Raw genomic sequence first — 71,771 nt, forward strand, 5'->3', positions numbered from 1 at the left:
TTTTACTGACAGATCTTCAGCTGTGCCTCAAAAGATTAGGAATTTTTCCAACAGTTGGATATTATCCAAACAAGTGTTCATTAGGCATTACGAGAGTGTATGAGAGGAAACCCAGGAGTGATCTGGTGCTGAGAGTGCTGGGAAACTGTTATTACCCAGAAAAATGTCAGCATTTAAAGTGTGGAGACTCACATTTATAATCATTAAATTGTAGAACCTAAAGATGCCTGTGACTCATCATCAGAGCCTGACTTGACTCTGACCACCTCGGGCCTCCCCCATGGAGCAGTCCCCTGGCCCCCCGACAGAGGATCTTCCTGACCCAGGGATCAAACCCAGGTCTCCTGCATTGCAGGTAGATTCTTTACCAAGCTACAAGGGAAGCCTTCTCTAGACAATGGAAGATTCTGGGGGAAAAGTCTGGGATTTAATGCAGATGCAGAGCCTCAACTGAGTCAAGAGAAGAGCCAGACCTTTCCAGGCCTGTCACTCCTCAGTCATGCTGCATCCTGCCTTGGCTTCACCCTTTGAAGATCTGAGCTATACGTTGTCCATCACGCTCAGCCTGGCAAAGGCATCTCAGCCAAGTTTAGTCTAAGCCCTCACTTCCAGAAATTGTACTCAATTAAGATTAATTATAAGCAAGCAATCGAGATTCTTCTTTGATCCCCTCTATTACTGATTTTTATTTTCATTGTGACAGAAAATGTAATCACAATATAGAAAATTCTCCTCTCTGGAATTTCTTTAAACTTTTCCTTGTGGCTAAGTTGATCTATCTATCTATTCCTTAGGAATGAAAGAAAAAGAAGGAAGAGAAGGTAATCTTTATTTGTATATTATATACATATGTATATTATACAGCTATGAATAAACTTATTCACCTATATAATCTTACTTGTTAATTATTGTCATATGTAAGTTATTTCCAGAGGCAGGAGATAGTAGTAGCTCTGATTCTGTAGTTAAATTGCTTGAGTTCAACCCCCAGTTCAGCCACTTACTACCTTTAGGCAAATTCCCGACCCTCTCTGTGCCTCTGCTTCCTCATCTGTAAAATGGAATGATAATCATGCCCATCTCACAAGATTGGCAGGAAGATTAAGAGAGTAAAGTGCCTGGTATAAAATCTAATGCTCTTTGTCAGCTTTTAAATCGTTTCCCTCACTCATTCACCCGTTTTTGTTGAGAGTCCACTGCGTGCCCTGTACCAGGCTACTTTCTTGAATCCTTGTAAATATTTTATCTATGGGATCTGCCAAATATGAAATAAGTACATTTGCTAACTGAGAGTTTTATCAGATTCTCCTAAATTTATAAGAATTTGCTTTATGGATCTTCCTATGCCATTCAGGTTTTTTTTAGCTCTTTAACTTTTTTTTTGCATTGATGTATGGCTGATTAACGGAGAAGGCAATGGCACTCAACTCCAGTACTCTTGCCTGGAAATCCCACGGACGGAGGAGCCTGGTAGGCTCCAGTCCATGGGGTCACTAAGAGTCGGACACGACTGAGCGACTTAACTTTCACTTTTCACTTTCATGCATTGGAGAAGGAAATGGCAACCCACTCCAGTGTTCTTGCCTGGAGAATCCCAGGGACAGAGGGGCCTAGTGGGCTGCCGTCTATGGGGTCACACAGAGTCGGACACGACTGAAGTGACTTAGCAGCAGCAGCAGCATGGCTGATTAACAAATGATGTCATGATAGTTACAGGTGATCAGTGAAGGGACTCAGCCATACATACACATGTATCCATTTTCCCCCAAACTCCCCTCCCATCCAGGTTGCCATATCACCTTGAGCAGACCATGTGCTATACAGTAGGTCCCTGTTGGTTATCCATTTTAAATATAGCAGTGTGGACATGTCCATCCCAAACTCCACCCCTTCCCCCTGCCCTTTGCCCAGCAATCATAAGTTCATTCTCTAAGTCTGTGGGTCTCTTTCCGTTTTGTAAATTTATTTGTATAATTTCCTTTTAGACTGCTCGAATATGGGATGTCACGTGATATTTCTTCTTCTCTGTCTGACTTACTTCACTCAGTGTGACAGTGTCTGGGTCCAGCCATGTTGCTACAAATGGCACTATGTCATTCGTTTTAATGGATGAGTAATATTCCATCGTATATATGTACCACATTCTTCTTTATCCATTCCTCTCTGGATGGACATTTAGGTTGCTTCCATGTCTTGCATGCTGTTTAGTTTTAAAAAGTTGATGATCACTGTATCTTCAAAGTTGTTGTTTATTTTTGCTGTAAGTTTCCTTCTTTGTTCTATTTAATATGCGGCCAAGTCGCTTCAGTCGTGTCCGACTCTGTGCGACCCCATGGACTGCAGCCTACCAGGCTTCTCTGTCCATGGGATTCTCCAGGCAAGAACACTGGAGTGGGTTGCCATTTCCTTCTCCAATGCATGAAAGTGGAAAGTGAAAGTGAAGTCACTCAGTCGTGTCTGACTCTTAGCGACCCCATGGACTGCAGCCCACCAGGCTCCTCCATCCATGGGATTTTCCGGGCAACAGTACTGGAGTGGGGTGCCATTGCCTTCTCCTCTATTTAATATACTTAGTCCTAAATATTGTTCAATCTGATATTAACACTGCCATCTGCATTTTTTTGTTGTTACTAGCATTTGCCTTTTCCATCCTGTTATTTTTAAATTTCAAACACTTTGTGTGGTGTATGTGTTTTGAAAACAGACCATAGCTGCATTAAAACGTATGTAATCCAGTCTGAGAATCCTGGCCTTATGGTTCTGTTTGCCTTCACGGTAATAAATAGATACTTGACTTTTTTTTCCTTTCTTTTTCACTTCCCTTGCTTTTGACACAATCATAATATTTTTAAAATATCGGTTTTATTTTACACAAGTAGCACATACACATTAAAAGATCATTTTAAAAGGGTGTAGAATAAAAATATTCTGATTCCCTGCCCTCACTAGAGGAAACCCCAGTCTTGGGTGGCTGTGTGCTCTCATTGTCTCCCCTTGTATTTATAAACCTGAGCTTAGATTGCCTACTTCCCTCCAGGCTCCCCACCTAAAAAATGTGATTCTACTCAACAGATTGTTCTATAACAGCCTTTCTTTTTTATGGCCATATAGTATTCCACAGGGTGGAGTACACACATCCACACCTCTCCCTACCGCAGACTTAGGGAACACACTGTTGCCTCCATGTGGTTTCTGTTTCTGAAAGAACAAATAATGTTGCAATAAACATTTATATACCTATCTTTTTGGTCATGTTTCTCAAATATTTTTAGAAACAAAATGTTGTCTAAAAAACTACTTCCCACCAAAATAGTGTAAGAGTACTTGCTCAAGAGAAAGAAAAAACAAGCCACAGACTGGGAGAAATTATTTGAAAGAGACATATTTGATAGTGGACCATTATCCAAACGGTTCACATAACTATTATAACAATAATAAGAAAGTGAATAATAATAAGAAGAAAATGAATAACCCAAGGACTGCAAGGAGCTCAAACCAGTCAATCTTAAAGGAAATCAGTCCTGAATATTCACTGAAAGGACTGATGCTGAAGCTGAAACTCCAATACTTTGGCCACCCGATGCATAGAATTGACTCCTTGGAAAAGACCCTGATGCTGGGAAAGATTGAAGGCAGGAGGAGAAGGGGACAACAGAGGATGAGACGGTTGAATGGCATCATTGACTTGATTGACATGAGTTTGAGAAAGCTCTGGGAGTTGGTGATGGACAAGGAAGCCTGGCATGCTGCAGTCCATGGGGTCACAGAGTCGGACATGACTGAGTGACTGAACTGAATTGAATTGAAAAACGAGCAAAAGAGGTGAACAGATATCTCTCATCAAAAAGTGTACAGATGGCAAATAAACATACTAAAAGACGTTCCACATCAAATGTAATTAGGGAATTACAAATTAAAACAATGAGATTCCACTACACACTGATTAAAATGGTGAAAATCCATAATACCAACATCGCCACATGCTGGCAAGGACGTGGAACAGCAGGAACTCTCATTTATTGCTCTTGGGCATGCAGTATGGTACAGTCATTTTGGAAGACAAGTTGGCAGTTTCTTATAGAACTAAATGTACTCTTACCATATGATCCAGCAGTCATGCTCCTTGGTATCTACCTAGAGAAACTGAAAACTTATGTTCACCAAAAACCTGCACATGGATGTTTATAACAGCTTTATTCCTAATTGCCAAAGCCTGGAAGCAACCAAGATGTTGTTCAGTAGGTGAATGGATAATAAACTGATACATCCAATTGTGACATGCAAAAGAAATATTATTTAGTGCTAAAAGAGATTGAGCTACTAAGCCATGAAATGACTTGGAGGAAATTTAAATGGATATTGCAAAGTGAAAGAAAGCTAATCTGAAGGGGACGACAGAGGATGAGATGGTTGGATGGCATCACTAACTCGATGGACATGAGTTTGAGCAAGCTCCGGGATTGGTGATGGACAGGGAAGCCTAGCGTACTGCAGTCCATGGGGTCACAGAGTCAGACACGACTGAGCAACTGAACTGAATTCAACTGAACTGAAGAGGCTACACACTGTGGTTCCAACTATATGACACGCTGGAGAAGGCAAAAATATGAATGCAGTAAAAGGATCAGTTGCTGCCTAGAGTTAGGAGGCAGGGAGAGATGAATAGGCAGAGCATGGAGAATTTTTTGAGCAATGCAAGTACTCTGTATGATTCCATAATGGGGACACGTGTCATTCCATCTTTTTCCAAACTGGTAGAATGTTCAACACCAAGATGTGTGTTAGTTGCTCAATCATGTCCAGCTCTTTTCAACCCCATGGACTGTAGATGAACTTTGGATGATAACGATGCATGGGTGTAGGTTCATCGATTTTAACAAACGTACTCTGGTGAACCAGAGATGTGGCTAGTGGGGGCCGTTGTGCATATGTGGGATAGGGAATATATCAGAAATCTCTGTACTTCCTGCTCAGGTTTGTTGTGAACTTAAAATTTCTTGAAGAAAATTGTTGTTGTGGTTTAGTTGCTAAGTTGTGTCTGACTCTTTGCCACTTCATGAACTGTAGCTTGCCAGGCTCCTCTGTCCATGGGTTTTCCCAGACAAGAATACTGGAGTGGGCTGCCGCCATTTCCTTCTCCAGGGGATCTTCCCAACTCAGGGATCGAACCCATGTCTCCTGCATTGGCTGGCGGATTCCTTACCACCGGGCCACCAGGGATACCCTCTCTAAAAAGTAAAGTTTATTAAGAAAATATCATGAGACAACACCATGAGGGCCCAAGGGCCTTGTCATTTCTGTGCATTGTGGGGCTCTTTCAGCAGCCTTTTTGCTCTGGAGCTCCCTGTAGGCTGGTGGATGTTTATCCAGGTCTGGAAACCCTAATGGCTCCTGTTCAGCTCTGCTCCTCCCTCCCTGTTGTGCTGCCACACCCCAGTAAGTCCTTTGCATGTCTCCTTCCATCTCAGGGACAGCTGCCTGGAGATCTTGGTCATGACAACTCCTCGGTGGTCCCTTACTCATGTGTATAGCTCTGGGCTGGGTTCTCAGGGGCAGACAGGTGAGGAAGACATGGTCCTACCTACAATGTATCTCAAGACATCAGTGAGTGAGAACCCACACCCTTAATATTTAGCTCCGAAAGAGATAAAATGTTTACTCTGATAGTTCAGTTGGTGAAGAATCTGCCTGCAATGCAGGAGACCCTGGGTTGATTCCTGGGTTGGGATGATCCACTGGAGTAGGGATAGGTTACTCATTCTGGTATTCTAGGGCTTCCCTTGTGGCTCAGCTGGTAAAGAATCTGCCTGCAATGTGGGAAGATCTGGGTTTGATCCCTGGGTTGGGAAGATCCCCTGGAGAAGGGAAAGGCTACCCACTCCAGTGTTCTGGCATGGAGAATTCCATGGACTGTATAGTCCATAGGGTCGCAAGAGTCAGACACGACTGAGAGACTTTCACTTACTTACACTTAAAGAAGTAAAAACATTTTTTCTGCCTGGCTCTGGCTCAGTATCCCCTGCCCCACCCCACCACCAAACCTGCTCATTTGTAATTTTTTTCTGTCTTGCCAAGCAACATGGATCATTTTGCATTCACAGGTGGACATTCTGGTGAGAGACCTTGCTTTTGAGGGTAGGTTCTAAACTCCAGGGCTTCCCTGGTGGCTCAGACAGTAAAGAACCCGCCTCCAATGCAGGAGACCCAGGTTCAATCCTTGGGTTGGGAAGATCCCCTGGAGAAGGAATTGGCAACTCACTCCAGTATTCTTGCTTGGAGAATTCCATGGACAGAGGAGCCTGGTAGGCTAGAGTTCATGGGAGCTCTATGATGGGATCTCAAAGAGTCAGACACAATTGAATGACTGGCTTTTTTTTTTTCTAAGCTACAGGGCCAAGGTTTGAATCCTGCCTCTGCCACCCACTGGCTGGTTCACCTGGAGTGAGTTATATAACCTCTCTGTGCTTTAGTTTCCCCATATACAAAAAAGAATATGATAAAGGTAGTATTTGTCTGAAGGAGTTGTGATCCCCTAAATCAATGGAGCAGGGCCTGGCAGGCATAAGCTCTTAATAACACTCATCTAGGGCTTCCCTGGTGGCTCAGTGGTAAAGAATCTGCCTACCAATTCAGGAGACATGGGTTCAATCCTTGGTCTGGGAAGGTCTCACATGCCTTGGGGCACCGTAGCCTGTGCTCTAGAACCTGGAGTTGCATCTACGGAGCCCATGGGCAGCAACTGAAACCCACGTTCTCTAGAGCTAGTGCTCTGAAACAAGAGAGGCCACCGTAACGAGAAGCCCATGCACTGCAACTAGAGAAAAGGCCAAGCAGCAATGAAGATTCAGAACAGCTAAAAATAAAAATAAATAAACAAAAAATTTTTAAAAATCCACAACAACAAAATAATTCTTATCTATTTTATGAGGAATTCAGTCTCTTTCTTCTGTCTCCACTCTTATTAGAGACTAAACACAAGATGCCCAGTTAGATTTGAATTTTGGATTACAAGGAATCCCTTTTTTCAGCTTAAGTGTGTCCTTTATATTTCTCTCCCCCAGCCCATCTTTCTCCTTCCCTCACTCTCTTCTGGCTTGCCCTGGGAGTACCACTTGCTTCTCATTCTGTTACAACCAGCATCTTAGGTCTGATCAAAACTGCCCTTAGCTCACTGTGGTAGACAGAAGGCCCTTCTGTTGAACTGAGTCCATCCTCCTTAGGGTGACTGTTCTTTCAAACGGCACCCCTGCCCATCCACCTAAACACTTATATACACATTAATGTCTTGTAATAAAAATATTTTATCACAATTTTTTTTCAGTTAACAGTTTTTTTCCAACCATTTTGGAATTCACATCTTGGACTTCTCTCTTAATGCGCATAGGTCCACTTCATTCATTCTGCACACAGGATTCCACCTTAGAATGGACTCAAATTTTGTGATTAGTTTTACTATGGGTGAAGATTTCAACTGCTTATCATTTTCTTCGGCTACAAACAATGCCGTAATCAACAGGGATTTTATGGATGAAAGAAACAAGAACATTTGTTCTGCCATTTACTAAAACATATGATAAAGCTAGAACAGTCTAAGCAGTGGGGTCCGTGGAGAAGATCATGTAATAAAAAGGACCTAGAAACGGACCAAGTGTATACACAGATTTTCTGTACCAGATACACAGACGAAGAACGGGTGATCCCATCAGTGAGTCCAGAACGTCTGGGCTACTCGTCTAAGCTGGCTCTCCTTCTTAAACGCATACATTCCAAAAGAATTCCATACATACAATTTTCAAACACAAAAAGAGCCAGAAAAAATATAACTTTGGACAAATGCGGTTTTAAAGTGGGGAAGGCCTTTGTCAAATCTGACACCAAAAGTGGAGCCGTGAAGGAGTTCACCCATAGATTCATTTAACCACCCAGACAAGTCTACATTGAATACACTCGAAAGAGTGATGAACAGAATTAAAAAGCAAACCACAAACTAGAAAAATAAATTTGCACCATCTGTGAAAGGCCAGCCAGAGCTAAATACTTTGTAAAGGTTACTTAGAAAAAAGTGGACATCTGACACAATGAGATCTTAATGAGTTTAGCTCAGGGGAAGAAAAATACAAATGTCCAAGAAATAGGAAAATATGTGCAAACATGGTAGTTTCCAGATAATGCAAATTGAAATAATTTAATGCCATTTTTTGCATATCAGAAAGGCAAGGATTTAAAAGAACCTAGATCCTCAGTGTAGGCCAATCACAGACCAAAAGCCTCTCGTAGGTGGCTGGTGGGGGTGGGAGTTGTAAGGTCTTTCTGGAGGGAGGGCAGCCAGGAGATCTGGACTATAAGCTCAAGTGTCCAGGCCCTTGGGTTGTTTTCCTTTTTCCCGTGTTGAGCAATTATTTCTGACTTTTCTACGTGGTTTTTTAACTCCTTTCAAACTTTCCCTGGCCCCACTAGCCTAAGTATAGGAAGGAGATCACTTCAACCAGCAACCTGCACTGCCCACTGCTCAGATGCAGGGACTAGGAGGTCCCCTGAGGCTCCCCAGTCACCTCGAAGGGACTAGCAGTGTTTCCCATGAGTTCAGGACAGTGCTTCCCATGCCAAGTCCGTGGGAAGTAACAATTTTGCGAGTGACAGTTGAGGCTGGTGCTTTGCTAGCACACTTGGGGCTGACAGATGCTTGCTGTGTCCAGGGCTACTCTTCCAAGTCTGAAACCCCCAAGCCTCCACACTGTGCCTCCAGCCTCCTGCCTCCAGGCTGGAATCTTGTGCACATTCATGCCTGCCAGGGACAGACAGAAATCCTCCACAAAACCAGACATGTCAGCATCAGAAAAGGCTCTGATGGAGACAGGATGAACTTCAGAATGGGCTTAGCCTGGACCTCAAACTAATTCTAGTGATAAATTAGTGGAAAGAGAAAGAAGACAATAGCAAAAGCAGGGACACTCCGTAAAAAGGAAAAGGAGACAAATGAAATGAATGTGTATATATGCTGCTGCTGCTGCTAAGTCGCTTCAGTCGTATCCGACTCTGTGCGACCCCATAGACGGCAGCCCACCAGGCTCCTCCATCCCTGGGATTCTCCAGGCAAGAATACTGGAGTGGGTTGCCATTCCCTTCTCCAATGCATGCACGCATGCTAAGTCGCTTCAGTCGTGTCTGACTCTGTATGACCCTATGGACAGCTGTCCACCAGGCTCCTCTGTCCACAGGATTCTCTAGGCAAGAGTACTGGAGTGGGTTGCCATTTCCTTCTCTGGTATATATATGTATAAAGCTCCAATAATTCAGAACCTAAAATAAGTTAATTTCAAAGAACAGTGTGTGTGTGTGTGTGTGTGTGGCAGAGAGGAAGGGAGGGAGGGAGAGAAGCTTGACCTTGCTGAAGGCCAAGGAAGGAGGTAGATGGTTAACTTATTTTTCTGGTCTCCATCTGTTACAACATGGAAGCTTCTCCATGGCTTTGCAGAAAGGACCAGGGAAGGGAGCAGGGGCGGCAGGAGGGTCAGGCAGGGCAGGAGGAAAGGCAGGCCTTTCCTCTGTTCCCTTCCCTCAAGGTCTACAGAGACTCAGCACACCTGCCCAGGCCTGTTAATGTCCCAAGGGGGCAGTGACAAGTAGTCCTGCTGTTTCAGGGCTTTGAAGAGCTGAATGGCAGGCACCTGGGGAAAGGTCTGAGCCGGAGGCTTCTTAGCCTGGACCACCTGGTTGAGGTCCCTGATCTCAGGACAGGGTCCTGGGGAAGTGGGCTTACTCTGGGGGGAGAGAGGGCCAGGAAGGAAGCAGTAGTCACCCACCTGCTGCAGGACAAGGAGACCCTCAGGGGTAGGGGAGGTGGGGGACACATCTGCCCGGTGCGGGCCTGGGCTCAGGACAGGGCTGCTGACTCTGGGAGGGGCAGGGCTGGCTAGAGGGGACTGGGGAAACTGGCCTGTGGCTGGAGGGAGCTCCACATAGCCCTCGAACTCTGGTTTCTGGGGGGCTGAGGCTACAGGGGGCCCATCAGCCAGTCCAGGATGGAAAGTGGGGTTCTGGTCTGAGGGGAGGTTTGGAGGGGCAGCCTGGGAGGGAGATGGGGCCCCGATGGGTGGGGTGAATATCAGATCTGGGGTGGTGACATAACCAGAGGCTACGGTCCCATCCTCAGGCCAGCCAGTGGGCAGAACTGTGGGGGCCCTGTCCTGATCTTGACCAACCCCCATCAGCCCAGGCTCTGGAGGGGCAGGGTCCACCCCTGACTCCAGGGAAGGGCTCGTCTGGGCCCCTGGGCTGGACTTTGTGTCCCCATCCCCGGCCTTGCCCTGCCTCTTCACCTGGGCCAGTGGGACCAGCTGCACCTGCCCCCCTGCGGGCAGACACAGGTACTCCAGGGACCCCGGGGACTGTGGCTTCCTGCTCACCCCCTTCTGTGGGGGCACCTGCTGGCCCATGAGGTCAGGCAGGGAGCAGCTGTGGGGCGGCCCCAGATAGGGACCGTTGAAGTCAAAGCCGGAAGCCTGGCTCTCAGGCCTGCTTGAGGGGGCAGCCAGCCCTGTCGGGGGGCTGGGGGGCTGCTCCGTGGGGAGATCCGAGGCAGTCAGAGTCATGTCCGGCTCTGATGATGAGTCACAGGCATCTTTAGGGTCCTCTGTGGTGAGAGGTGACACTTCGCTGTGCCTGCAGTCTACAGGGAACACCCTGTGGGGAGAACAGGAGCAGAGATGCTGGGACCTCCTTGGACAGACGTCTCAGCTCATGCACAGGGGCAGAGTGGGTAGTGGAACGAGAGGCCTGGCCACACCCACAGAAAACTCAGAGCAGGGCAGTGTTGGAGAGCAGGCCCAGAGCAGGAAACCAGATGCTGCTCAGCCTCCCCATGGGTCTGGCCCTCCAGCTTCTGTGCTCTCATTCAAGGTCAAGGACCCCTCCCACCCTCCACTCCTTGCTATCACCCAGCTTCAGGGCCCAGGTGTCCAGCCTGGGCTCAGTCATTTCTCACATGAGGGTTAGTGGCAAGCTAGTGGCTCAGATGCTGAGGCCATGAAGGTTCACAGACCCTCCGCCACCCAGTGGGGCCAGGGCAGTGTGGGGTCTCCCTGGGTAGCAGGGTGAAGGGAGGTCATCTGCTCCAGTCTCCTGCCTTCGGTCAAGTCTGAGGTCTGACCCTCGCTAGGGATGCCTCTTGCTTTAGCACCACCAGTCTCTATGGATTTCTTCAAACTGAGGCCCAGACCCAGGCCACCTCCTCCAAACCTCTGGTGTGCAGGAGGGGGCCACCCTCCCACCGCCCAGGGATCCCCTGCCCGACACCTACCCCTCCAGGAGCTGAGGGCAACTGCTGCCCCACGGCCCCTTATGTGGGTGGCTCCCACTGCCCAGGGTGGCCATGCTGTCTGGCATCCGGAGTCCGGCGCTCCCGTTCTGGGAAGAGAAAGGGCATTTGTATCTTTGGGAGTCAGGGCCCTCCAGAAGGTGCAGATGGAGGAAAGGCCTTGAGGGTGGTAGGGATTCAGGAGCCCCCAGAAGAGGCAGATACTCAGAACCAGCAGGACAGCCTCCTGACACCAGGGCGATGAGGCCAGAGAGGGGCTGGGACCTTGCTGGGGTCCCGGGTCTCCTGAGGATACTATCTGGACTGTCCCTGCTCCCTGCTCACCCCAGCCCCCTCTGCACCCGCCCTGAGACCCTCCCAAGGCAGCTCTGGCCCTGTGTAGTTGACCAAAGGGCTCCTGTTCTCCAGGGTCCTCTCAGCCTCCCGCGATGTGCCCCAGACTCACCGTCCTCCCCACTCAATTACCTTCTGAAAGGAGCCTCATCTCCACCCCCGACATGCCTTCTGCCTGCCATGGCCTCTCCCACCTGCCACCACCCTGCACCCATTAGCGCTCAGCTCTGCCGTTCTGTCCTTGGAAACCACTCTGCCTCCCACCATCTACCTGCCCTCGATGTGACTACACCTCTCCTGGAGCCTCTCAGGGACCAGCCCCCCTATGCCAACCCTCCCTCCTATCCCAGGTGAGTCCCCCCCGGCAGGGCACCCTGAGCATTGGAGGATACCAAGGGGTCTCAGCGCTGGGCTTGCAGGGCTGGCCTGGCTCTTAGAGCTTCCCAGTCCCTGTTCTAGCCACCTGCACCCCCAGCCCTACTCAAAGCCCACAGGATGGGGAGCAGGACACAGGCATGGGGACATGGGCGCAGGAGCACATGAGCCCCAGCACCTCTGCTGCCCTCACAGCCAGCTCCTACCTGGAACAGGTGGCTCTTGCTGGGGTTAGGGATTTTCTCCTCCCATTTCCGGTTCAGCCTGGAAAGACAACAAAGAGGCGACTGCTGCCCAAGACCTCAGGGCAGCTGCCTGTGCTTATGTACGGAGGTAAAACTGAAGCCCAGGGACAGCTCAGATTTGTCCAAGACCCCATTGGGAGCGGGTGACAGAGCTGTGACAGATAGTGACCCTGGCATCCTCTGGGGCCCTGGATAACACTCTCCCCCTTCTTGGAGTCCCCTTACCTGTACCCGTAGACGCCACAGAAGTGCAGGACTGGAAGCAGGATTAAGGTGCTGATGACGAGGATGAGGGCTAGGACCCACATGGGCAGCACTTCAGGAAGCCAAGAAGGAAAAAGGATCATTAGCATCCAGGGAGGGAAAGGGCTGGAGACTCAGAAGACGGGGTGCCGCTGCTTCCTTGGGGTGCAGAGGAGGAGAGGAGGCCAGAAACTGACTAAAAAGAAGGGGGCCTTTGTCTGAGCCACCCACAATGTTGACTTGGTGGGAGGACACAGAGGGTTAGATCCTGGCCAGTAGCAGGAGTTGCTATGGGAGGGCAGCAACTGTAGCCAAAGGCAATCACAGGGGACTTCCCGAGGGAGGTCATCAAGAACAGGGACAACAGGAGAGGCAGAGATGGAGAAAGGGGTGATGGTGGAGGAACCAGAAGATGCAAAGGCCCATCAAAGACTCTCTCAACTGTCCACTGGGGCTTAAGCCCCTTACTGGCTGGGCCCCTCCAGAACTCCCCTGATCTCTTTCCCTTAGGTCCTGTGGCCCAGTTCTCCTTTCTGCTTGGTTGGGGTCCTCTCTCTGGGGCTCTTTCCCTGACAGTTGGCTGGGACTGGGGACCTTGTTGCAAACACTTCGTCCTCTTTCTGCAGCCACCTCCTGGACCTTGTCCTATACTTGTCTCCTGGTGGCCACCATGGAGATAGTGGTAGATAAACGAAATTAGCAAAAGTAGAAGATTGAGAAATCAGACCAAAGCTTTCCAATCTCAGGCCCCAGTCTGTAGTTCCTCAGGCTAAGTGGTCCCTGGGTAGTAGCTTCCACAAAGGCTAGTGAAAGCATGCTTGTGTGTGTGTGTGTGTGTGTGTGTGTGTGTGTATGCTCAGTCATGTCTGACTGTGTGTGAACCCATTGACTATAGCCTGTCAGGCTCCTCTGTCCATGGAATTTCCTAGGCAAGAATACCGGAGCAAATTATTTCTATTCCAGGAGATCTTCCTGACCTAGGGATCAAACCCGTATCTCTTGTGTCTCCTGCATTGGCAGGCGAGGCGAATTCTTTACCGTTGCTCCACCTGGGAAGCCAATAGAAGCCTGGGCCATATTAATAGAAGGCTAAGGTTCAGTCGCAGGGAGACCTGTTGGTGAGACGTGCTCTCTCCTCTGTCCTCTGGAGACCTTGCCGCAGTCTGTGCTGCACACCAGGAGGTATAATTTTCTAATCCCTAATGACGTCTGGGAGGGAAGGATGCTATCCTGGGGTGGGGTTACGTCTCTGTGTTCACATCCTCCCTGTCCTCTGCCCAGCAGGGCTGTGCCAGGAGGGGTGAGGGGGCATGGCAGACCTACCCCAATCAGTGTCCCAGGACCTTGCTTCACTCCACTCGCTCCAGATCCCATTGTAGTTCCCCGGGTCGGGTTTGACTCTCACTCTGGCCTGGTACCGGCTGGCGGGCTCCAGAGGTGGCAGCGACATGGTGTGGGCATTCTGGAAGTCCTCTGTCTTGGTGTCCTGCAGGGGCAGGTGTGTGAGCAGGAGTCCTGAGGTCTGGGGCACGTGGGCACAGCTACGAAACCCTCCCGTCTCAGCACCCCAGCCTTCCTGCTACCCATCAGTTCCCAGCTTGCAGTCACATCCCCAGATCTGAGCAGTATCAGCCTCACCACAGAGGACCACACTCCAGAGGGACAGGACCAGGGAGCACCTCTTGTACTGAACTCCTGGCACACATGACAACACCAGGGTGCAGAAACCCTGAGGAGCCACCATGCCCCGCCTCACCCTCCCAGCTCGCCTTGGGGCAGCCTGGACCCCAGATATGATCTCCCCTGGAGTGCGGTGCAGGGTGACCGAAACCTGGACCACCAAACAGATGTTCAGGAGCACAAGGACCACTCCCAGCTCCACCACTAACCCTCTCCCTCCTGGCTTCAGTTTCCCCATTTCCAGCTGAAAATTCTGGGGCTGGCTCTGAGGTTTCTGATCTGCCCTCTGTGGAGCCCCAGGTTCTGTCCACAGGCCCCGAGGGCTGCCTGAGGCCCAGGGCCAGATTCTGAGCCCTGGGCTGAGGCCCTGCCGGCCTGCTCTTAGCAGCTGCACATTTGCATTCTGGATAAGATTCTTATGAAGAAGTGTCACCTTATTACGACTTTTGAAAACCCGTCCTCCAGCTGCCTCTCAGCCCTCCCCCTCCTGATGTCCATGCCCCCTTTGCAACTCAGGGTCATGTGTACATTTTGGCCAAGTTCACATCATCTCTCTGAGTCTCAGTTCCTTCGCCAAAGGAAGAGACAATGAGACTGCTCATTGGAGTGGCCACCAAGTCCCAGTGGCTCTCTGTGGCTGGTCACATGCTGGGAGCCAGGCATCTGGGCAGGTGGCATTTTCCCAAGTGTTGTCTCGCTGCCCTTTCCTCCCCTCCAGGCCCCTCCCTGGGCACAGTCTCTCACCTCCCATGAGGCTCCTTCTTTCTTGTACTGGACCTGGAATATGCAAGCTATGTGTGAGTAGCTCATTTTTTCTTCTCTCCAGTGCAGGATGTAGCCATCTCTGCCCTTGGTCACGTTGAGGGTTGGGGGAGCCATCTGGACTGGAGGGAGGAAAACTTTTAAGGCATATTGTTTCTAATATTCCTCCAGTGGAACATTTCTTGTGTTCCATGCTCATCACAGATGCTCTCTCCATTAACCCAGAACCCCAGGTCCCACCCATCTTAGGGTCTTTGCACCCCCATTCACCATGTCATCTATTTTGACCTGAAATGCCCTTCTCTTGGGAGATGTTAATATACGCTTGTTTTGTAGTGCGGTGACCAAAAGTATGGGTTACCCCTAGTATTTAAATAGAAATAAATGTTCTATTAATTTATTCTAATCTAGAATATTGACAGTGTTCTAAGCATTGTTATACATGCTAAATTTATATGAATAATTTCACTCAATTATAACAACAACTGGATGTAGTAAGTACTCTGAATCTGTCCACTTTTCAGACAAACAATTGACCCCCAGAGTGATTAGGTAACTTTCCAAGGACAGGCAGCTATCAAGTGGTAGAGACAAAGATTGCAGTCTGGAAGATCCCAAACAATAAGTAGTGGATTTAAACCCAGGTAACTAAGACAAATCAGCTGCTGTCCCTGACACATACTAGAGATTGGGAAGAAGAACTTGATCATCGAGAAGCAATGCAGGAGTTTCCTCTGCATGAGGTCCTCACTATATAACAGGAACTGGGGAACTTAACCTGCAAGGCCCCCTAGTATGACACCCCACTCCAGTACTCTTGCCTGGAAAATCCCATGGACAGAGGAGCCTGGAAGGCTGCAGTCCATGGGGTCGCTGAGGGTCGAACATGACTGAGTGACTTCACTTTCACTTTTCACTTTCATGCATTGGAGAAGGAAATGGCAACCCACTCCAGTGTTCTTATCTGGAGAATCCCAGGGACGGGGAGCCTGGTGGGCTGCCGCCTATGGGGTCTCATAGAGTCGGACACAACTGAAGTGACTTAGCAGCAGCAGTACCCAACATAAGAAGTAAATCACAGGTGAATTATTATTAACTCTGAAAATATCAGTCTGGGGAGGACTTTGGAAACTTGAAAAAGAAAAATCCAATCTGGGAAAGGAAGGGAAAAATCAGTGGGAAGACCAGGAGGTCGTGGGCAGAAGTAGGAACTTTCAAGCGACTGAGAAGTTGGAGGGGAAAATAAAGTGAAAGTGTTAGTCGCTCAGTCGTGTCTGACTCTTTGTGACCCCCATGGACTATAGCCCGCCAGGCTTCTTTGTTCATGGAATTCTCCTGGCAAGAATACTGGAGTTAGTAGCCATTCCCTTCTCCAGGGGATCTTCCCAACACAGGGATTGAACTGGGGTTTCCTGCCTTGCAGGCAGATTCTTTACCATCTGAGCCACCAGGGAAGATAGAGCTAAAAGACTGAGATAAAAGGTTTTTTAATACTGATATTCTTGAGGAATATCAATTGCATCTTCCTTCATGTTATTTGTCATTGTTGCATTATTGCTTCTTGAGAACTTCCAGGATAGACTGGAATCATTTTTGTTCCATTTGGCTTCCTGGGGTATTTCATTGAAACTGACACACATGAAGTCTGGACCGTGAGGAATGAAGCAGTGCTGTTGGGAGATGCTCCACACAGAAGGCTAGGGGCAAACTCACTGTTGTCTGAGCTCTTTATAAGTCTCTCTTCCACCTTTGGTCGAACAGAGACGATGTACTGGCTGTAGTTCCTGGGGTCAGGCACAGGAATCTGGCATCGGTGCTGGATGTAGGGGCTGCCAGTCTCCTTCTGCACGGGAGAGCATTCTTCCTCCCTGAGGATCATGGCAGAGGTCAGGGCAGGGGGAGGCAGGGCCATGTGAGGGGTGAGACCTCAGGAGGAGCTGTGGCTTCTGCTGGGCTCCAGGGGCAGGAGGAGGCCTGGAGAGGGTGAGGCTTAGAGGAGGGGAGGGGACAGAGGCAGGGGACACTCACCGTGCACTGGGGCCGGTCTTGTAGAAGAGGGTGAAGGAGACGGAGTGGGTTACCTCGGACCTCACTTCCCAGGTGCAGGTAAGCAGGGTGGCCCCGTCAAAGAAGCACTGGAGGTTCTGAGGCTGGGCCTCATCCCCTGGGAGGGAGAACAAACCCTCCTTCAGTCCTCCTTCGTTCATTCCCTAGCCTTCAGTGGGCTCACCATGAGACTCGTCACAGAGAGATTGTGGGGCCAAGAACATCAAGGGTTAAACTCAGCCTGACCTGCCAGCCATGTGACCTCAGGTCAGAGGGTGAATTCTGTGAAACTTCACACCCCCTGTGCAAAATGGGGAGGACATCACAGCCTCGGGGTTCGGGGATTTATTAAATAACACCGTCATGTTGGCGTGTCCACATGTCATGCAGCCCTCACAAAAACACAGCTGCCCATATACCATTGTGATTAAATTGTAATTGTTCCTCCACATAACGTGGACAGCAAACTGGGGCCTGGGGATGAGTCAGATGCAGCCGCTGCCTCTGCAGAGTCACAGTAGGGACGGGGTGGGCCCAAGGAAGCCACTCTGAACACAGAGCACCCGAGGATCCTGTTGTGTGTACACTGGACTCCTGTCCTGGAGATGTAATGAGCTCCCCTCTCCACAAGGGAGCATTGTCCCAACTCTGTCACCTGGCTGGGAGTTCCAGGAAACCTCCTGGCTCCACTGGCTGGGTCGTCCTGAGAGCCCCGAGCCTGGGGCCAGCCTGGTGCGCACTCGGGCCACGTAGGTGCTGCTGGGCTGAAGGTCCTTTAGCTCCAAGATGGCCTGGGGGGACTTGGAGTGGATGGTGAGGGCATCCTGGAGGGGAGAGGGGCTGTTGGAGCAGGGCCGGCTGGGCCGGATCCTTGTGGGTTTGGGGCACAGTTGGTGGGGTCCCTACCTCCCAGGAGTCCTGAAGCCGCTTGTAGACCACCTCAAACTCCAGGCTGGACAGCCAGTGGCTCTGGAAACCCTCATGGGCTATGCTCCAGAACAGCAGGAGACTCTCCCTGGTAGCAGTGATGTTGAGGTCCTTGGGTGTGGGGGGCTGCACTGGAGGGACAGGAAGGAAAGGGTCCCTAAGGGGCTGGACGACTGAGCGGGAGGTGAAGGTCCTCTGTGGCCCATGTGTGGATAGGCCTGGGTCCCAGGCCAGGCACTGCTCCCCTGGCTGAGTGACCTTGGACAGACCCCTCTTCTCCATGGACCTCAGACTGCCTTCTGCTAAATCGTGGGGATTGAGTGTGAACATGAATGAAGCTGTGCAGATTCCTAGGCTTCAGAACATAAGCTCCATGAAAGGTGCTCAAATTAAACTCCAAAGGAAGCTAGCTTCCTTCTGCCCCATGCCCACGAGGTGGCCTGTGGGGCCTCCTTCCCAGCAGAGGGCACTGTGACTCCTGTTACTCCCTCTTCAGTCCACACTTTATTAGTTCCTCTGCCCAGGGTCATCCTGCACCTCTCAGTACCCAGCAGAAGTGTATCCTTCTCTGGAAACTTCTTGGGTCCTCTCCCCAAGGCAGAATCCCTTGCTCCTTTTCCTGGCCCACCACACCCTTTGTATGGTCCTTACAACCCTGGAGGATTAGATGTTTCCACATCTGCCTCCCCAAGTAGGCCAGGAGCTTGTGGACACTCCAGGGTTCCCTGTCCTCACAGGGGACTATGCTTGGCCAGGGACCCCAGGCCTTACCATGCTGACTCAGATTAACGGTGAGCTCAGTGACCAGAGGCTGGTCCGGTCGGAATGAGAAGTAGTCAAAGTCGGCAAGGACAAAGTTTCGGTAAGGAATAACACATTTTCTGGGTACGCAGCCAGGACAAGGGCTGTTTAACCAGGGCTTGTCGTCACTAAGATTGCAGGACACTCGCTGTGGATGGTCCCTGCCAGGAGAGGACAAGGTTAGCCCAGAGAGAAGAATCACTCACTCACAAATATTAACAGGTGGTTCCTACATGTAAGGCTTTGTTTAGTACCAGGGAGCCTGGCAGGAAACAAAATACATGCAAATCCCTGTCTACAGTGCAGACATCCTAATAGAGGCAGACATACACAAAACAGTGAAGGAATGATGTCACATGTCAAATGGAGAAAAGTGTACATAGACAAGTCAGGAAGGAAAGAGGTGTGAGCAGGCCAGAAGGGCTGGCCTGGGGATACAATTTGAAATAAAGGAGGCAGGGAAGACCTCTTGGAGAAGGTGACATCTGAGCAGAAACTTGGAGATCAGGGAGGGAGCCATGCCAAATCTGGGGAAAGAGGATTTCAAGGAAAGGGAACCGCAAGTGCAAAGGTCCTGGGGTCGGCATAGGTTTGGGATGTTGTGTGACTAGGCAATTAACAGTGCGTGTAGAGTAGATATGTGAGCGTGGGAGGTCCAGGAGCCTAGCACAGTGAGGTTACAGAAGGTCAGTGCTTAAAAGGAATGTAAAGAATTTTGAATTCACTGAAAGTGAGGAAAATTGAGAGTTATGAGCAAAGGAGTGATGTTTTGACACACACTTTGAAAGGATTCCTGTGGCTGCTGAGCTGTGGATAGATTGAGTTGGGAGGGGCGGCAATACTGGAAGCAGAGGGACAAGTTAGGAGGATTCTGGACTATCTCAGTGATAAGAAGTGGTTTGGATCAGGGTCTTAGCCAGATTCACTTTCTATTTGAAGATGAAGTCGATCACATTTGCTGATGGATTGGATGCTGTGGTGAAGAAGGAAAGGAGGGAAAGGAGACTGAAAAGCAAAAAATAAAAGACTGTCCCCATTTGTCTGGCTTGAGCCCCTGGAAGCTCCCCTTTGGTGAACTGATATGGGAATCTAGCACAGGGGCTGTCTTTGGGAGGCAGAGCAGGAACTTGTTTAGGACACTTGAAGTTAAAGACTATAAGGGACAATGTGGAGAGGCAAGTGAACCTATGGTTCTGGAACTTGGGGAAAGGTCCAGGCTGGAGAGAGCATGTCTGGGTCAGAGCCATAGTTTGGGGCTGGATCTCTGCCGCCGGATCCAGATGCAAGAGAATGGAGGTCCAAGAGCCCTGGGACATCATCCCCTTCAGAGAAGGGAACAGACTAGGAGACAGAAAAGGGCGGGCCAGGGGAACACTGGAAAGGGCCCAGGTGCTGGCCAGGGTCAGGGAGGGAGGTACCACAGTGGGACCTCGTGTTTAGGCCCAGCCAGTCCTTGTCAGGTGCTGCCTGTGGGTGTGTGGGGAGAAGGCCAGGACTAACCATTGATTTACACCAAGTGGGCATCACTGACTCCAGTGGGAGCAGTTTAAATGGCCAGCTGGGGGCAGCAGAGTCCTGGGAGAGTGGGCTCTGGAGGAATTACCTGAGAGGCACTGGAAACAGGGCTCCAGACCACTCTTTAGAGGAAGTTCCCTCAGAGGGAAGCCAAGAATGGACAGCCGGGCTAGGAGACTGGACTCGGAGGCCCTGAGCTGCAGTCTGGTTGGCATCTGTAAGTGGATCCCTGGACAATGTCCCTCAACAGCATGGGGAAGTGGAGATTGGGATGGCAGTGATGTCCTTGAGCAGCAACACCAGGTGGGACCCCGGCTCTGGCCTCAGACAGGCCTGGGACAGGCAATCACTGCAGGGAGTATCCAGGGAGGTGGCAGGCCATGGTCGGGGGAGATGTTGGGAAGCTTCTCTTCTGGGGGTGTCTACTGTCCCAGTGCAGGAGGAGGCAGGCCACAGCTGAGGTTGGGGGTGGGGACAGTGGACAAGGAGGACAGAGGCTCTGGGGAGAGCAGGGGAGAGAGTGCAGGGGCGATGATGCTGTGGAGCGAAAACCCTTCTTCCTAGGGGAGGTCGTCAGGGGTCTCCCCAGACCCTGTGATGCCTGCTGTTTAACTACTTCCATTATGGTGAGTTAGACTATCACCGGATCCCAGAATGGTGGGAGTACCTTCCCAAATGGGCTATGCCCTGGAAACTAGGTGAGGCGAGAGGAGAAGCCCCAACTCCGGAGGGAGCAGGGCCTGGGGAAGACATGGAGCTTAGCCTTGCAGGCTGGCCACAGGACACTTGTCCTGCTAAGGTCTTGACCCCACTGTGGCCAGGGGGAGGGACCTCACCTCTGCAGCCTCAGTTTCTCCATCTGTGAATTGGGTATCATGTCCCTGTCCTGCCCACCTCATAAGGAGGATGAACCAAAATTGACTTCTGCCGATTGATTTTGTTCAATTGTGACAAAATAGGAGATTATTACCATCATCAACAATATTAACATCGGAGGTTCTTCTCCCAAACTGGACATCAGACACAAGCCCCTGGGCCCGGCAGGCCGCCTGGTGGGTCAGGAGCTCCTGGGCAGGAGTTTCCTGCCCCCACCTTCTGTCCAGCCCCAAACCCCTGGCACTGCCCACACAGCAGCGCGCCTCGCTGCCCTCCAACCCTGGGCCCTTCCTCACTCACTCCTTGGGCCTGCGGTAGAGGGTCACGTTGACCAGTCGCTGGGCATCCTGGGTGTCCGCCCACCTGCAGATGATGCGGCTGGTGTAGTCATTATGGCAGCGCAGGGTCTGCATCGGGACAGTCTCTGCCAGGAAGGGAAGCAGAGAGAGGGTCACACCTTCCCCCTCAGACGTCCCTTGTCACCACCCCTTGCAGCCCCTCCTCTGTGCACAGCACTGCAAAGAAGTCTCCCAGAGTCCTGTAGAGGCTCCTAGAGCCCAGGCAAAGGTCCCCAGAGGCCTTGGCAGGGGTAGGGGCGGCTGTCTCTGCAGGTGTGCAGGTGTAAGGGAGCCAGCTGTGGACCCTCTTGTCTGGGGAAAAACACAATATTCTAGTTGATTCAGAGCACGTGTCGTGAGCCCCTGCCTTGCTCTGCTCCTGGAGGAACAGAGTCCCTCCCACTACAGGTGGGCACATGCGTCAGACACAGGCCCTGCCCCTGGGCCTGTGGGCGGGCGCAGCCTGGGAGCAGAGGCACAAACCCACCCCTAAGGGGCCTACTCTGGGGACCTCCCCACCCTGCTCTCGGATCAGGCCCCGCTAGGCCTGATGCTTGGAAAGTGGAGTGTGGTTCCCAGGGTTATCAGGGGAGCTGAGCTCTCTGAGAGCCCTTGGGGAGGGTGGTCAGTGGCCTGAGCCTGGGGTTGGGGGACATCTCAGCAGGGCCTTGAGGCAAGAGGAGAGACACTCCCTCCCCCACGGCTGAGGGTCCCCAGGAGCAAAGGTACAGAGGTGAGAACTGGTCAAGACCCCCAGGTGCTGAGTGTCTTGGGGGAATGCAAGGTCAGACAAAGGACTGGAATGGCCAGCCAGGAGGTTAGAGGTCTGGAATGCCACACCGGGAAATGTGGACAGAGAAGCCTCACAGCCAGAGAGGTCTTTACAGGAGGCCAGAGAAGAATGAGCGGGAGTGCTGGGGGAGGGAAGGGAGGCCTCCAGGGAAAACCAGGAGAGAGAAGAGATGGTCGAGGGGGGAAGGCTGGGGGTCTGGGTTCTATGGCCCGGCAGTGAAAAGGAGGGGGGTGATCTGGCTCACCTTCAGCCCCTGTTATGCTGAGTCCCCAGCAGAGCACCAGCAGAGCCAGGGGGAGCAGCCCCTGGGTCAGTGTCATCTCGTGATTCAGCTCTGGAGAACAGGTAGCCCGCTCGAGTGGGTCCACGTCTGGGCAAGGTGTGGGCTCCTCACTGTCCTGGATTCTTGTGTTCCTCCCCTGCTGGAGGCTGGGCTAGACCCATGTCATCAGCTCTTGGGAATCCTCCTCTCTCCGGGATCCTGCCTCCTCCAGGCCTGTGGAAGGAAGCGTCAGCCCGTGGGACTTGGCCCACGTGGTAGGGCGGACCCAGGAGTGGCCTTGCTGCCTGGCTGCAGCCCCACTGCTGCCTCAGCCTGGCCCTTGGGACCGTCCCTGCTCCTCAACTCAGTGCCCGGGATGTGACCGCGAAGGAGACGCACTCAGTGGCCTCTGCAGATGTGGGTCCCCACTGGGTCACACTACCCTGGTAATGAGAAAATTCAAGACAGAAGCCTGGTATTGGATTTTTCCCCCCACCAGGTACTGACCCGGGGGAGTCACTGGGTGTTGGGGCGTGCTTCTCCCGTGGGAGTGAGCACGTGCACACACCCTCACCACACACGCACACACACACGCACACACACACACACAAGCCTGGTGCTCTCCCCACCTTGTTCCATTTACCTCATTCCTCCCACACTACCCCCTGAAATGCCGGTTCCCTTTTTTTTCTGCAGAAGGTTGGGGATTTCCTTATTTCATTTCATCCAGCCCCCGGGAAGTACCAGGAAAGTAGAACAGAGAGGAGCGTGACTCCTTTTCTGTCCGTAAGACTGTCAAAAACTTCACTCAAGCTGCACAGACACATACCAGAAGCTCTGTTGCTGGGAAAAGCACGGCTCTAGGCACAGCCAACTTGACTTTCAACACAGGCCCTGTCCCTCCTGTGCTGGTGGCCTGGGCTGACTTATCAGTGCCCTCTGAACCTCACTCTCTAAATCTGTAAAACGGGCCCAACCCGACGTATCTCACGTGAGATCATGAGGGACAACCAAACTTGATGATCTTTGTGGGGTGGTTAGTCCAAGAAATGCCTGGGAAGGAAGAGTGGGTTTGTCTGGGGCTGGGGAGAGTATTTTAGCTCCTGCAGGGGAGCAGTGCCTTGGCAGGCAAAGGAGAGTCTGCCTGAGCTGGTGCAGCTTGCTCTGCCTACCTGGAACTCAGCTAAAAACTCAGAGTTTCTCTTTGGGTCTTACCACAAATGCAAATTCCTCACATATAAAGAGGTTAATTCTTCTGAAAGTCAGTTATAAGTTTAACACAACTCTAATCAAAACTTAACAAGATTTTCTTTCTTTTTGGCAGGAATTCACAAGAGAAAAAATATGTGTGAGGACAGTTAATAAGACTTTAAAACTAAGAAGTCTCATAGAAAAATGGGTCTTCCTAGATGGCTCAGCATTTAAAGAATCTGCCTGCAATGCAGGAGACACAGGAGACACCGGTTTGATCCCTGGGTTGGGAAGATCCCCTGGAGGAGGAAATGATAACCCACTCTAGTATTCTTGCCTGAAAAATTCCATGGACAGAGGCACCTGGCAGGAAGTCCATAGGATTGCAAAGAGTCAGACACGACTGAGTAAGCACTAACAGAAAATAAACTTTTGGTTACCAAATGGGAAACGGAGAGGGGTAAATTGGGAGTATGGGGTTAATAGATGCATGCTACCATATATAAAATAGATAAACAAGGACTAACTGTACAGCACAGGGACTATATTCAATAATAAGCTATTATAAATAAACTATGTTTATAATAAACTATAATGGGAAAGAATCAAAAGTAAAACAAATACGGATATATATATGTATAACCAAATCACTTTGCTTTACACCTGAAACCTACTAAATATTGTAAATCAACTATAGTTCAATAAAATAATGAGTTTCCACTCAATAGAAAAATTTATTATAAAGATCTGATAAGTAAAGTAATGGATTTTCACACATGCACACACGTGCACGCACACACACAGCAAATCAGTGGACATACTGATTAGATGAACTGTATTTCTCTAGAGAATGTACTACGTGATGAAGAGGAACCACAAATCAGTATTAAGTGATGGAATAATAAAAAGTGTTGAAACAATTGAATAACAACATAAAACATATCAGCCTAAATCCCTACCTTACACCATTCCCCATGTATCAAATCAATGAAAAATGTAAATATAGGCAGTTAAATCCTATGAAACTTGCAAACTGTACAAGTGAATATCTTTGAACTATTTAAGTTTCAAAGCACTAGAAGAAATCAAAGACAAAGGCTGAGAAATAAAAATGCATAAAAGTGAACACTTCAGTATTTTATAAAAATAACTGAACCACAAAGCAAAGGACAAAGTGAAAAATAAATGTTTGTGCCAGAAGTATGGAGAACAAGTGACTACCTTTATGCTATAAATAGTTCAAACAAATTAGTGGCATCCAAGGACACAAGCATAAAAGACACCTACATGAAGAGAATTCGTATTAGTGGCTAACAATTACAAAACACTTACCATCATCTGGCCACTGTTCAAAAGGCTTTACAGATATTAATACATCAATGTGTAGGTTAAAATCTCCACTTTGTAGATGAGGAAACTGGTATAGGTCCATGATGATACAGCAGAAAGGAAAAGGCTGAGACTGTAGCACAGGAGATTGGCTTTAGAATTTGTGTTCTTAACCAGTTATAATAGTGAGTAGCATAGTGTTATATTTCCCAATTATTGGTATCGTACATCTCTATTCTGACATACACTGACCCAACAGACACTTCTACAGATATGCACAAATGTCTGTGCAAAGACAAAACAAAACATTGAAACATCTTAAGTAGCATGCTCAGGGAGATTTGAGAAATCATGGCCATTTAAGAACAGATTGCTATGCAAAGAACAAATAAAACAGAGTTCTTAGCATTTGAAGGTAATTGAAATTTTAATTGAAGTTTTATTGAAGAAATCCATAAAACAAACAAACACACACCATGACTCAATAATGGGCCAAATCAGAATTAACACTATAAACTGTCATGTTACAAAGGTAGATATTGAAGACAGCATATAGGCTAGGAAATGAAAAGTCTTAGAGAAAAATTGAGGCCTAGGAAAGAAATTCAAGAGTTCCAACATCTAGAAGCAGAAGACAGAGAACTGAGGGCAGGTATGGCAGATGGTGGCGCTTGCCTAGCTGTCCCCTTTCCCGTTGGTAACGAAAGGCTAGGTTCTACCTAGGTTTATTGCTGCACAGAATAAAAGATTTTGTTTCTTACACTCTCCTATTGCTAGGTGTGGTCATATGACTAAATGTTGTCCAAGAAGATGTGAGTAGAATCATTGGGTGTGTCTTTCAAAAAAAGTTGCTTAAAGGAAGTGGCTCAGGTAGGAGGAATCTATTTTTGCCCTCCTGCTTTTTTTCCTTTCTCCAGTTTGCAGTGATGGCTGGAGTTCCAGCAGTCATTTTGAATTATAAGGTTCTGTTGAGTGTAGGAGTCATAAGCAACAGAAAAAGAGGAACCTCGATCCCTCTTCTCACTGTGAACCAACCATACAGTCTGAGACTGCCTACCTCTGGACATTTTTCATGTGAGGGAAAAAATAAACTTATATAGTATTATGCTACTGTTATTTGGGGTTTTTCCATGTGCAACCAAAGAGATACAATTGCAAATAGAAGAAAAATTCACAGGGCTTTAAATCAGGCAATAACCTACTAAGTTAAAAGCAAAATTCATTTTTAATAGCACCATACTCAGTCACATGCTAATAAACTTCTGGTCATCAAAGAGTAAAAAGTAATCCTAGAAGCTTCCAGAAGTAAACAAACAAGTTATTTTCAGTGAAAAAAGATTGGGTTTGCAAGGTCCTCTAACAAGTAACACAGGATACTAAATAGATAGTAATGTCTTGAAAATACTGAGAAGAAAATACGTTTGAACCTAGAAATATAAAAAGTCTAGCTTACTTTGAAGTTCAAGGGGGAAAAAAATCACAATATTTTGGAAATGTAAGGACGAAAAAAGCTTTCCAGATCTTTTTAGAGAGAGTTACTCTAGCATATATTTCAGAAAAAAAAAAAAAATTCCAAGAAAGAGAGATAGCACGTGATACTGGAATCAATTTTGAAAAAAGAAACCAATAGGACTTACTGTTAAGTAAAGAAATATTGTTACTGACTTCCCTGGTGGCTCAGACAGTAAAGCGTCTGCCTACAATGAGCGAGACCCGGGTTCAATCCCTGGATCAGGAAGATCCTCTGGAGAAGGAACTGGCAACCCACTCTAGTACTCTTGCCTGGAAAATCCCGTGGATGGAGGCTACCACTGTAGCCCGTGGTAGGCTACAGTCCATGGAGTCCCAAAGAGTCTGACGTGACTGAGCAACTCCACTTTTCAAAGTAAAAACAAATACACAGTAACAGCATTGAAGTAAAACTGAGATCATTTTAACACAAGTGTTGGCTGTGAGGTTACAGGGAAAAAGCAGAGATGAACCGAAAGCTTGCTAAGGATCTTGCCTTGTTTTGGAGGAGTGTATATATTCTGAGTAAGCCCAAATGCTGATGGAAAACATAAGTTAAATATAAATATGTGTGTTTAAAATGTAAGGGTTAAAGATCACTATGAGTGAGGATTGAGCATGGAAACCAGAGGATGACAGGAAGGGGGAAAGGAAAAGGAAGAGAGGGAGGAAGAGGAGAGAAAAGCCAAATGCCTTCTCACTCAAAATAAAATAAACGTGCTCACCAAAATTCTCAAACTCCTGCAGAAATTTAATGATAAAAATAGCAATTGGAAAAGGGGAAAAAGGCACAAATTCACTCCAGACAAAAACAATTTCATAGGACAGCCTGATGAAGACTTTAAAAAGAAGAATGCATCAACTTTCTTTGTGATTAATAGAAATAGATCAACAGACAGATTAAAAGGAGAAAAAGATAAGCTTATCTCAACAGATGCCCTTAAATACTTGATAATACAAAAGCCATTCCTGATGAAACAAAGAAATAAACCTTGGTAAATGAGGAATTGAAAAGAATGTTGGCATTTCTGGGTATGTACTAGAAAACTACAGTAACACTAGAGTCAACAGAAATGTCAGTACCTTCTGCTTTAAAGTAGAAGGCTGCCTGCTGTTGTTATGACCCCTATTTGGGGATCAGTATTCCCCCAAGTAATCTCTAAATTCAAGACAATCCAAAGTAAGACTCCAGAAAGATTTTCAACTGGCTTAACAAACTGATTCTAGATTATAACAAATCCAACATGAGGGACTTGCTCTATTGGTTAGAAAAACAATGAGTATAATAGTAGACAGATGGAACAGAAAATGTTAAGGAAAAGAACGACTTAGGAATTGAAAGTAATAATAGAATTTCAAATCACAGAGAACACATGGTTTGCACACTCAAAATTAATGATATTGAGACAACCAGCTAATCATTTTTTTTAAAGTTAGATGATTACTTATTACCCACACCTCCAAATTCTAAATGGATTAAATATTTAAATGTCAAAGCTAAAAATGATAAAAGCTCTAAAATATTTCTTTAATCTCAGGGATTGAATAAGACACCGAATCCAGAAAGCCTGAAATACAAAATAATGACAGATTTGACTTAAAAGCAATGAATACATTTTTATACAATGCAAGGTATCTTTAAACACACCAAAGAGAAAATAGAGTGGTAATCTGAAAGACATATTTTCAACATATGTCAATAAATGGTTCATACAAGTAATAAATGAAACACTCCTAAAACACTCCAAATATATTAATACTCAATACATAAAAGACAACCAACCCATTGAGAAATGTAAAGGACATTTCCATGCACATTACAAACTGAATCCAAATGGCCTTTCAACACATGGAAGATGCACAACTTCACCTATCACCAGGGAAAGGAAAAATCCAAGAGAGAACCAGATAATTTTCATCCATTACACTGGACACAATTAAAAGATGGACTGTTTCCTTAAAGAGAAACCAGCCTTTTTATGCACTGCCATGGGATGTATGTTAGTTCAGCTACTTTGAGGATGGTTTGACAATATCTATTATTATTTTAAATGTGCAGTCTCTTGCCCAGCAATTCTGCTTCTAGGAATCTGGGCTGTAGGAAGACTTTCTCAGGTGTGGAAAAGTGGAGACCACCCAAGTGTCTAGCAACGTGGGATAGGGTAAATCGTGGTGCACCTATGATATGGAGCAGGACCCCCTGGTCCTTGCCTACCCTCCACCCCACCATGTCCTCTGCCTGCCTTTTGTCTGTGGAAAACTTTAGTCAAAGAATAAGTTTAATCAGAAAAGTGAGAAATACAGAAACAAAGGAAAAAACAGTCAAAATAGACCAAATAATAATAATGTAATCATTAAGCATAGTCAAGGATCTTTAGTGCTTTCTCAAGGGCTATAGACAATATTCTGAGCCATATCCTATGAGCTGTCTTGTAGATACTAAAACACCAAGATGGAGAAGTTAACTACGTGACCACCAGACTATACCCACAACATAAGCTGCCACGATTCTGAGAATTGGCCTCAAAGAAATGGGAACAAATGGACCCCGGAACTGAAGATTAACTGTACCTAAAACAATAACGATGACACTGGGCAGATCAGCGATGACCAATTTGATGACTGTCAGAGGCGGTTGTGCTGCTTCTGTATGTAGCCCCCATTCCCACCTTCTGTTTATAAAAGCTCTTGCCCCACTGGTTGCCAGTGTGGGGGAGTCAGCCTTTGGACAGACATCTACAACCACAGTTGCCAGCATCTGAAATAAAGCAAACTTTCCTTTCCACCAACCTGGCCTGCTTATTGGCTTTTGAACGGCAAGCAGCCAGACCCCATCCTGCTCTTTCAGTAACACCTAAACTGATAAATGTCGTGTATCTCTCAGGGCTAATTAATGAGTCAAATCTCTACATCTTATTATGGAATGTTGTCCAAAATGTAATACTAAGTGGAAAACTAAGCCATAGGACAACATGTATGTTATAATCACTTTTATGTACTCCCATTTTTTAATTTTTTAGCAAAGCATAGATCCATGGATTCACTTGTTTAATATTAAATACATTCATTAAACAACTCAAGAAGTATCCTGTGATGTTAGTGGATATAGCACAATATAAGTAAAACTAATGAATGAAAAAAAGGGTGACCCAAAATTAGCAGGACAGATTTTACTTGTTATAAAACCATTAGACGGGTACTCTTTCTACCCCTTTCTGATGCCTATGTCAGAAGCTTTCTCTATCTCCTTTATACTTTAATAAAACTTTATTACACACACACAAAAAAAAAACCATTAGAAAGCAAGGAAGATGATAAGCAGAGAAAATTAGAATCTGGTTATACGAAAATGGAATAGCAAGGTGTCTAAAGACTAAACACTGCACGTTTGCAACTTGTTGCTGCGGGCTGCCTGGCGAGTCCCCACAGGCTCTTATCTCAGTGGGGACCCGGAGAAACACCGGCCTTCCCATCCACAGGGCAAGTGCACACCTGGACAAAAACACCCGCAGACGCCCACCCCCTAGCCAACTCACATCAGTGGCAGCATCCACAGCTTGGCCCAAACCCAGCTAATCAACAGTGGTCAGGGCAGAGTACAACCATAAAGAAAACGTTCTTGGAGGGGGGAAGACATGTCTCTAAGTAAGTAAGGAACCTGCTCCCTTCTTATCTTCCGACATGAGCTTCTCAACCCACACCAATCTAGGTCTGAGCATAGCAAGGTTCCTGGCTTCATCATCTGCCTCCTGTATCTCTGCATCCCCGTGGACATTCACACATGTGTGTGCACGCACACGAATGTGTGTGCATATGCATGCACACACAGACTTTTTCTAAACCAGGATGTCAGGGACTATCGGCACTCCCTTGTTCCAGACATGAGACAGAAGCCCAGGACAGGATATTATCACTGCCACCAACCCTTTAGTGACACCTTAGTGACAAAGTAAAGACAACGGTACACAGCTGTGTGACTCCCAGGCCTGAACTCTCTACCGCCCCAGGCATCTTCCCTGCTGACAGGACAGTCAGATTCACCAGTGAGGACTGGACCCCCAAAGCCCTTCCCCCAACACCCAGACTGGTCTGTCCCTGCTGTCTGTCTCCTTGTCCACTGGCTTCCCAGGAGTCTGGGTTCAGATTTTCCCAAAAGGCCAAGCCCTAACCTCCCAAGTCCCTGGGGCACACTTGCCCACTTGACACCCCCAGGCTCTCCCTGTCCTTCCCATCCCAGACTGCTACACGCCCCTGCTCCCGACCCCACCCTTCACCCTGCGCCGAGCCCACACGTACCTCTTTGTGCCGGGACAGACGGACCTTCTGTGGTGTCTCCTGGAGGCAGTCAGCAAGCCTCTCAGGCTTCCTATTTATGCTGACGTTGTTAGGAAACAGAGAAGCAGAAAGAGGAAGCGGCAGTCCCTGGCCTCTTTCTGTACAAGTGCCTCTTCACAAGATTGCCTGGTTTCTCAGAATTGTGGACACCAAGATATGAAGTTTTATTCTGAGCCTTTCTGGCTTTGCCAATGTTGTTCCTTCTTCTAGAAGTACTTCAATCTTTTCTATGTGATCTCCCTATAAACTTCCACGTGTGCTCTCTCTGCTCAGTGCAAAGTTCCTTCATGCAGCCTTCCCAGACACCCCCGAAGGGGATGCGGGGGGAGGGGGCTACAACACCCAGAGCAGGTGAGAGCTCAGAGCCACAGGAACCTGGCCTCCCATTGCCACCTGCTCAGGGTGAGATCTTCTGCAAATTACCTGCATGTAATTTCACCAGGGCTCAGGACCTACCTCTTGACTTACAAGCATCTGTAAATATCAAAGGGCCATTGAAATGTCACAGGGCAAGACCTTAGCTCAAAGCCTGGTACAAGAGACCCCCAGGTGTTAGCCGGTACAATTTTGATTCCCTTGGGACCCCTTAGCCTTATACCTGCCCTCCTCCACTGTCCCACAAGTCTGGGGGCTCATAGCTGTCTTTCCCCAACACTGTCCTGTGAACTCCTTTTCTCTCCTCAGTACCCAGCATGCTCCCTGGCACAGATGGGGCCCTTAACAACCGTGTGTGGAACAGATGAATGAATGAATGAACAAGTGAATGGTGAGTGGCCCCTGAGCACAGCAGGGCCAAGATGAAGGCCAAGTGAGTGTGGCATCTCCTTAGGCTCAAAAGTTCAGGTGGCACCCAAATCCTCAGTAATCAATATGATAGTTTTATTTATTTTTTAATATATATATATATATAACTTTTTAAAGTATTTATTTTGTTTTTGGCTGCTCTGAGTCTTCACTGCTGTGCAAGGGCTTTCTCTAGTTGGGGCGAGTGGAGCTACTCTTTGTTGCGGTGTGCAGGCTTCTCATCGCGGTGGCTTCTCCTGTTGCGGAGCACAGGCTCTAGGGTGCATGGACTTCAGTAGTTGTGGGGCACAGGCTTAGTTGCTCTGTGGCATGTGGAATCTTCCCCCACCAGGGACTGAACCCATGTCCCCTGCATTGGCAGGTGGATTTTAACCACTGGACCACCAGTGAAGTCCTCAAGATGATATTTTAATACAATATTGTAAAAAAAGTTTTAAAAATACACGATAAACAAATACAAAATTTTAAATAAAGACACATTGGTGATGGTCCACCCTGAGCCATACTGGAGTCAGGCAAGAAACAGTACCTTTTCTCCTGAGCAGAGACAGAGTGAGGGGAAAGGCGAGAAATGAGGGGAAATGGTACAGGGCAGGGGTCGGGGCAGAAGGGCGAGGAAGGCTGGAACCTGTGGCCACTGGATTCCTGGCCTAATGGCTCTTTGCTTTTCTCCTACCAGGAGAGGCCTGGCCCAAATGCCTGGAATGTCCTGTGAGACAGAGAAGGCATGGGCTGCGCTCCTCTGTTGTGGTCTAGGGGGTGGGGACCCCACCCCAAAGGGGCCATCCCAGGCCTGATTATTAGGTGGAGGAAACAGGCCCTTCCAGGAAGTCAAGGTGGGGTGGTCTCACTGGACTGAGCTCTGCGGACTGAGCAACAGGTGCTGAGCTCTCCAGATCTCCAGGGAGCCTGAGTAGCTCCATCTGGTCTCCTTGGGGAAGGTCTGACCTTCCACCCCCTTGTTTCCCACCTAGAGAGAGCAAGAGACACACTGCTGAGGAGTCCACCTTCTGGTTAAAAATCCGTGTGTGCTTTTCAGCCCTGACCCCAGATTAGCTTTCCCTGTCTGCCCCCACCCCTACTCCAGATTGTGCACACACAGTGCAGGGCCAGCTCCGGCAGAGTTGAGGTCAAGGACTCAGGCTCTCCATGGTCGGTCATGCTCTTTCACATCCTTGCATTCCTAGGCCTCTTAGCTGAGGCCTTGGGTGAAGGTCTCCTTATGGGGGGAAGGGAGACACCTGGAGGACACTTCTCTACTCAGAACCCTGTGCTTCTCAACTCCAAGCCCTCCACCTGGCCTCACCCAACTCAGAGGTCCATAAAAAGGCTGGAGCCTTGTGTTCTGAGAGGATTCATCTGACCCTATGGAGGTAGGACAAGGATCGGCGCTTTCTCCTGTTTTACCATCTTGCTTCTTCCATCTTATAGCATCTTACACCATTGCGGTAAGTGATGAAAGTTAACCCTTTCAGTTGTCAGCCGGCTATTGTCATCAACTCTCTGGTACCTGGCAGCCCAGCTCCCTCTCCCAGCTCAGCAGAGTTCCCAACAAGAGTTACACCCCTCTTTCTCAGGGGGCAAAGATGCCCCTCAGGCTCAGGGCTCCGTATGGGGAACTCAGTGATGGGATGTGTTACCAGCAGTGAGGTGACCTGAACATGGAGCATCAGAGGTTAACAATCTTCGACGTCTGAAAATAAAGCCCCTAATAATGTAAAAACCAACAAGCAACAACAACAAGAAGTTTTGCAAAAAATAAACCAAGAGAAACTGAATTGTGTTCCTGAGGCGTGACTATGACGTGGGTGTGAACTTTCACAGGGCAGGATGGGGTGCGTGGTTACTCAACACGGTTCTGACTGGAGGGTGGAGGATGCTACCTGGTTCATGGCAGGCTGCCTTTTCCCAGCTCTGTGATTCTTTTCTCGACTGCTGTGAATGTCATGGAGCCCAACTCCTGTCTGCCTGGGACCAAACAAGTTTTGCTTGTGGAAGTAAAAAAAATTCTCCATGGTATTTGTATTTAGAACATTTTAAAGTTGCATACTCTAAATTGCACAAATCCCAGAGTCGGACATGACTAAAGCGACTTAGCAGCAGCAGCAGCAGCAGCAGCAGTAAATATATAGTGTAGGGACTATTAAAAAATCTATATGCTCTTATAATCACCTCTAGATCAAATATAGAAGATTCCCAAACCCCAGAAGTCTCCTCTATGCCTCCATCCATCACTCTCTCTCAAAGATAACCATTACCTTGATTTCCCTGACTGTAAATTTGTTGTTTTTTTTAATTGGAGTGAAATAAACAAATTTTCTGTTTTTACCCTGTTGTACAGTTCAGTGGCATTCAGTTCAGTACACTCACATGGCTGGGCAACCATCACCACCATCCATTTCCAGAGATTCTTCATCATCCAACACTGAAAGTCTGTCCCCATTAACCAATAATTCCCTGTTCTCACCTCCTCCGAATCCCTGGCAACCACCATTCCACTTTCCATCTCTTTGAAACTGACCATTTTCAGTATCTCATGTAAGTGGGATTATACAGGCTACAGCTTTTATGACTTGCTTATTTCACTTGCCATAATGTCTTCATCCATACTGTAGCAAGTGTCAGAATTCCTTCTTTTTAAAGCTGAATATATTCCATTATGTAAATAGACTGCTTCTGTTTATCTAATCAACTATAATGGACATCTGGGTTGTCTCTACCTTTTGTATATTGTGAATAATGTTGTTATGAACACAGATACACACATATCTGTTCGAATACCTGCTTTCGCTCCTTTTGAGAATATTCCCAGAAGTGGAATTGATGAGCCTATGGTACTTCTGTTTAAATGATTGAGGGGCTGCCATTCTGAATTGTGCGTGCTTTTGAACTTTACTTGTATGAAATCACATTATGCTTAGTGGCATTTTATGTGCTTCAGTTAAACAAAGTGATAGGCAAAGACCTTCTGACATCAGAATTGTCCACAACCTTCTCTGCTTATTCATGCTAACTTGGTCACCATGGGTGACCCTTGACTTTCAAATTCTGGTCTAAAGAACATCTGCGACTTCTAAGGTGCTGTGAAAAATGTAGATTTCAGACTTCCGGATTAAATGAGAGAGTGAAGCAAAAATCTCAGGTTGTATTTCCCAGATACTAACCAAAATGAAAAAAAAATTTATGAAGAAAATTGAAAAGAAATGTACCAAAGCAACCAATCGAGGACATAGAAGTGACTTTCTGCTCTTGATTTTATGACACAGAAGCAAAGAAATCACTGAAGAGGTGGGCAACCCAGCACAGGGAGCTCCTCTGGTCTTCAGTCAGAAGCAAAACTAAGAGAGGGAGTAAGCAAATCCAGACAGAAAGGCCCTTCAAAGTGCAGAGGAGCTGGTCAAGGAGCCAAGTAGACACCCTACAAAAATCTGACAAAAGACCCTCAAGACTCCTGCATACCACCTGCATGGGATAAAAATAATAATAATAATCAGGCCATCATCTGCTGCTTCACTGTGGCATTCCACTCACTGTGACCATGAGTCAACCCCACAAAGACAACAGAAGATCTACTAAGTCAATTAGTGTGATGATCTAAATACACCAAGGGTCTCTTTCACTCTGAAATCCCTAGATTCTGCATCCACTTCGTCTTTAAATGCGTTGCTCGACTTCCCAGGGGAGAAGGAATTCTCTAAAGCACTCCCTCTTTTCAAACAAGAATCAAAAAAAAAAAAAAGCCAAAAAACAAAAAACACAGCAAAAATAGTGAGCTGAAACTCCGAGTATTAAGCAAGCAGGAAATGTGGTGTCAAATTTGCTATCAGTGCAAATGCTGATTAACTGCTCTGACCATCTGGACTTAGGGCTCCCAAAGACAGGGACAGTGAACTCAAGGTTTTCACCTTGAACTTAGAGCCCTGAAGGAGACTGCAATCAAGTCTAGGGGAGGATAGTCCCTGAAGCCCTGTGAAAACAAATGTATATCTCTCTGGAGAAAAGCATTCTCAGTTCCCCACCTATAAGTTCACAAACGACAGTTACCAAATTTACCAGGAAAGAAGCTGCAGAAAGTAAGCCAAAACAACAAACAATAGATATAGACCCCCAAGAGATAAAGATGTAGAGCAATCAGATGTTGGACATAAGATATACGCATAAAAAAGACAGATAAAATCTGTCATCACTCTCCTAATCTCCCTCACTCTCCCTTTTCTTTTCTCTTTTTCCTTCATTGTTCTATAATAACAAGTCTAAATATACACAGAATGGTAGGTGGTGGTAGCCAGGAAGAACATTTCAGAGATTAACAGTGGAACATTCACTGCATCACTGATGCCCTTGATGGCACACAGGATGCTGTTGGATAGAAAAGCAAAGACGCAAAGACTCTGAATTAAATGATCTGGGAGCACCAGCCTGCAAATATGAAGATATCTTAGGCACACCTCAACCAATGCATTTTTTTTTTTTTTTGCTTCTAATTTCCTTCTCATGTGATCATTTTGCTGTTGTTCAGTCACTGAGTCATGTCCAACTCTTTGCGACACCATGGACTGTAGCACACCAGGCTTCTCTGTCCTTCACTATCTCCCTGAGTTTGATCAGACTCATGTCCCCTTGAGTCAGGATGCCATCCAACCATCTCATCCTCTGTCACCCCCTTCTCCTTTTGCTTTCCCAGCATCAGGGTCTTTTCCAGTGAGTCAGTTCTTCACATCAGATGACCAAAGTACTGGAGCTTCAGCTTCAACATCAGTCCTTCCAATGAATATTCAGGACTGATTTCCTTTAGGATTGACTGGTTTGATCTCTTTACAGTCCAAGGGACTCTCAGGAGTCTTCTCCAGCACCACAGTTCAAAAGTGTCAGTTCTTCAGTGCTCAGCCTTCTTTAAGGTCCAACTCTCACATCCATACATGACTACTGGAAAAAATCATAGCTTTGACTAGATGGACTTTATTGGCAAAGTGATGTCTCTGCTTTTTAATATGCTATCTAGGTTTGTCATAGCTATTCTTCCAAGGAGCAAGTGTCTTTTAATTTTGTGGGTGCAGTCACCATCCACATTGATTTTGGAGACGTAATCAATATAGAGACACAGAATTTTAAAATCTACATTAAAAGAAATCTAAAAGAGCTCTCTCAAGAAATATTAAAAATTCTAAGTGAAAAGAATCATTCTGTCAGTTTAATTAGGTATGTTCTTATTTTCCCAGTAGCATATAGAATAATAATGTGCCTTACATTATTGTTGATGGCATCTCAGATTCTAAGAAATACTGCAAATTGTGGACAAGAACATAGTACTGATGAGAGCCATGGTGTGAGCATTTACGTCATGGCCAGACACTGGACCTGGTGCTTCACTCACATGATCTCTGTCCTTCACAATATCCTTTAAGTAGTTGTTGCTTTATCCTTCCTGATGAAACTAAGACATAAAAAGTGAAACAACTTGTCAAATAGTTAGTCTCTGATTACATTGTATTTTTTTTCTTTTGGCTTTTATTCTGAAACAATTTCAAATTACAGAAAATATTAAGGGCAGTATACTTTTTATGTGACTTTCCTTGAAAACAAGGTCTCTATAGAAGTAATTAAGTGAAAATGAGGTCATTAGTGTGAACTCTCATCCAATATAACTGGCATGCATATAAAAGGGACATGTGGACACAGAGATATGCACAGAAAGAAGATGTACAGACACACAGAGAGTAGTGAAGCATCTCCAAGCAAGAAAAATCAAGGATTGTCAGCCTACACTGGAAGCGTGAACAAGGCAAAGAAGAATTCGCCCCTAAAGCTGTCAGAGAGAGCTCAGCCCCGTTGACACCTTGACTTTGGACTTCAAGTCTCCAGAACTCTAAGACAATAAATGTCTGTTGTCTTGAGCTACCTAGTTCTGGTACTCTATTACTCCCACCCTCCTTGCATGAGTCCTGGTTGCCTTCCCACCTCATCAGGCTGCCTAGGAACTCTGACTGCAAAAGGAAGGAAGAAACAGAATTTGGAAACAGAATTTGAGTATAGCTATTCTATCTCCAGAGGCCCTGCTCTTAATTATTCCACTATTTTATGCTTCATTGGAAAAGCTGAGAAGTTGAAACAGAGATCATGTAGCCTGCAAAGCAATATTTACCATCTGGTCCTTTAAGGGAAAAAAAAAAAACAAAAAAACACAAACTTTGCCAGCTCCTGTTTTGTTCAGTTCAGTTCAGTCACTCAGTCATGTCCGACTCTTTGTGACCCCACGGACTGCAGCACACCAGTCTTCCCTGTTCATCACCAACTCCCGGAACTTGTTCAAACTCATGTCCATTGAGTCAGTGATGCCATTCAACCATTTCATCCTCTGTTGTTCCCTTCTTCTCCTGCCTTCAATCTTTCCCAGCATCAGGATCTTTTTCAGTGAGTCAGTTCTTCACATCAGGTGGCCAAAGTATTGGAGTTTCAGCTGCAGCATCAGTCCTTCCAATGAATATTCAGGACTGATTTCCTTTAGGATGGACTGGTTGGACCTCCTTGCAGTCCAAGGGACTCTCAAGAGTCTTCTCCAACAACACAGTTCAAAAGCATCAACTCTTTGGTGCTCAGCTTTCTTTATAGTCCAACTCTCACATCCATACATGACTACTGGAAAAACCAAAACTTTGAATAGACGGACCTTTGTCGGCAAAGTAATATCTCTGCTTTTTAATATACTCTCTAGGTTTGTATAGCTTTTCTTCCAAGGAGCAAGCGTCTTTTCATTTCATGCCTGCAGTCATCATCTGCAGTGATTTTGGAGCCCAAGAAAATAAAGTCTGTCGCTGTTTCCATTGTTTCCCCATCTATTTGCCATGAAGTGATGGGACCGGATGCCATGATCTCAGTTTTTTGAATGCTGAGTTTTAAGCCAGCTTTTTCCCTCTCCTCTTTCACTTTCATCAAGAGGCTCTTTAGTTTTTGCTTTCTGCTATAAGGATGGTGTCATCTGTGTATCTGAGGTTATTGATACTTTACCCAGCAATCTTGATTCAAGCTTATGCTTCATCCAGCCTGGCGTTTAGCCTGATGTACTCTGCATGTAAGTTAAATAAGCATGGTGTCATAGCTCAGCTGGTAAGGAATCCACCTGCAATGCAGGAGGTTCCACTTCGATTCCTGGGTTGGGGCGATCAGCTGGAGAAAGGAAAGGTTACCCACTCTAGCACTCTTGGGCTTCCCTTGTGGCTTAGCTGGTAAAGAATCCGCCTGCAATGCGAGAGACCTGGGTTTGATCCTTGGGTTGGGAAGACCCCCTGGAAAAGGGAAAATTTACCCACTCCAGTGTTCTGGCCTAGAGAATTCCACGGACTATTCTGTCCATGGGGTTGCAAAGAGTCAGACTGAGTGACTTTCACTGATTACTGATCACTGATGACAATCTATAGTCTTGACGTACCCCTTTCCCAATTTGGAACCAGTCCGTGTCTGATTCTAACTGTTGCTTCTTGACCTGCATAGATTTCTCAGGAGGCAGGTAAGGTGGTCAGGTATTCCCATCTCTTTAAGAATTTTCCACAGTTTGTTGTGATTCACAGTGAAAGGCTTTGGCATAGTCAATACAGCAGAAGTAGACTTTTTTCTGGAGCTCTCTTGCTTTTTTCTATGATCCAATGGATGTTGGCAATTTGATCTATGGTTGCTCTGCCTTTTCTAAATCCAGCTTGAACATCTGGAAGTTCATGGTTCATGTACTGTTGAAGCCTCGCTTGGAGAATTTTGAGCATTGCTCTGCTAGCGTGTGAGATGAGTGTAATTGTGTGTTAGTTTGAACATTCTTTTGAATTGCCTTTCTTTGGGATTGGAATTAAAACTGATCTTTAAGTCCTGTGGCCATCACTGAGTTTTCCAAATTTTCTGGCATATTGTAGTAGATAGTAAAAGAACATTCCATCAGAGTATGAGGAAAGATGACTTCTGCCCAAGGAGGCAAGGGAAGCTTCCAAGGACCTTCATGGTAGCTCTGCGGAGTGAAGGAGGATGTAAAATGTTGACATTAATTCATGTAATCATCTGTTTAACCAGCACTGAGTACCTGCCATGTGCTAGGTAATGAAGTTTAGTAAAAGCCGGTGACTGGCCACATGGAATGCACAATCCAGGGGGGGTCAGGTGCAAACCTCTCACTCCTATGCTCTGTGAGGACCTCCCACTCACAGTAGGAGCACGTGGAAGCTGGAGACACATCTCCTAGGAGATCAGAGGAGGCTCCATGGCGGAGATATCCATGGAGCTAGATCTTAGAGTTTATGGAGGCTTTACCAGGCAAAGGAAAAGGTTATCTGGGCAGGCTGGGGGAGGGCTTTTGCTCATTATCCCTAGGGTCTACTCATTGACCTGGCTTTCTAATGAGGGCACCAGGCAGTCAAAAGGGCTTCCACATAAGACTGGGTCCACATCCCTACTCACAGGCTCACCAGCAGTGAATGGCACCTCAAGGTCACAGCCAGTTAGAGGTTGAGTGTAGGCCAATGCTACCTCAAATGACTTTGAGGAGAGTCAGGGATCCCAGGAGCAAACGTGAAATCCTGAGCTTTCTTTATTCTTCCCTCCCACTGTACACTCCAGCTCCTGGGACTTCGGGCAGAAAGATGACTAAGGAAAAGTCTCCATAGGAAACTCAGAGAGAAGGAACCTTCTCCTCCCTCTGTCCTCCCCAATCCCCATAGAAGCTTCATTTTAGCAGTAGGGCTTCCCTCATAGCTCAGTTGGTAAAGAATCTGCCTATAATGTAGGAGACCTGGGTTCAATCCCTGGGATGGGAAGATCCCCTGGAGAAGGAAATGGCAGCCCACTCCAGTATTCTTACCTGGAGAATGCCATGAACAGAGGAGCCTGCCAGGCTACAATCTATGGGGTCACAAGAGTCAGACTCAACTTAGCAACTAAACCACCACCACCACCACAGTCTACCATGGTTGCTTGTGTTTCTGTCTTCTTTGGAAGTCTGACAACCTGTCAAGAGCAGGGACTATGCCATTTACTTCTCACCATTCATTTCGTATTTCTGATACCAAGGATTTCTAGATACCCTTTTTAAATCTATTAAATGGACTAGAACGTAGTTAAATCTTACAGAGGGGACAAGATGACAATGAATCAAGTAAGAATAGTAAAGACAGTGAAATATGATCTCAGTAGGACATAGGTGGCCTCCCTACATCAATCTCAAAGGTCACAGCTTCCAGTTGTCCTTTTCTGGGTAAGTGCTAAATTCCCTTTATAGGTCTTGTTTGGAAACTTATCTACAATCATGCTTTTAACAAAACATTTTATGGTATCTAAGTGACTTCCTTCTTTCTTGAGCAACTGCAACTACCAAAACCTCAGTTCATTATCTCCTCAGTCCAGCCAGCCCAGGTTTTGAAGGGCTTTCCATAAACAATTTACACTTAATATTCAGGTCCTCTTACCTTCCCAACCACTAGTTGTTATTGTTGTTCAGTCGCTCAGTCGTGTCTGACTTTTTGCAAACCCATGGACTGCAGCACACCTGGCTTTCCTGTCCTTCATCATCTCCTGGAGCTTGCTCAAACTCGTGTCCATTGAGTCGGTAATGCCATCCAACCATCTCATCCTCTGTCGTCCCCTTCTCCTCCTGTCTTCAATCTTTCCCGGCATCAGGGTCTTTTCTAATGAGTCGGCTGTCTGCATCAGTGCCTTTCTTTCCATGGGGAACACGGGAGAAGGTAACTCCAACCAATGAAACAGATCCAGTTCTACATCCTCCCAATGCAGGGGACCTTTGTTCAGTATGGAAGTCAGTATGGGGACACAAAAGGAGCATGCAATAAAGTGAGAACCAAAGGAGATAAACCTGCATTAATGCTACCCCCGGACACATTTTTCAAACCATGTTCTTTATAAAAGTAATAGAAATATGAATAAAAGCATCCCTGTGTATATCTTTAGTATAAATACAAGGACAAATTCTGCAATCAGTTGTGTGTGAATGATATTAAAGCTTGCAACAAGCTGGAAAAAAAAAATCAGCCTTTTGGAACTTTCTACCCAGCCCTATTCCACACCCTAGTCAGGCCTCATTATGTCTCCAAGAGTTTCCTATCATACAATCCTGCCTTGCACCCTTCTCAGCACCAGCCCCTCCACACAGGGCTGCCATGTTACAGAGCTCCAGAAGGCACCATTCACCTTGTGATGTACGGGATTTTGAATAGTCTGTCCTGAGATACTGCAACACTGTGACCCTGAGTGGTCACCAAAGTGATCTGTCTCTTCCTTGTTCAAAAACAGCATCAACCCCAGGTTTTCCATTTCCCAGGTCATTAATTCTGAGCCCACTGGAGTTATTTAAGACTCCATGGACCTACCATCCCCTTTACATGTCACCACATGCAACTTCCCCAAACCAGACTGTTTTTTTAAGCATGCTCTGAAACTCACCATTTCTTAGACCTTGAGTCATTATTTCCCACTTCTCTCTTCTGTGCTTTCAAACTGGAGAGGTCACTCAAGCCATAAACATAGTCAGGCTGCCACCATCTTTAGAACCAAAGCCTGCTTTGCCCCAGCATCTCTCTTAATCCCTGTCCTTCTCTTCTTCATTCATTTTTGAAAACCCACTGGGTGCTAACCTTTTGTTCTAGGCTCTAGGCACTTAGGGTATATCAGTGAATGCAACTGACAAGGATCTCCATGTTCAAAACTGTTTTGGTCTCACAAGGGAGAGACATAATCAATAAAGAATACCATAAGTTAGTAAAGGATGTGCTGTGTGCTGTGCTCAGTCACGTCAGTTGTGTCCGACTCTTGGTGACTCTATGGAGTGTAGACCACCAGGTTCCTCTGTCTGTGGGGATTCTCCAGGCAAGAATACTGTAGTGGCAACGAGGTTGCCATTTCTTACTCCAGGGAATCTTCCCAACCCAGGGATCGAACCCTGTCTCTCTTATGTCTCCTGGATTGGTAGGTGAGTTCTTTACCACTAGCCCCAAGTTTTTTACCACCTGGGAAGCACCAAGTAAAGGATAGAGTCATGTAATATTATGGAAGGGGATTAATGCCATCATGGGGAAAATAAGTGAAGCAGGATAAGAAGATTGGGTGAGCCAGAGGAGAGCAACTTGCAGCATTAAAAGGGATAGTCAGGTCCAGCTCCTTGGGCAGAAGAGACACTTGCCGCTTCTAAAGAGTCTTGCTTACAACCATCACCATCACTTCTTGCCTCCCACTAACGCCTCACCCCAAGAAAATCGGCTCCATAAACACTGCTTCTGACAAAGCCAGCAGAGCTCTCTCTCCACACTGCCAAACCCACAGCCACCTAAAGCACTGCAGACATGCAGCTTCGATGCTGTTGGACACTCAGTGCCTGATGTGTGTCTGTGCCTTGGCCTCCGAACACCATGCTTTTCTATTTCCTTCTGCTTCTCCTTCATGGTCTCTTCTTTCTCTGCCCAACCTTTAAGAGACGGTATTTCCGAGGCCCACCCAGGCCCTCAGCTCAGTTCAAGCTGCTTTCCCAGGGGAGTTTCAGCCACATAACACGCTGTGAAGACCAAATCTGTTTTATTTCTGAACTCTGAAGAAATCTATAGGTACTTTTATGTTCATGAAAGATGAAGGCCTTGTCCTCCTGCTAGACTTGCTCAGCATAACTAAGTTGCAGAAATCTGAAGGGTCCCCAGGCAGCTCAGTGGAGGATTTAGGGCAGAGCCCAAGGCCTAGGGTAAGAGGAAGAACAGCAGAAGGCTTGTGGTGGGCTGCAGAGATCCTGCAAATATAGTCACTAGTGAAATCCAAGGAGAGAGCCAACCAGTGAGAACTCCTTTGGGGTGTGAATGGCCATTTTTCATGGTGACAGCCTAGTTTGTTCCAACCTTGGAATTGTGGTACAGGTTGCCTAGTTTGCTGTGAACACCAGTCCTGGGAGTTAGAAGAGAAAGCACCCTTCTCTGTTTGCCCTGGGCTTGTGCTTTCTGTGGTTTCCCTCCAGGCAGCGGTGCTGAAAGAGGGAGCAGGTGTGACAGTGTGGACAAGGGACCATGTGACTTATAACAAACCCCAACTTGACCAGGAGGAGCCGTGGGTCAACTGAATCCCAAACGTCTCTCAGGAACCAAGTTCTAGTTGTCTGTTTGTAGAAGACACCACGTTTTTGTTTTTTTTACTTTTGGCCAAACCATGTTGACTTTTCACCTAGCCACCTAAGTCCTTAATTAACAGTCACCATATTCACAAGAAAACGAGCCATCAGAGGTGAGAGTAAGCATAAACAATTAACAATAGGTAATGACCTTCAAGAACCAAAGATATTGGAATAATCAGATCTTGGATATAAGATCTATTCCTGTCCCCAGACCCAAGGAGGCAGAACTTGATTAGTCTGAGCCACTCAGGGTAATGCTCCTGCCAGAGATCAGCTTAGGGAAGAGGCAAGTGCACTCAGTATGGCCAATGGCTCACAAAGGGAAACCTTGCCTTTCGAGGAAGGACATCGTTCCTACCTCTTGACATTGTCCTCTGCCTGTGAATCTGGAGCCACCCCAGTCATCATAACCCACATTCCACACTGTTAGGGCAGAAGGAGGGAAAGCACACGGGCTCGTGACAAGGTCGAGACCTTGCACTGACTCACACGGTACTGTCCCACCTCCAGGCACCATGTCTTACTGCTTGGCTACTTTCAGTGGTTTTCTGGTTGCTTGCAGCTGAGAAGGCCCTCGTTACTACACCCTTTTACCTACAATATGTTCTCCCCCCACTTCATGACATCCTTCTTTGCTCCACAAACCCTCCCAGATCCTCCCCCAAAGTGATACCAGACAGTTCCTTGTGACTCAGAATGTGATCCCTGGACCACCAGCAGCAGCATCACCTGCCTAGAGCTCTGCTCCAGGGACCCTCACTCCTGAGGGTAGAAGCTGATCCTCAGCGATTGCTTGTTTTCGGGCCTATTTTGTCTTTTTTTTTTCCACTCAAGATCTGACTATAGAGCAATGGCATGACTTAAGCTCCTTAACTTAAACCTGTTTGACTTACACTGCTGAATTCACCTATTTAACTCTATGCTTTACCCTCCTTTTCATCATATGTGGCTCCCTTTGATCAGTACCCCATACCTCCCCCTGACATTTTGGTATTTCACATTTTGTTGTCTGGTGCTTAGGCATAACCCCCTCTGTGGGCCTCAGACCTCCAGCAACTCAGTGTCCCATGCAACACTGTGCAAAGAGAGCCATAGAGCATGACTGCAGGCCACTATCGACCTTTTTTTTTTTTTTAACTCCCACTTTTTGAAATTTTGTCCCTGAAATTCTGTGTATTACTCTGATCATCCTGAAGAGATTCTGGTATCCCTGGTGGCTCAGAGGGTAAAGTGTCTGCCTGCAATTCAGGAGAACTGGGTTTGATCCCCAGGTCAGGAAGATCCCCCTGGAGAAGGAAATGGCAACCCACTTCAGTACTCTTGCCTGGAAAATGCCATGGACAGAGGAGCCTGGTAGGCTACAGTCAGTGAGATTGCAAAAAGTCATACATGACTGAGCAACTTTCCTGCATTCTGATCATCCTGAAGAGATTCTGATATCTGAAGTTTTTCCTGCATTCTTTCACATGATTTCTGAGCTGATGAGTCAGAAGTATTGCAATGAAATGGCAGCTGTGGTCAGAATTTCCTTAAAATCTAAAGACAATGGAAGGGACGTCCCTGGTGGTCCAGCAGTTAAAAATCTGCCTTCCAATGCAAGGGACGTGAGTTTGATCCCTGGTCAAGGAACCAAGATCCCACATGCTGCAGGGCAATGAGATACACGTGCCACAAGTAGAGAAAGCCCGTGCACTGCAGTGAAGACCCAGTACAGCCAATACATACCTAAAAATTGAAAAAATAAAAATGGGGGAGAATTTCCTTACAGAAACATTTAAAACATGGACTTTTAAAAATTGAAGTATGGCTGATTTACAATATTATGTTAATTTCTGCTGTACAGCAAAGTGATTCAGTTATATATGTATATGTATATATACATTCTTTTTAATTTTTCGGCCATGACACATGGCACTCTGCATGTGGTATCTTAGTTCCCTGACCTGGAGTTGAGCCTGTGCCCCCTGCAGAGTTGAGTGGAGCATGAAGTCCTAACCACTGGACTGCCAGCAAAGTCCTACACATTCTTTTAAAAATTCTTTTCCATTAATGGTTTATTAGATGATATTAAATATACTTCCCTGTGCTATGCAGTAGGACCTTGCTGTTTAGTCATTCTGTATATAATGGATTACATCTGTTAACCCCAAAGTCCCAATCCATCCCTTCCTCGTGGCTATGACAAGTCTGTTCTCTAAGGGCGTGGATTCTTTAAATAAGATGCTGTCATGCTCTTGGTATCTTCCCTGCATGATGCCCAGAAGCCTCAGATTTTGCAAAGTGACACACTGATAACATTTCCCACCCCAGTTTTTCCCAAAATATTACAGCAACCACCATACAGTTGCCAATGTTTGGGTGGAGGAGCAGTTAAGGACATTTTCAAAAGCAACCACAGATCAGTCAGTTTCCTTATTGTTCATGGCTGCTCTTGTAACTTGCCATCAATTCCTGATTCTTACATTGGGGATGTTCCGCTTACTTCTAGTTCCCTTCCTGGAATATCAGGTAAATAAAAGGAACTATGGGATGAAAAAGTCAAAACCAGTCATCGCATTGTCTATCATTGCTAATTTCACTAGAGAAAGATGCTTTTTTTGTTTTGGCTTTTCTTTTTAAGGATATAATCCCAGAATAAATAGTCATAAATTGAATACAACTGTTTTAAAAATCACTTATTTAGGTTTTTGGTTGCACTGGGTCTTCATTGCTCTGCTTGGGCTTTCTCTAGTAGAGGCAAGAGGGACCAACACTCCTTTGCGGTGCACAGGCTTCTCGTTGCGGCAGCTCTTGTTGCAGAGCACAGGCTTGAGGTGCATCGCTTCCGTAGTTGCAGCTCTCGGGCTCAGTAGTTTTGGCTCATGGACTTCTTTGCTCCACAGCATGTAGAATCTTCCTGCACCAGGGACTGAACTTGTGTCTCCCGCATTAGCAGGCATATTCTTTTACACTGTATCACCATGGGAGTCCTGAATATAATTGCTTTAACTTTCTCCATTATATTTCAGACTGGTGAAAACTTGATCTTGGCCACAAATTTGGGAACAGTTGGTTTATAGTTCTTCCTCAGAGGTAGGTACCTCTGCAGGCAAGTTTTGTTCTTCCCCTGGATTCTAAGTTTCTCAAAGCTGCCTCATTTGGTAGAAACAGAGCTTAGGAGAGGCACCCATTACTTCTGCTTATTCCCCCAGATGGGGCTTTGTCTCATGGCCACACTCAGCTGTATGGGAAACTGGGAAACTCAGTCTTTATTCATGGTGACTGTGTATGTCAGCTTGTGGTGACAAATGAGCACAAACTTGGTGGCTCACAACCACAGAAATCTCTTCTCTTGCAGTTTCAGAAGACAAAAGTGCAAAATTGTTGTGTCTTAAAGCTGTATTCTCTCTGGAGGCTCTGGGGAGGATCCATTCTTGCCTCTTCCAGCTCCTCATAGCTCCAGGCATTCCATGACTTGTGGCTGCATAACTTCAATCTCTGCCTGTGTCTTCATATGGTCCTTCCTCCCCTCTGTGCCTATCTTCTGCTTTCTTCTTCTAAAGACATCTGTCACTAGATTTAGGGGCCACTTGGATATCCCAGGATGGTCTCATCTCGAGATCCTTAACTTAATTTCATTTGCAAAGACTCCTTTTTCAAATAAGGTCACATTTACGTGTTTTGGGGGTTGGTGTACTGACATGTTTTGGAGAACACACTGCACTCTGTATCCACCACAGATCCTTTTATTAGGAAAAGGGAAGTGCAGACACTGAGGACAATGGGCCGTCTCTGCCCCATGCAAGATAATGGACATCCCCAGGCACTCACAGAGCCAAGCTTTGCAGAACTGGGAAAGTAATTGGGAACTTGCAGGTGGCTGAGATTTGAGACAGGGCTAGGGACTGGTTACACTGTCAACCACTCAGCAGCAGCACCTGCCACCACGGTGACCATTCCCCTCTCTTTCCACCCCCTTCCTCTGGCCCCTCCCTCTGGCCCCTCCCTGCCTGTCAGCATCCTCAGCCGGAATCCCTATATTGATCATGGCTCCCATGGGCTCTTCCATTGCAGGCTCCCTGCCACCTGCTTTTTCTCCCTATGTCCCAGGCTGGGCGCCCTGTTAGGCAGGCTCCAAGATGATGTTTGGAGCTTATTATACAGAGTGAAGTAAGCCAGAAAGAAAAACACCAATACAGTATACTGACGCATATATATGGAATTTAGAAAGATGGTAACAATAACCCTGTATACGAGACAGCAAAAGAGACACTGATGTATAGAACAGTCTTTTGGACTCTGTGGGAGAGGGAGAGGGTGGGATAATTTGGGAGAATGGCATTGAAACATGTATAATATCATATATGAAATGAGTTGCCAGTCCAGGTTTGATGCACGATACTAGATGCTTGGGGCTGGTGCACTGGGACGATCCAGAGGGATGGTATGGGGAGGGAGGAGGGTTCAGGATGGGGAACACGTGTATACCTGTGGCAGATTTATGTTGATATATGGCAAAACCAATACAATATTGTAAAGTTAAAAAAAAAAAAAAAGATGTGTCCTGGGATCAAAACCTGTAAGAGAAGAGGAGAGGAAGCAGGACTAGCAGCAGAAGTTGAGTTGTGATGCAGGCCCCACCACAGCCAGCACTTAAGTCTATATTTATTCTAACCCTGGGCCACTTTTCCTTCTATACATATAGCCAAATGCTCTACTCAAAATGGTCCACTGGGGGATTTTTCATTGATCTTTCAAGACCACTCATTACTGCGGCTGCCACACAACTGCCACGCCCTTTCTGTGGTTACCCACATACTAGCTGACCCATAAATGGACCAAGCTTTTTCTCTCTATATCAGCTTGTCCTAAGCAACCCTCCTACCCTATGTAGCCTAAGCATGAGCTAAGGGAGAAGAATTGGGGTATGCGGTTTGTTGATTTCATTCCCCACCCCTCAGTCCTGTTCACATGTAATCCCAGGTGGACCACTTCCATTTGATGACATAATGTTCTGAGCCTTCCCCACATTAAGGCTTGGGAGGTTCACGAAGTGAAGCCGTGATGCCCAGTTGTGGCCACATGGTCCCGGGGTATCCCATAGGCAAGCATTGTGTCTCTACTTGGGCCCTGCAAAGCGATGGCACAGGATTATTTTCCTAAAGGTGCACAGTTCTCCACTGCAGAAGATGTGGCCTTGCCTCTGTGCCCCAGCAGTCTCTGTTGTGGTTCTCCCACCAGGGCTTATCACATGGCATCTCTTCCCACTGCTGATACCTCCACTGTCATAGATTCTGCTGAGCCTTAGGACCCAAGTGGTAGGGCTGCTTGCTCTGTATCTCAACCCTGCTGCACAGTCCTTCTCTTCTCTGAGTCCTTCTCAAATCTGGAAGCCTTGGACCTCCCTGCTGGTACAGTGGTTAAGAATCCACCTGCCAATGCAGGGGACACAGGTTCAATCCTTGGTCTAGGAAGATTCCACACGCCTCAGGGCAGCTAAGCCTGTGTGCTCCAATGACTGAGCCTACGTGGTGCAACAACTAAAGCCCATGTGATTAGAGTGTGTGCTCCACAGTAAGAGAAGCCACCACAGTGAGAAGCCTGTGTACCTCAGTGAAGAGTAGCCCCCGCTCGCTGCAACTACAGAAAACCTGAGCACAGCAATGAAGACCCAGTGCACCCCAGTAAATAAATAAATTGTCATTTAAAAAAATAAACGTAGAAAAATCTGGCAGCTCTAATGTGGTTCAGTATGTGAGTCAGAGAAATATTCCCAGGTTGAAAAGAAGCTTTGCAGAAGCCTAGCAAGTACTGGATTTTCTCCTTTGTGGTGAAATATGCAAAGACACAATGTTTTGTCCTTGACTTTGGATGGACTGTCCCAGTACTCTCTTGATCACTAGACCCTTGAAGTTTGTACTGAAATGGAAAGCCCTGAATTTTCATAAGTTTTATTTCCTACCCACTGGGATACATGTGAACTACCCAGGCCTTGAGTGTGTTGGGCATTTTTTGCTTATCTGGTTTAATGAGTATGGTATCATTAACTCAGTGGGTCAACCTGCTATTCTCCAGAGTGTCCAGATGGTCCAGATGCCTTTATATTTGTCTTCTATTGTGACCTGGGGTTGGAGATTTAACAGAGCTTTGCAGAAAACCTCTAACTGCAGACTACGTCCATCCCATGCCAGGGCAAATGGTTTCTGATCCTCCTTTCTGACTGGGTGGAAAATAACACATTCACCAAATCCATGGCTACATACCATGGACATAAGGCCATGTTTATCCACTCTTTCAAGGACTCCACATCTGCCATGTCAGCTACAATAGGAGCTGCTGCTACTTGGTTGAGTTTGTCTGCCATTTTGACACCTCTGCCATTCTCTGTGATCTCAGTGTTTTTTTCAGTGGACATTAACTGACGAACACAGTGAGGTCATGATGGAGACCACCACCTCTACATCCTTCAATTTATTTATTTTTCTCTGCATCCTTTAGATCTTTAAGAGTGACACTAACATCTGCCACTGTCATTTGCCATTGGTACAAATGTTAACATTTGACCTGCCGCTTTGTGCTGGGGGCTATTTATGCTCAACCTGCCACCAGTAATGGGTCCCACTCCTGCCTGGGCAGATACAAAACCTTATCTTTGTGCCAGCTTTCTTGAACCATTCCAGCTACTGACTGTTGCAGGTCAGGTTTCTCAGGAATTAGACTTGGAGACAGTTCAGTGTGCAGGGTGTTTACTAAGGAACACCCTTAGAATCAAAGACTGTGGAGGGGAAGGGATAGAAACAGGACTAAGTAGATGGAGAAGTTGAACTGTGATTCAGACCCACAAGTGTCTGACCAATCCCATAGGAGCTAAAATGTTCCTTCAGAGTTCAGGCCAAGATGTCCAGGCCTTTGTGTTACACCCATTAATTATTATATATCTTCTCCCTTGTCCCTCGGGAAAGCTCATGACTTGGGCAAGGTAGAACTCCCTTAATGGGCTTTCAATGCAGTCAGCAGAACCCCAGCCCCTAGTTAACAGGCCCTTCTCAGTGGGTCTCAGTGTGTATCTGTGTCCACCACAGCGTGGTTTGCAGCTTCTGCTCCCGTGACCATATCCTCACTCTTTCACCAAGTCTTCTTCATTCAAGTTCACAGAAGAGAATCAGATTCAACTAATCCAAGTATCATGAACTGACAGCCAGCTGTGGGTTGGGATGACTTTCGAAGGAGTCAGATGCAAAGGAAGCGGGCTGAGCTTTGGCCTTCTAGTGCTCTTATCTGTACGATGGAGATGTCACCACCTATTTGTCACAGCACTGCTGGGGAAAGTCAATGCAGTTACCTATGCTGCATGGCTAGTGTACAGTAGGCACGAAGCTAGTGTAAGCTTTCTTATACCATTCCTCTCTTCACCCTGAAATCGAGACCACTTCATTTCAACTCATTTCCTTCATTTCAATCAGTTCAACTCAACAAAGGTACACTATGGCAGCCAAGGTCTGCTGTCTACTCTACAGGCATGCCTTAACTGTCTCCCAGATCACCCCAACGGGTCCCATCTCCTGATTCACATTGATGTAGTCTGACCCCACACTGGGCCAGAGTTGGTCTGTGTGACCGGTAGAATAGAGCAGAAGGTAGCATGTTATCTTTGATATTAGGTTATAAAACACATTGCAGCTTCCATCTTGCCCCTCCTCCTCTTTTTCTCTCCTCCCTCCTTCCTTCCCAGCACTCTGGCCCAGCTCACTCACTCTGGAGAGGCCAGCTGTCACATCATGAACAGCCTTATGGAGAAGCCAACATGACAAGGAACTGAAGTCTTTTGCCAACAAACACAGAAGTGATCTTGAAAGCAGATCCTCTGGCCCCAGTCCAGCCTTCAGCTGACTACAGCCCAACCAACAGCTGGACTAAAACCTCATGAGAGATCCTGAGCCAAAACCACCTTGCTAAACTGCTCCCAGATTTCTGATCCTCATATGAGACTATATGAGACAATGTTTATTGTTTTAAATTGTTGATTTTGGAGTAACTTAATATCCAGCAACAATTTATGTACTCCTCGCGACTGCTCCCCACTTCTTCTAACAGAACCATGATTTTCCAGGTGTCTGGGAGATCCTTATGTTCAGGGAAGATAGTTCTTTATTGCAATTCATAATCAGAATCGTGACTTTAAAAAAAAAAGAGTCATAATTTAATTAAAGCAGCTTTGGAAGCTTCCTTCTGCTTGGGCAGTGACTGGCCTACAGCATGAATATCTGACCTGTTTTGACCAAATCAAGGAGAGTAGGAGAGAGCCCCACTTCACAAATAAAAAGATATAGGTTTGAGAAGAGATGGTCTTTGCCCTCTTGTCTTCACCCTCCTCTGTCCCTGAACTTAAAGCCCTGAGCACAACTCTCTTCCATCCATGGAACGATAGGGATGAGGGAAAAGCCAAGAGAATCATCCACACACTGGCTCTGACGTCATCAGGGCAATGGACCAACACTGGGATCCCTCACTTTCAGATTTATTCTGTGAAAAGAAATTAAACAATTGCAAATGAATACAACCCTAATTGAATTATCTAAGCTCCTACTATTTTTGGAGCACAGTATAGGACACTGAGAACAGAGCAGTGAACCAAACAGCCATGGTCCTGCCTTTGTGAAGTTTAAACCTTTGCTCAGGACAGAGTTCAGTTCAGTTCAGTCCCTCAGTCCTGTCCGACTCTTTGAGACCCCATGAATCACAGCAAGCCAGGCCTCCCTGTCCATCACAAACTCCCAGAGTTCACTCAAACTCACGTCCATCGAGTCAGTGATGCCATCCAGCCATCTCATGCTGCGTCATCCCCTACTTCTCCTATCCCCAATCCCTCCCAGCAGAAAAGTCTTTTCGAATGAGTCAACTCTTCACATGAGGTGGCCAAAGTACTGGAGTTTCAGCTTTAGCATCAGTCCTTCCAATGAACACTCAGGACTGATCTCCTTAGGATGGACTGGTTGGATCTCCTTGCAGTCCAAGGGACTCTCAAGAGTCTTCTCCAACACCATAGTTCACAAGCATCAATTCTTCGGCGCTCAGCTTTCTTCACAGTCCAACTCTCACATCCATACATGACCACTGGAAAAACCATAGCCTTGACTACACAGACTTTTGTTGGCAAAGTAATGTCTCTGCTTTTGAATATGCTGTCTAGGTTGGTCATAACTTTCCTTCCAAGGAGTAAGTGTCTTTTAATTTCATGGCTGCAATCACCATCTGCAGTGATTTTGGAGCCCCAAAACACAAAGTCTGACACTGTTTCCACTGTTTCCCCATCTGTTTGCCATGACGTGATGAGACCGGATGCCATGATCTTCATTTTCTGAATGTTGAGCTTTAAGCCAACTTTTTCACTCTCCTCTTTCACTTTCATCAAGAGGCTTTTTAGTTCCTCTTCACTTTCTGCCATAAGGGTGGGGTCATCTGCGTATCTGAGGTTATTGATATTTCTCCCAGCAATCTTGATTCCAGCTTCTGCTTCTTCCAGGCCAGCATTGCTCATGATGTACTCTGCATATAAGTTAAATAAGCAGGGTGACAATATACAGCCTTGAAGTACTCCTTTTCCTATTTGGAACCAGTCTGTTGTTCCATGTCCAGTTCTAACTGTTGCTTCCTGCCTTAATACAGGTTTCTCAAGAGGCAGGTCAGGTGGTCTGGGATTCCCATCTCTTTCAGAATTTTCCACAGTTTATTGTGATCCACACAGTCAAAGGCTTTGGTGGAGTCAATTAAACAGAAATAGATGTTTTTCTGGAACTCTTGCTTTTTTGATGATCCAGTAGATGTTGGCAATTTGACCTCGGGTTCCTCTGCCATTTCTAAAACCAGCTTGAACATCTGGAAGTTCACGGTTCATGTATTGCTGAAGCCTGGCTTGGAGAATTTTCAGCATTAATTTGCTGGCGTGTGAGATGAGTGCAATTGTGCAGTAGTTAGATCATTCTTTGGTATTGCGTTTCTTTGGGATTGGAATGAAAACTGACCTTTTCCAGTCCTATGGCCACTGCTGAGTTTTCCAAATTTGCTGGCATACTGAGTGCAGCACTTTCAGAGCATCATCTTTCAGGATTTGAAACAGCTCAACTGGAATTCCATCACCTCCACTAGCTTTGTTCGTAGTGATGCTTTCTAAGGCCCACTTGACTTTGCATTCCAGGATGTCTGGCTCCAGGTGAGTGATCACACCATCGTGATTATCTTGGTCATGAAGATCTTTTTTGTACAGTTCTTCTGTGTATTCTCGCCACCTCTTCTTGATATCTTCTGCTTCTGTTAGGTCCATATCATTACTGTCCTTTATTGAGCCCATCTTTGCATGAAATGTTCCCTTGGTATCTCTAATTTTCTTGAAGAGATCTCTATTCTTTCCCATTCTGTTGTTTTCCTCTATTTCTTTACATAGATCGCTGAGGAAGGCTTTCTTATCTCTTCTTGCTGTTCTTTGGAATTCTGCATTCAAATGCTTCTATCTTTCCTTTTCTCCTTTGCTTTTCGCTTCTCTTCTTTTCACAGCTATTTGTAAGGCCTCCCCAGACAGTCATTTTGCCTTTTTGCATTTCTTTTCCATAGGGATAATCTTGATCCCTGTCTCCTGTACAATGTCACGAACCTCCATCCATAGTTCATCAGACACTCTGTCTATCAGATCTAGTCTCTTAAATCTATTTCTGACTTCCACTCTATAATCATAAGGGATTTGATTTAGGTCATACTTGAATGGTCTAGTGGTTTTTCCTACTTTCTTCAATATAAGTCTGAATTTGGCAATAAGGAGTTCATGATCTGAGCCACAGTAGCTCCTGGTCTTGTTTTGGCTGACTGTATAGAGCTTCTCCATCTTTGGCTGCAAAGAATATAGTCAATCTGATTTTGGTGTTAACCATCTGGTGATGTCCATGTGTAGAGTCTTCTCTTGTGTTGTTGGAAGAGGGTGTTTGCTATGACTGGTACGTTCTCTTGGCAAAACTCTATTAGCCTTTGCCCTGCTTCATTTGTATTCCAAGGCCAATTTTGCCTGTTACTCCAGGTATTTCTTGACTTCCTACTTTTGCATTCAAGTCCCCTATAATGAAAAGAACATCTTTTTGGGGTGTTAGTTCTAAAAGGTCTAGTAGGTCTTCATAGAACCATTAAATTCAGCTTCTTCAGCGTTACTGGTTGGGGCATAGACTTGGATTACTGTGATATTGAATGATTTGCCTTGGAAACGAACAGAGATCATTCTGTCGTTTTTGAGATTGAATCCAAGTACTGCATTTCAGACTCTTTTGTTGACTATGATGGCTACTTCATTTCTTCAAATGGATTCCTGCCTGCAGTAGTAGATATAATGGTCATCTGTGTTAAATTCACCCATTCCAGTCCATTTTGGTTTGCTGATTCCTAGAATGTCAACGTTCACTCTTGCCATCTTCTGTTTGACCACTTCCAGTTTGCCTTGATTCATGTACCTGACATTCCAGGTTCCTATGCAATATTGCTCTTTACAGCATCGGACCTTGCTTCTATCACCAGTCACATCCACAACTGGGTATTGTTTTTGCTTTGGCTCCATCTCTTCATTCTTTCTGGAGTTATTTCTCCACTGATCTCCAGTAGCATATTGGGCACCTACTGACCTGGGGAGTTCCTGTTTCAGTATCCTATCATTTTGCCTTTTCAAACTGTTCATGGTGTTCTCAAGGCAAGAATACTGAAGTGGCTTGCCATTCCCTTCTCTTCAGGACAGAGATAACAATCAAAAATCTGATGGACCTTTCAAAATATTGTAAAAGGAAAAATAAAGCTGCTACAGGAGGCAAACCACAGGGTTGCCTGATCAAGCCTGAACTCTGGGGCAGATCCCACCACAAGCGTCTTTTAAGGGGAGACCAGAAGGGTGAGTGGGAGTTGGCTGGGGAGGGAAGACAGTCCAATAAGCGTCCCAGAGATAAGAGAATATTGGCGTCCATCCATCCACCCGCCCCAGAGGGGCGGGGGATGCCGGTCAGCGAGGACATGGCGACCGGCCCGCGGGGGGCAAGACCGGGACCCAACCCTCGCTTGGGCAAGCGCACTGGGGCAGGGGCACGGCGGAAGGGGGGAGGGGCACATCGGGGGACATGAAGAAATGGAGATTTGGTGACAGCTCACGTTCTAGGGGGACTCTTGGGCCACTGTAAGAATTTAGGACTTTAGCCTAAGAGCACTAAAGAAGTTATGGGAATTTCCAACAGAGCAGGGATAGACTAAGGTTTGCTTTTTCGTTTGTTTGTAGCTTTTCTTTTTAAAAAATTTGTGGCTGCTCTGGGTCTTCATTGCTGCACGAAGGCTTTTTCTAGGTGGGGCAAGTAGGAGCTACGCTCTAGTTGGTGTGTGGGCTTCTCATTGCCTTGGCTTCTCTTGCTGGGGAGCACAGACTCTAGGGCACACGGGCTTCAGTAGTTGTGGTGCATAGGCTTGGTTGGCCCTCCCAGACCACGGATTGAATCCGTGACCTTATACCAGTCTGCACTGGCAGGTGGACTGTTAACCACTGGACCACCAGGAAAGCCCCAGATTTGCTTTTTGACCAGACGGCTCAGGCTGCCACACTAAGAAGGCTGGAGACAGGGTTATAACAGAGTAGGAAATCATTTGGATGAAGCTGATGCTGGAGGGGACTATGGTGGTGACAGTGGGGTGAGAAAAGTGAGTACATTCCAGACATGTTTAAAGGATACAATCACAGAGCCTACCATCTTACTTGGGTTTCTCTTACCTTGAAAGTAGGGTGTCTCTTCACAGCTGCTGCAGCCAAGTGCAACCGCTGCCCCTGACCTTGGACACGGGGTAGTTCCTCTCCACCGCTCCTGCAGCTAACCCAAGTAGGAAGGTAAGCGCTGAGAGAGGGCATCAGAGGGCAGACAGACTGAAACCACAATCACAGACAACTAGCCAATCTGATCACACAGACCACAACTTGTCTAATTCAATGAAACTTAGCCATCCCATTGGAGCCACCCAGGATGGACAGGCCATGGTGGAGAGGTCTGACAGAATGTGGTTCATTGAAGAAGGGAATGGCAAACCACTTCAGTATTCTTGCCTTGAGAACCCCATGTACAGTATGAAAAGGCAAAAAGATAGGACACTGAAAGATGAATTCAGCAGGTCAGTAGGTGCCCAGTATGCTACTGGAGATCAGTGGAGAGAAAACTCCAGCAAGAATGCAGAGACAGAGCCAAAGCAAAAACAACACCCTGTTGTGGACGTGACTGGTGATAGAAGCAAGGTCCAATGCTGTAAAGAGCAATATTGCATAGGAACCTGGAATGTCAGGTCCATGAATCAAGGCAAGTTGGAAGTGGTCAAACAGGAGATTGCAAGACTGAACGTCGACATTCTAGGAATCAGCAAACTAAAATGGACTGGAATGGGTGAATTTAACACAGATGACCATTATATCTACTACTATGGGCAAGAATCCCTTCGAAGAAATGGAGTAGCCATCATGGTCAACAAAAGAGTCCGAAATGCAATACTTGGATGCAGTCTCAAAAATGACAGAATGATCTCTGTTCGTTTCCAAGGCAAATCATTCAATATCACAGTAATCCAAGTCTATGCCCCAACCAGTAACGCTGAAGAAGCTGAAGTTGGACGGTTCTATGAAGACCTACAAGACCTTTTAGAACTAACACCCCCAAAAGATGTCCTTCTCTTTATAGGGGACAGGAATGCAAAAGTAGGAAGTCAAGAAACACCTGGAGTAACAGGCAAATTTGGCCTTGGAAGACAGAATGAAGCAGGGCAAAGGCTAATAGAGTTTTGCCAAGAGAACACACCAGTCATAGCAAACACCCTCTTCCAACAACACAAGAGAAGACTCTACACATGGACATCACCAGATGGTCAACACCAAAATCAGACTGACTATATTCTTTGCAGCCAAAGATGGAGAAGCTCTATACAGTCAGCCAAAACAAGACCAGGAGCTACTGTGGCTCAGATCATGAATTCCTTATTGCCAAATTCAGACTTATATTGAAGAAAGTAGGAAAAACCACTAGACCATTCAAGTATGACCTAAATCAAATCCCTTATGATTATAGAGTGGAAGTCAGAAATAGATTTAAGGGACTAGATCTGATAGACAGAGTGTCTGATGAACTATGGATGGAGGTTCGTGACATTGTACAGGAGACAGGGATCAAGACCATCCCTATGGAAAAGAAATGTAAAAAGGCAAAATGGCTGTCTGGGGAGGCCTTACAAATAGCTGTGAAAAGAAGAGAAGCGAAAAGCAAAGGAGAAAATGAAAGATATAAGCATTTGAATGCAGAGTTCCAAAGAATAGCAAGGAGATATAAGAAAGCCTTTCTCAGTGATCAGTGCAAAGAAATAGAGGAAAACAACAGAATGGGAAAAACTAGAGATCTCTTCAAGAAATTAGAGATACCAAGGGAACATTTCATGCAAAGATGGGCTGGATAAAGGACAGAAATAGTAGGGACCTAACAGAAACAGAAGATACTAAGAAGTGGTGGCAAGAATACACAGAAGTATACAAAAAAGATCTTCATGACCCAGATAATCATGATGGTGTGATCACTCACCTGGAGCCAGACATCCTGGAATGCAAAGTCAAGTGAGCCTTAGGAAGTACCACTACGAACAAAGCGAGTGGAGGTGATGGAATTCCAGTTGAGCTATTTCAAATCCTAAAAGATGATGCTGTGAAAGTGCTGCACTAAATATGTCAGCAAATTTGGAAAACTCAACAGTGGCCACAGGAATAGGAAAGGTCACTTTTCACTCCAAACCCAAAGAAAGGCAATGCCAAAGAACGATCTAACTACCACACAATTGCACTCATCTCACACACCAGCAAAGTAATGCTGAAAATTCTCCAAGCCAGTCTTCAGCAATATGTGAACCATGAACTTTAAGATGTTCAAGCTGGTTTTAGAAATGGCAGAGGAACCCGAGATCAAATTGCCAACATCTGCTGAATCATCAAAAAAGCAAGAGAGTTCCAGAAAAGCATCTAGTTCTGCTTTATTGACTATGCCAAAGCCTTTGTGTGGGTCACAACAAACTGCGGAAAATTCTGAAAGAGATGGGAATCCCAGACCACCTGACCTGCCTCCTGAGAAATTTGTATGCAGGTCAAGAAGCAACAGTTAGAATTGGACATGGAACAACACACTGGTCCCAAATAGGAAAAGGAGCATGTCAAGGCTGTATATTGTCACCTTGCTTATTTAACTTATATGCAGAGTACATCATGAGAAATGCTGGGCTGTAAGAAACACAAGCTGGAAGCAAGATTGCCAGGAGAAATATCAATAACTTCAGATATGCAGATGACACCACCCTTATGGCAGAAACCGAAGAAGAACTAAAGAGCCTCTTGATGAAAGTGAAAGAGGAGAGTGAAAAAGTTGGCTTGAAGATCAACATTCAGAAAACGAAGATCATGGCATCTGGTCCCATCACTTCATGGGAAATAGATGGGGAAACAGTGGCTAACTTTATTTTTCTGGGCTCCAAAATCACTGCAGATGGTGACTGCAGCCATGAAATTAAAAGATGCTTACTCCTTGGAAGGAATGTATGACCAACCTAGACATCATACTAAAAAGCAGAAACATTACTTTGCCAACAAAGGTCCATGTAGTCAAGGCTATGGTTTTTCCAGTGGTCAGGTATGGATGTGAGAGTTGGACTGTGAAGAAAGCTGAGCGCCGAAGAATTGATGCTTTTGAACTGTGGTGTTGGAGAAGACTCTTGAGAGTCCCTTGGACTGCAAGGAGATCCAAGAAGTCCATCCTAAGGGAAATCAGTCCTGTGTGTTCTTTGACAGGACTGATGCTGCAGCTGAAACTCCAATATTTTGGCCACTTGATGTGAAGAGCTGAATCATTTGAAAAGACCCTGATGTTTGGAAAGATTGAAAGCAGGAGGAGAAGGGGATGACGGAAGTTGAGATGGTTAGATGTCATTACCAACTCAATGGACATGAGTTTGAGTAAACTCCGGGAGTTGGTGATGGGCAGGGAGGCCTGGAGTGCTGCCGTTCATGGGGTTGCAAAGATTCAGAGATGACTGAGTGGCTGAACTGAACTGAACTGAATCACAGAGCACTGGATGATATCATCACAGAACCCTGCAGAGCTGGGAGCGGTGGCCCCAGGCATTTCTTTGTGTAGCTGAGTCGATGGATGGGGTGCAGGAGCAGGCCTCGGGGCAGACGATACCTCCAGGGCAGTTGCTATCATCACTCCTCTCCCTCCTCCCATTGCTCTCCCTGGACCATCTCAATGACTTTGCCCTGGACCACTAGCTCTTCCAGGGCCAGAGAAGCTCCCCCCTCATATCTCCCCACTGGCAGGGGCACCTGTGCCAAAAATAGGGAACTGCAAATGAGGACAGATAACCATGCAAGAAACCATCTCTGTTTTTCAAGGGTAGGTCAAGTCAGTGGTAGAGATACCAGGAACCCAGCTGTGTGGTTTGGAGTCATGAGGAAGATAAGAGCCTGTCAGGGTTTCATCACTGCAGAGACAGATAAAACAACTGCCTTCATGTGATGAAGTCCAGGAAAATCCCTGCATGACAAACCAGGCTCCCTCCTCAAATGCTGGGCTGTTTCACAGGGTCTCTGGGCAGTGGAGTTCGAAGCTAAGAGGCTCCAGGCGATCACTAGTGACAGACAGCTGTTGCCCAAGGAGAAGGGTGTCCCCACCCCTGATTACAGTGACAGTGAAAGCTGGTTTGATCTGAAGCATTGCTATCAAGGGGGAGCTGGGCCCCATGCCCCAGGGCTGGGACCCAGGGTACCAGGTGCAAGATTAGGGAAGCCAGCTGGGATGGGGCAGAGGTTGGGGTGTAGACAGAATAGGCACACCTCCAACTTGAGCTTTAAAGATTTTTTAAAACTTTTCTTTAGAGCAATTTTAGGCTCACAGCAACCTTGAGAGGAAAGTATAGAGATTTCCCATATACCTGTCCTACATCTGGGCAGCTTCCCCAGTGAACCAGACCTACACATTAGTCACTAGTGATGAACCTGCACTGAAACATCAGTCCAGTTCAGTTCAGTCGCTCAGTTGTATCTGACTCTTTGCGACCCCATGGACTGCAGCCCATCAGGCCTCCCTGTCCATCACCAACTTCTGGAGTTTACTCAAGCTCATGTCCATTGAGTTGGTGATGCCATCTAACCATCTTATCCTCTGTCGTCCCCTTATCTTCCTGCCTTCAATCGTTCCCAGCATCAGGGTCTTTTTAAATGAGTCAGTTCTTTGCATCAGGTGGCTAAAGTATTGGAGTTTCAGCTTCAGCATCAGTACTTCCAATGAATATTCAGAACTGATTTCCTTTAGCATGGACTGGTTGGGTCTCTTTGCAGTCCAAGGGACTCTTAAGAGTCTTCTCCAACACCACAGTTCAAAAGCATCAATTCTTCAGCGCTAAGCTTTCTTTATAGTCCAACTCTCACATCCATACATGACTACTGGAAAAACCACAGCTTTGACTAGACAGACCTTCATCAGCAAAGTAATGTCTTTGCTTTTCAATATGCAGTCTAGGTTGGTTATAATTATTCTTCCAAGGAGAAAGCATCTTTTAATTTCATGGCTGCAGTCACCATCTGCAGTGGAGCCCAAGAAAATGAAGTCTGTCACTGTATCCACTGTTTCCCCATTTATTTGCTATGAAGTGATGGGAACAGATGCCATGATCTTAGTTTTCTGAATGTTAAGTTCTAAGCCAACTTTTTCACTCTTCTCTTTCACTTTCATCAAGAGGCTCTTTAGTTCTTCCTCGCTTTCTCCCATAAAGGTGGTGTCATCTGCATATCTGAGGTTATTGATATTTCTCCCGGCAATCTTGATTCCAGCTTGTGTTTCTTCCAGTCCAGCATTTCTCATGAAGTACTCTGCATATAAGTTAAATAAGCACGGTGACAATATACAGGCTTGATGTACTCCTTTCCTGATTTGGAACTAGTCATTTGCTCCATGTCCATTTTTAACTGTTGCTTCTTGACCTGCATACAGATTTCTCAGGAGGCAAGTCAAGTGGTCTGGGAGTCCCATCTCTCGAAGAATTTTCCGCAGTTTGTTGTGATCCACACAGTCAAAGGCTTTGGCAGAGTCAATAAGGCAGAATTAGATGTTTTTCTGGAACTCTCTTGCTTTTTCAATGATCCAGTGGATGTTGGCAACTTGATCTCTGGTTCCTCTGCTTTTTCTAAATCCAGCTTGAACATCTGGAAGTTCATGGATCATGTACTGTTGAGGCCTCACTTGGAGAATTTTGAGCATTACTTTGCTGGCGTGTGAGATGAGTGCAATTGTATGGTAGTTTGAGCATTCTTTGGCATTGCCTTTCTTTGGGATTGTAATGAAAACTGACCTTTACCAGTCCTGTGGCCACTGCTGAGTTTTCCAAATTTGTTGGTGTATTGAGTGCAGTACTTTCAGAGCATCATCTTTCAGGATTTGAAACAGCTCAACTGGAATTCCATCACCTCCATTTGCTTTGCTCATAGTGATGCTTCCTAAGGCCCACTTGACTTCACATTCCAGAATGTCTGGCTCTAGGTGAGTGATCACACCATCGTGATTATCTGGGTCATGAAGATCTTTTTTGTACAGTTCTTCTGTGTATTCTTGCCACCTCTTCTTAATATCTTCTGCTTCTGTTAGGTCCATACCATTTCTGTCCTTTATCGAGCCCATCTTTGCATGAAATTTTCCCTTGGTATCTCTAATTTTCTTGAAGAGATCTCTATTCTTTCCCATTCTGTTGTTTTCCTCTATTTCTTTGAACTGATCACTGAGGAAGCCTTTTTTTTTTTTAATCTCTCCTTGCTATTCTTTGGAACTTTGCATTCAGATACTTATATCTTTCCTTTTCTCCTTTGCTTTTTGCTTCTCTTCTTTTCACAGCTATTTGTAAGGCCTCCCCAGACAGCCATTTTGTTTTTTTGCATTTCTTTTCCATGGGGATGGTCTTGATCCCTGTCTCCTGCACAATGTCACGAACCTCTGTCCGTAGTGTATCAGGTACTCTATGAGATCTAGTCCCTTAAATCTATTTCTCACTTCTACTGTACAATCATAAGGGATATGATTTAGGTCATACCTGAATGGTCTAGTGGTTTTCCCTACTTTCTTCAATGTAAGTCTGAATTTGGCAATAAGGAGTTCATGATCTGAGCCACAGTAGCTCCCGGTCTTGTTTTGGCTGACTGTATAGAGCTTCTCCATCTTTGGCTGCAAAGAAAAAATCAATCTGATTTTGGTGTTGACCATCTGGTGATGTCCATGTGTAGAGTCTTCTCTTGTGTTGTTGGAAGAGGGTGTTTGCTATGACTGGTGTGTTCTCTTGGCAAAACTCTATTAGCCTTTGCCCTGCTTCATTCTGTCTTCCAAGGCCAAATTTGCCTGTTACTCCAGGTGTTTCTTGACGTCCTACTTTTGCATTCCTGTCCCGTATAAAGAGAAGGACATCTTTTGGGGGTGTTAGTTCTAAAAGGTCTTGTAGATCTTCACAGAACCGTCCAACTTCAGCTTCTTCAGTGTTACTGGTTGGGGCATAGACTTGGATTACTGTGATATTGAATGATTTGCCTTGGAAACGAACAGAGATCATTCTGTCGTTCTTGAGATTGCATCCAAGTATTGCATTTCGGACTCTTTTGTTGACCATGATGGCTACTCCATTTCTTCAAAGGGATTCCTGCCCGCAGTAGTAGATATAATGGTCATCTGAGTTAAATTCACCCATTCCAGTCCCTTTTGGTTCGCTGATTCCTAGAATGTCGATGTTCACTCTTGCAATCTCCTGTTTGACCACTTCCAATTTGCCTTGATTCATGGACCTGACATTCCAGGTTCCTCTGCAATATTGCTCTTTACAGCATCGGACCTTGCTTCTATCACCAGTCACATCCACAGCTGGGTATTCTTTTTGCTTTGGCTCCATTCCTTCATTCTTTCTGGAGTTATTTCTCCACTGATCTCCAGAAGCATATTGGGCACCTTGACCTGGGGAATTTCTCTTTCAGTATCCTATCATTTTGCCTTTTCATACTGTTCATGGGGTTCTCAAGGCAAGAATACTGAAGTGGTTTGCCATTCCCTTCTCCAGTGGACCACATTCTGTCAGACCTCTCCACCATGACCCATCCATGTTGGGTGGCCCTACATGGCATGGCTCAGAGCCATGCTCAGTAAATCTTTAATCCAGTTTTCTGTTGAATGGTAGGACTGTGTTCCCTCCCTGTTATTTGACCTGAGGCCAAACTATGGTTGAGGTAATGAAGATAATGGTGACCTCCTTCAAAAGGTCCCATGCACATACTGCTACACTCAGTGCCCCCAACCCTGCAGCAGGCCACTGCTGACCCACACCTCTGCCAGAGACTCCTTGACACTTATGGGCAAGTCTGGGTCAGTCTTTTATGGGGTCACTTCTCCTTTCTCCTAAGTCCTGGTGTGCACAAGTTTCTGTTTGTGCCTTTCAAGAGTCTGTTTCCCCAGTCCTATGTAAGTTCTGGTGGCTCAATGGTGGGGTTAATGGCAACATCCTCCAAGAGAGCTTTTGCCATACCCAGATCTGCTGCACCCAGAGCCCCTGTCATTGCAGCAGTCCACTTCTGACCTGTATCTCCTCAGGAGACACTCAAACACAGTTCTGTCTCAGTCTCTGTGGGGTCTCTTGGTCCTAGTATGCACAAGGTTTGAGCCCTCTGAGTATCTCTGGCAGATATGGGATTTGATTCTAAACATGGTTTTGACCCTTCTACCATCTTGCTGGGGCTTCTCCTTTGCCCTTGGACATGGGGTATCTCCTCAAGTCACTCCAGCACGTGCAGCCACAGCTCCAGCACTGGAAAGGAGACTTAGAGACTCAATTCAGTTCAGTGGCTCAGTCATGTCCGACTCTTTGCGACCCCATGAATCGCAGCACGCCAGGCCTCCCTGTCCATCACCAACTCCCAGAGCTCACTCAAACTCACATCCATCGAGTCAGTGATGCCATCCAGCCATCTCATCCTCTGTCATCCCCTTCTCCTCCTGCCCTGAATCCCTCCCAGTATCAGAGTCTTTTCCAATGAGTCAGCTCTTCGCCTGAGGTGGCCAAAGTACTGGAGTTTCAGCTTCAGCATCAGTCCTTCCAATGAACACCCAGGACTGATCTCCTTTAGAATGGACAGGTTGGATCTCCTTGCAGTCCAAGGGACTCTCAAGAGTCTTCTCCAACACCACAATTCAAAAGCATCAATTCTACACTCAGCTTTCTTTATAGTCCAACCCTGACCACTGGAAAAACCATAGCCTTGACTGGACGAAACTTTGTTGGCAAAGTAATGTCTCTGCTTTTGCATATGCTATCTAGGTTGGTCATAACTTTCCTTCCAAGGAGTAAGCGTCTTTTAATTTCATGGCTGCAGTCACCATCTGCCATGATTTTGGAGCCCCCCAAAATAAAGTCTGACACTGTTTCCACTGTTTCCCCATCTATTTGCCATGAAGTGATGGGACCAGATGCCATGATCTTCATTTTCTGAATGCTGAGATTTAAGCCAACTTTTTCACTCTCCTCTTTCATTTTCATCAAGAGACTTTTTAGTTCCTCTTCACTTTTTGCCATAAGGGTGGTGTCATCTGCATATCTGAGGTTATTGATATTTTTCCTGGCAATCTTGACTCCAGCTTATGCTTCTTGCACTGTCTCCCAAAGTCCATAGCTTAAATTAGGGTTCACGCTTGGTGTTGTACATTCTGGGTTTGGACAAATGTCTAATGATATTTATCCACCATTACAGTATCACAGCAGCTGCAAAAATCCTCTGTGCTCCACGTATTCATTTCTCTCCTAACCTTTGGCCATCACTGATCTTTTTACTGTCTCTGCCGGGGTCCAGCCCCGGCTGATCCAGAGAGTTCGAAGCAGGGACGACGTCAGCGAGGGTCAGGATACAATAGGTTCAATTAGATATTAATTAAAGATGTAAAGAGTAATAGAATGAGGATAGCTCAGTAGGAAAATTCAGTGGAGAAAAGAGGCTGAGTAGCTTGGTTTACGCGGGAAACCAATAAAACTTCAAGACAAGAAGTTTGCACCACTTACGTAGGCCACAGGCATCCTTCCGTTCTCCCGAAGGAGAGGAGACACTGAGGCCTCCCCGGTCGGATCTTAGAAGCCCAGGCATAATTAGTAAGCATGGTGGGTTCCACGCTCCAGATGGAGACTCAACCAGAGTGAGAGAGAGAGAGACATGGGGAGACCAGTATTTCGAGGAACTGATCCCAATTCTTTATTTTCCAGAGTCTGTTTTTATACACTGAGATGTTATACAAAAGTCAAGCGGGGACAGCAGTCCTGACTTTTATTAAAGTCAGGTGCTTCACACAAATGTATACAGAGGTCTTAGGGGTGTTACATCATCTTCTGGCCAGGGGGACCTGCTGACAATTTTACGACCCTCTCCTTGTGACAGCGGTCAGTCAACACTTATTTCTCCAGGAGTGATTATTCTTAAAACAGATGTCACTCAAATAAAGTTACATTCCTATAGGATGAGGGTGTAGTGGGTTTTAGTTAAGGAAAGAATTTACTTAGCCTAAGGTCTAACATGATTAATATCAAAGGTTAATACTTATTTCTTCTATATATTCATTAATGTGTGTAAGGGCAGGGGATGTGGAGACTTAGCAACAAACATTGGCTCAACAAATGAAAAACCCTTCACCGATACAATTTCTAATCAGCCCATTATACTTATACTAATAGTTTTCTAACTTTTCTAAGGAACCTGTTTTTAGAAGGTTTAAAGCATCTCGTGCCTCTCCCAGTTGGGAGGCTGTGAGCAATCACATGTGGCCGGACAAGCCTGTCAGGCAGGCCAGAAAACCTTCAGAGGAGTTTGTAGGTTAAAACACTCTTGTCACGCCCAGGAGTTTTTATTAACTGGAGCTCTAGGTTAACTCCTTCTCCGAAAGAGGTGGTGGGGGACAGCCCCCCGTAAAGTCAGAGGTGTAGGTGAGAGCACAAAGTAGTAAAGTAGGCAGGCTCTGGTTATGGGGGTAGATGCTCGAGGATTTCCAGGGGGACTCCTGAGGCTCGATCCCGCCTTTGCGTATGTCGAGCCTCCTTCCTCATGACCTTTGCCACAGGCGGAGTACCTCACTCTGGCCCCCAACATGTCTCCATGGTTTTTCCTTTTCCAGAATGTCATATGGTTGGAATCACACAGTATGTAGCCTTTTCAGATGGCCTTCTTTCATTAGTAATGTGCATTTAAGTTTCTTCTGTGTCTTTTCACGTCTTCATAACTAATCTTTTTTTTTTTTTTTTTTAGTACTGAGTGATACTCCACTGTCTGAATGTATCCCAGCTTATTTGTCCATTCACTTGCTGAAGAGTGGGCTTCCTTGGTGGCTCAGCTGGTGAAGAATCTGTCTGAAATGCAGGAAACCTGGGTTCTATCCCTGGGTTGGGAAGATCCCCTGGAGAAGGGGAAGGCTACCCACTCCAATATTCTGGCCTGGAGAATTCCATGGACTGTAGAGTCCATGGGGTCACAAAGAGTTGGACACAGCTGAGTGACTTTTACTTTCACATTCACTGTACTGAAGAGCATCTTGATCACTTCCAAGTTTGGGCAACTCTAAATGAAGCTGCTATAAACATCTATATGCAGGTTTTTGTGTGAACGTAAGTTTTCACCTCCTTTGGAAGAAACCACCAAACTGTCTTCCTAAGTGGCTGTACCATTTTGCAGTCCCATCAGCAGTGAATAAACTTTCCTACTGCTCCTCATCTTCACCAGCACTTGGTGTTGTCAATGTTCTGGATTTTGGCCATTGTAATAGACGTGTAATGATGTTTTGGCCATTCTAATAGGTGTGTAAATTTGTTGTTTTAATTTGCATTTCCCTGATGACATTATCTTCTTTGGTGAGGCATCTGTTAAAGTCTTGATTTATTTTTTAATCATGTTGTTAATTTTCTTATTGTTGAGTTTGAAGGGTTTCTTTGAGTATTTTGTATAATAGTCTTTTATCAAATGCGTCTTTTGCAAATATTTTCTCCCACTCTGTGGCTTGTCCTTTCATTCTCTTAACATTGTCTTTCACAGAGCAGATATTTTTTAATTTTAATGGAGTCCAACCTATCAGTTTTTTCTTCCATGGATTGTACTTTTGGTGGCATGCACCTAAAAAGGCATCACCACACCTAAGTCATCTAGACTTTCTCTTGTGTTACCTTCCAGGAATTTGATAGTTTTGCATTTTATACCAAGATCTACAGAACGATCCACTTTGAGTCAATTTTTGTTAAGGATATAAAGTCTTTGTCTTGATTCAATTTGTGCAGCACCATTTGTGAAAAAACTATCTTTTCTCCATTGTATTGCATTTGCTCCTTTGTCGAAGATCAATTGACTACATCTCTGTGGGTCTATTAAGCTCTGTATTCTAGTCCATTGATCTATTTGTCTGTTCTTTCACCAATACTGCACTGTCTTGATTATTGTAGTTTTTACAGTGAGTCAAAATTAGGTGGTGTTGGTCCTCCAACTTGTTTTCCTTCAATATAGTGTTGACTATTCTCGGTCTTTTGCTTCTCCATATTAACTTCAGAATCATTTTGGTAATATCTGCAAAATAACTTCCAGGGATTTTGATTGGGATGGGATTGACTCTATAGATCAATCTGGGAAGAACTGACATCTTTACAAGATTGAGTGTGTCTGCCCATGAATATGGAATATCTCTCCATATATTTATTTTTTTTTTATTTTGTTCATCAGAGTTTTCCCCATGTAGATCTTGTACATATTTTGTTAGCTTTATACCTAAGTATTTCATTTGGGGGTGCTAACATAAATGATATTTCATTTTAATTTCAAATTCAACTTAGTCATTGCTAGTACACAGGAAAGTGATTTACTTTTGAATATTAATCTTGTATCTTACAAATGCTGTAATTGCTTATTATTTTCAGGACAATATTTTGGGCCAATTCTTTTGATTTTCTACACAGATCATCATGTCAGCTACTAACAAAGACTGTTTTATTTCTTTCTTCCCAATCTGTGCACCTTTTATTTCCTTTTTTTGTCTTATTGCATAAGCTAGACCTTTCAGTATAATGTTGGAAAGGAGTACTGGGAGGGGATATCCTTATTTTGTTCCCGATCTTAGGGGGAAAGTTTCAAGTTTCTCACCATTAATATGAAGTTAGTGGTAGGTCTTTTGGTAGATATTCTTTATGAATTTGAGGATCATCTTGAGTTTTTAGAATAGAGAGTTTGTCATGGAGAGGAATGCAGGGATTCAGTTGTTAGGCATAAGTACCTCTGGCTCTCAGAAACAAGGTTGGACCCGGAGGCAAGAACAGAGTCTTAAGGAGGTCTGGGAAACTTCTACAACTCTGTTTATTCTTCCTGTTGTAGGTCAGGATGGATCTGAGCCTCCAGCTGGGGAATGAGGAGTGAGGAGACAGTGGCTAGCCATGAGGAAATGAGACCTAGGAACATCACTGATAATGCTCTCCTGCGAGACTGAAGACTGTGCTCCAGGCAAGAATTCAGAGACCCCTGGAAGGCATCTTGGGGAGAGGCCTGGACAAAGAGATCCTGTGAATGTGACTCTGATCAAAGGAATCTGAAGGCAGATGTCTGACGGAGTAGTCAGGAGAAGGGGTTGTGAAGCGCTGGGCTCAGAGAGAGCAGCCTAGTCTGGGATCCTGCACAGTCTTAGGGAACCAGAATCACTAGCTCTGGTTGGGGGAGCTGACAGAGAGATGGGAGGTAACTTAAGCCCCTCATGGCCCCCTTTCCCATCCAGAGGATCACCATCTCACCCCACCATTGGCAGGGACCTGCCCAAGACTCAGGGAGTGCTCATCCTCTGTTCCTAAGTTTAGCTGCATTTTCTCAGGGGTACTGCATAAGATCCTGCTTCTCTCTAAACTGTGGTTTTGGTGCTATATCTAGACTGAACTCTCTGTTACATAATTTGATTCTTTTGAATTGATAATTTCTTGAGTACAAAAGAGGAAGTGTAAAGCATGTGTCTTAGGGTGATTAGCATGGGAGTAGGGAAACTGACTGGACAGATGGGGTTTCTCACATGAGATGGTCAGGCAATGAGGCCAGGTGGGGGTTAGAATTTGGTGGGAAGGCAGATGAGGAGAGCGAAGTAGATTCAGATGCATGGGGTCATCAGCTCTGGCTAGGGTCCAAGGCCATCTGGGCCTCTCCCATCTGAGTGCTGCCCCAGGACCTGACCCCCAGCACTGCTCTCTCCTTCCAGCCTGGTTGATGGGGTGGCTTTTCATGCAGCTAGTTCTCCTGTGGGCTTCAGAAAGTCTCTGTATCACTATCTCTCTTCAAGGGACCACTCCCTCTGTAGCCTCAATACCCACTAAGGCAAGAGGCCTCAAAAGTGCCATAGGGCATTCCGCATTCTTGGGACTTTGTTTCCCTGATAATTACAAGATAAAACTTGACAGAGGTAATAAATCTGGCTACTTGAGGGAAGTCTCAAAGGTTCTCCCCTTCACAGATCACTGCAGCCATCAAATCAGAAGATGATTGCTTCTTGGCAGGAAAGCTATGACAAACCTAGGCAGTGTATTGAAAATCAGAGACATCACTCTGCCAACAAAGGTCCATATAGTCACAGCTAAGGTCTTCCCAGTGGTCACATACTGTTGTAAGAGCTGGACCATAAAGAAGGCAGAATGCCAAAGAATTGATGCCTTTAAACTGTGGTGCTGGAAAAGACTCCTGAGGCAGCAAGGAGATCAAACCAGTCAATGTTAAAGGAAATCAACCCTGAATATTCATTGGAAGGACTGACACTGAAGCTGAAGCTGATTTGGGGCAACTGACACAAACAGCCAACTCATTGGAAAAGTCCCCTATGCTGGGAAAGATTGAGGACAGAAGGAGAAGAGGGTGTCAGAGGATGAGATGGCTGGATGGCATCACCAATGCAATGGACATGAACTTGGGCAAGCTCCAGGAGATAGTGAGGGACAGAGAGGCCTGGTCTGCAGCAGCCCATGGGCTCACAAACAGTCAGATATGACTGAGCAACTGAACAACGACAAAGGTTCGGGAACTTCCATGGACCTTCCTCTGCACAGAACGGGTCAATGGTGCTTAGTGATGTTATCTCGGCTTCAATCACCTTGGGGAAGATCACCTGTTTTTTTTTTTCTAGAAGGAGGAACCACACTCATCCTCAATTATGCCTGAGGGAGAGGAAGCATTCATTCATGCCTTGGCCCTGAATTATCAAGAATGGAAGAGGGGTCAGCTATCCAGTGGCCCCAGGCCAGCTGGAACTGGTTATCATCTTCCCCAAAGGGCCATCAGGCCAAGGCCAGCACATTGACTTCTTCCTTATTCACCCCAGCCACTGCCAGAATTCCAGACGCCCAGGGCTTCCCTCTTAACCTAGAACTGAATTCTCTGTATGCTTCCTAATTGGACCCTTGTCTGATCTGGCAACCCACTCCAGTATTCTTGCCTGGAAAATCCCATGGACAGAGGAGCCTGGTGGGCTATAGTCCACGGGGTCGCAAAGAGTCGGACATGACTGAAAGACTTCACTCACTCACTCTGATCCTTGAGCCTTTCCAAACCCTTCCTGGTCTAACAACAGCTCATGTTTCCTTTTCTGACTCTTCCCATCATTCCTATTAAGGGGTGAGTTGCATCTCCCCTCAAAACAGTTCATGGACTTCTCAGATGGCTCAGTGGTAAAGAATCTGCCTGCCAATGCAAGAGACACAGGAAACTTGGGTTTGATCCCTGGGTCCTAAAGATTCCCTGGAGGAGGAAATGACAACCCAATCCAGTGTTCTTGCCTGGAAAATCCCAAGGAGAGAGAAGACTGATGGGCTGAAGTTCATGATATTGCAAAAAGTCAGACACAA

General features: G+C 46.1%; 1 protein-coding gene across 3 annotated transcripts; it reads right to left on the reverse strand.

The window, feature by feature from the left end:
- Positions 1-7,281: 7,281 nt before the first annotated feature.
- On the reverse strand, positions 7,282-30,983 carry CSF2RB (colony stimulating factor 2 receptor subunit beta). 3 transcript variants are annotated; one of them, XM_005887457.2, is made up of 14 exons: positions 30,839-30,983; positions 22,496-22,747; positions 21,421-21,544; positions 18,700-18,890; positions 17,908-18,059; positions 17,657-17,825; positions 16,984-17,119; positions 16,669-16,823; positions 14,938-15,077; positions 13,837-13,999; positions 12,496-12,586; positions 12,232-12,289; positions 11,300-11,406; positions 7,282-10,683 (listed from the first exon to the last, which is right to left on the reverse strand). In XM_005887457.2, exons 2-14 carry the CDS (start codon positions 22,569-22,571, stop codon positions 9,576-9,578), a joined length of 2,670 nt encoding a protein of 889 aa, XP_005887519.2. In that variant the 5' UTR covers positions 22,572-22,747; positions 30,839-30,983; the 3' UTR covers positions 7,282-9,575. The 3 variants fall into 3 exon arrangements, with proteins under 3 accessions (XP_005887519.2, XP_070227452.1, XP_070227453.1); XM_070371351.1 differs by lacking the exon at positions 30,839-30,983 and adding an exon at positions 25,037-25,177; XM_070371352.1 differs by lacking the exons at positions 18,700-18,890; positions 22,496-22,747; positions 30,839-30,983.
- Positions 30,984-71,771: the final 40,788 nt, after the last annotated feature.

This window comes from Bos mutus, chromosome 5 (assembly GCF_027580195.1).
Source record: "Bos mutus isolate GX-2022 chromosome 5, NWIPB_WYAK_1.1, whole genome shotgun sequence".
In the NCBI taxonomy this organism is placed as follows: Eukaryota; Metazoa; Chordata; class Mammalia; order Artiodactyla; family Bovidae; genus Bos; species Bos mutus.

Coding starts and splice junctions, on each gene's coding strand:
- CSF2RB (XM_005887457.2), bottom strand. CDS start 22,571: ATGACACTGACCCAGGGGCTGCTCCCCCTGGCTCTGCTGGTGCTCTGC. Junction 21,545..22,495: donor CAGCATAACAGGGGCTGAAG/GTGAGCCAGATC, acceptor CCTTCCTGGCAG/AGACTGTCCCGATGCAGACC. Junction 17,826..17,907: donor GGCTTCAGGACTCCTGGGAG/GTAGGGACCCCA, acceptor TCTCCCCTCCAG/GATGCCCTCACCATCCACTC.